Below are 70278 nucleotides of genomic sequence, written 5' to 3'. Positions count from 1 at the left end.
CCAAACAGGCAGTTCTTATTGACATACGCAGCTTTTTATAATCAGTCTTTAGATTATCCAAGTCTTCCTCGGCTTTGTTCTTCCCTTTCCTTAGCTTCTCGGCCTCTAGCTTATGGATGTCGACGTCTAATCCTAGCCGCATCTTTTCCTCCTCTAATTGCTCTATCTTTTTTCCCAATTCCGAGCTCCTTTTCTCAAAGTCTTGCTTGATGATCTCTAACTCAGAGGGGACTACTTGTAAATGCTCTTCTATCAGTCGAGTGTTCCCTTGATTCAGCCTAAGGATGTTGTCATTGACTCTTCTTCCCCACCACCATTCATACTCGGAGGTCGTTATCGGGCCCGTGGTGAATCTTTTCATTCTTCGGGATTGGTTCCAAGCATTTGATATCTCACGAACCTTCTTCTTATAATTATTGTCTTTATAAGAGAACTCACATTGAGCTAACCCTTGTTTCACCGGTATAAACTTTCTCAATCGATACTGCCTTAACACAAGTAGTGGAACGTATCCAACGGCTCCCCATATTCCACCTAGAGGGACCCAGTCAAAATTTCCGCACTGATATAAGATTTCGCCAGGGATCAACCATGGAGCCCTCTATTCAACATCTTCGCCTTGCAAACTCTAGAGAATAGCTATCCATTTTTCTTTTGAGATATCGTCTCGTCTTGGTGTAGCCACTAATTCTCTTAATGGGGAATAGTTCTCGAAGAAAACTCGATAGGAGACCTTTTCTACTTTCCAAAAGTGGCTGTGGAACCAAGCCAAAAATAACTGCGCACATCCTACGAATCTTCCTTCGCCCGCCCTCCGACATGCGTTCAAGGATCTGAAGGTTTCTGCTAGGATTGCTGGGACAGGTGTGGTCCTTTTATCAAGTCTGTCGAATAAATCTGAGACGGCCTCATCTACATGTCCTAATGCCTTAGGAAAGACGATCAAACCATAGAGGCTCAAGGTGAAAACGTCAACCCTCTTCTTCATATCCGGGTGTGCCAGGATCAAGTCCCTCAAATTTTTCCAAGGAATACACTTACTATCCCCTTTCTGCTTGATTCGGGATGCAACCCATTGTTCACTCATCCCTGTGATATTCATCAATTTCTTCAAAAAGGGCGGAATGTTAACAGGTCTTGAATAGGCCCTGTCGGCTTGAATCTTTGGGCAATTAAGTAAAGCCATGTATTGCTCCACAGTAGGTACCAAATCAACTCTCCCAAAAGTGAAGCAGCTGTAGGCGGGGTTCTAAAATTGGGCGAGAGCTCGGAATAAGCGTTTGTCCATTTTCACCTCGAGTAAATAAGGTAAGTCTCCATAATTATGATAGAATAACTGCTTGATCTCATCATTCCAATCATTTCATATCCTTTTAATTCTCGCAGGTCATTCTAAGCCACACTGATGGGAGTAAAATCCCATAATTCCAACTCATATCCCTCATTCAGACTATCACCTTTCTCTTGTTGCGTCCTTTCGGACCATATTCGGACGGCCACATTCTCTTCCACTCTATCAAGAAATTCTTTTTCCATGCTAAGCTTTTCTATCTAGTAATCGAAATGTGAATCAACACCTTTTTATAATGTAATGCCATGCAATAACAGGAAAACACAAGAAGTCAGTATTATATAAAGAATAATAGAACTCAAAGTAAGCAGAAAATAATTAAACACCTATACGGGTAACCGCTAGGGTTTGGTGCAGCTCTACCTAAGGCGGGTTCCTACGGCTCAACTATATGCGGTTTGTTTCTAAAGTAAAGGTTCCCGAACCAATAGATTCCTCGATTTTCACCCATTATAGGCTCATATAGACCGAGTTCAGTTCAGGGGAATACATTTCCCTATGGCTGCACGGAGATGAAAATCTCACGAAGACATAGGTACGGATGTATCCTAAAAGTGATCCACTATCCTACACGAAGGTAAAGACCTCACGAAGGAATAGTTTCTCACTCCCACTTAAGAGGTGTGACCACAATGGTCATGCAAGGCAATGTGCGAGGATATATGCATAAAAAACTTGAAGTGATAAAGAAAATGGGAATAAAATAATGAAAACCGTAAGAAAAATAGGTGAAATGCAATGAAGGGATCGTAAGTTTAAAACAAATTTTCAATTTTCGACAAAGGACAAAAATTAATCAATTTATGGCTCGACTCTCAAGGGTCCCTAGTAGAGTCGCCAAACTGTTGAAACCATTTTTTTTGAAAAATGGGAATCGACTTTGTTTGAAAATGAAAATTAAAACGGGAGTCACCACCGATCTTTATTAGGTATGATCGGATCACCTTTGTTTTAATAAAACATTTTAGTTTATTAAAATGGTGTTTTTGGTCTACGAAACTCGAGAGAATGGGTTCGGGAGTCGGTTACGTACGAGAAAGGATTAGCACCCTCGCCATGCCCAAAATTGGTACCAAATTGATTAGTTAGTGTCTTAATGTCGAAAATTGGAAATCGGTAATTGATTTAAAATACGATCCTTTTTTATTAACGTTGATTTTAAAAATGCTTGAATTAGATCAAAACGATTGCTAAAGATTTCCTCGTCTCGAGATATCGGAGTATCACATCCCGTAAGTTAGGACACGATCCCATGAACTCCCGAGCGCAAGTTTGTCTTTAATTTTAATTGGAATTTCGTGTGTTTTAAAACTCGAAAGGATATTTGGCTATTTAAAATCAACGAGAAAATCAAAACCTCGTAAGTTAGGGCACAATTCCTCGATGTTCCAAAATGCAAAACATTGCGTTATTTAGAAAATTTTGTTTTGAACCATAGCGAGTACGATATTTAAGCGACGTGTATTATTTGTTTGGATTAAAATAAAACGATTTATTGGATAAATGCAACGAGGCTTGATTCATGAGGCGATGATATGAAATAGAAATATAATAATGAGCCTAGAGCAAGGATACATGGACACAACATTATACGAATGAATAACAATAATGCAAAAATATGAAATAAACGAATTAAAATACACACAATGGCAATAATCACGCAACATACATTATTTAAATACTAATCATTAGTAATCAAAGACAAATGAATTAAATAACATATAAAAATTTAAAAAATTATAAAGCAAATTAAAACGAATAAAACGTAAAACAAATTTTAAAATGATAAGAAATGAATTTAAAATAAATAATGTGAAAAAAAGAAATTTAATATAACAATATACAAAACAATTTAAAAATAGAATATATGTATAATAAATTTTAAAATAGGTAATATAGGCGAAAGTTTGAAATAAATAATATCTGGGAAAAGTTTAAAATGAATAATATGTAAAATAATTTAAGATAAATAATATATAAATGAGTTTAAAATAAATATTATGTAAAAGAAACTTAAAATAAGTAATATACAAGACATCTAAGAAATAACTAGTATATATATAAAAAAATTAGATATAACAATTTGAAATTGATAATATATATAAAATTTTAAAGTAAATAATAAAACAATTTAAAATGAATAATGCATAAAGCGAGTTTAAAATAAATAATGTAAAAGAATTTTAAAATCTATATTACATAAAGCAAATTAAAAAGGATTCATATGAATAATTTTAAAATAGATAATATATATATATACATACACAAAAGTGTAAAATAAATAATATATATAAAACCTAAAGTAAATAATAATAAAACCATTTTAAATAAATAAAAGAGTTTAAAATAAGATAACAATTTAAAACAAGCAATAAATCAATTACACATAAAATAAGTTTAGAAATATATATAAAGCAATTCAAAGTATATAATATATGAAATAATTTAGAATAATACATCCAAAAGCAGTCTAAAAGCAGTTTATCATATAAAATTTAAAATAAATAAAATAGTTTAAAATAAATGAAAAAAATCAAAGAGTCCAAATTTACATGAAAAAGGGTAGATTGTAAATAAAATGAAACCTTAGGGTCTAAATTCGAATAAAATAAATGCAAGTATATAGAAAGGACTAAATCAAAATCTAAATAAAATTAAAAGGGGAAATTCGGATAAAAAAAGGGCAGAGGACGGATTTGAAATGCGATTTAAAACTGAAGGACCGATTGGGAAAATATTCCCAGCCCTTATACGCTGCGTTTCACTCGTCTGCCTCTTCAAATGGTCTGAGGGCCAAATTGAAACAGAGGTAAAATTACGCAGTCAAATTTAAAAATAAAAGGAAAATAAAAAGGATTAAATTAAAAGAATCAAAAATGCGAAAGGACCGCTGGCGTAAATAGCCCATTTACTGAAAATGCGTGGATCCCCCTAAAGGGGGTCGGGTCGCGAGGATCAGAGGCCCAAAATGACATCGTTTTGGCCTCTGAACCCAATCACCAAAACGGTGTCGTTTGCTTCTTATTACTTAAGTCAATTTTTTTTTTTAAATTCATTTTTGCGTTTCACTCGTCTACCTCTTCAGCGACAGAGAAGGGCTCTCCGAAGCCACGGCCACGGGGTTCAGGTAAGTTTCCTCCTCTTTTTTTATATTTTTTGTTAAAAAATGAAAATAAAAGAACAAAAGGAAAACGAGATATGGAAACAAAAATCAACCTTTTGCTTGTTTTTTCTTTTTCGATTGCTTAATGTTAAGTAAAAATTTCTGAGAAGAAGTTTGGGCTTTATTAGAAGATTACAAGATCCCTTTTTGTTTTTTACTTATTGTCTACTATTGTTTCTTTTTTTTTTCTTCTTTGTTTCTTGTATTTTGCGTGTTTGGATTTGTTTTGCAGGTGGTGTCAGATGCGCGTGCTGCGGTGGTGGCGTGCGGGAGGCTCTGCGCGAGGTGGCCAATGATGAGGAGCGGCGGCTGAAGAGGGAGCTAGGGTTGCCTGCTGAAAATTTTGATAGCTAGTGGGCTAGGATTTGGGCTGGTTTGGTTGTATTTTGAGTCTGAAATGGGTTTTAAATTGTTGGTCCACACATATATTGTAAATGGACTAAAAAAATTAAACTTTTTAATTGTTTATTTGAGTTTTATTTTGTTTTATTGGCCTGGGCTAAAATTGGCTATTACAATTTTGCCTTACTTTTTTATTTTTATTTTGTAGCTAATTATTAAATGACAATCTTTTGAAGTTTTCGTCGTCTTCGGGTCTTCGGGTCTCCGGTGACATAACGGCCTATATAAAAAAATGCATATAAAATTTGCCATGTTTTATTTATTTTTTTAATATCTTGCGTTTTCAATTTAATTCAACTTTAACAATTCAATTTTTAAATAAGGGTTCACATTTTATTTCTTCCTCACTTTTTAAAATATCAATTTTAGTCCTTCAAAATTCTTTTAAACTCTTAAAATTTTGAAATTGCAAAAGTGCCCATCGAATTACTTTGTTTCCCATATCATTGTCAATTTTAAGAATCTATATTTTATGTATCTTGGCAAAATCAATGTTATTTCCAATTTTTTATTTTGACGTGTGTGTGTGTATATATATATGATGTATCTTGGCAAAATCAATGTTATTTCCAATTTTTATTTTGATGTATATAAATATATATGATGTATATCACTTTTTATGGTTGTGGTTGTATGATTGGTATGATTAATATGTACAGTATAAATATAGTTTATTTATAATTGTCTACATACAAAATAAATTTGATCTTCAAAATTTATGTACAATAAATAACTCTTATTTATGTAATGCATGGTATATATACTAAAATAATTTACGATGATAAATTCTTCTTTTAGGACAATAATCTTGATAAGTTTTACGTATATTTTTATGATTATCTTGAGGTTAATATTATTTTATGTATTTTTTATACATTTAGTCATTTATGCATAACTCTCTATATATTTTTATGTATAATTTCATAGGTATAAGTTCATTTAACTTTTAAAAGTTTTCATTTTAGGCACTCGAAAAAAATATTTATAATTTAGGTGCTTACATTACATATTTTGATCATTTTAGTCACTTTCATTAGAAATATAAATGAAAATCTGACGTGAAATTATTTCTATTTTTTTACATTCCACATAATTTAATTAAGATAAAAAATTTATCAGTTCGGCCTCCAATCTTTCGATATAAATGAGGTTTAATCCTTCCTTCAAAGAAAAAGCGTTTAGCCCTAAAAATTGGGAACAAGAGGCAACAATCCCTTTTCTTTTCTTTTTTCAATATTAGGTTTAACCTCTCCCTTTAATAAAAGAATTAAACCTGATTTTCGAGTGCCTAAAATAAAAGCTTTTAAAAGTTGAGTGATAATTTATGTAGTTTACCTTAATTTCATTTGTAATTTATATATATTTTTATCGAACATAGTCAAAATTGTTTAAAAACTAAAAGAACTGTCATTTGTATATATTTTTACGTTTTATTTAATTTGTATTTTCAAAAAACTTTCTTTATATAGTGTGAAACAAACATTCTTAAAATTGTTTCTTTTTTAATTGTGTATATATTTTTAATTGTTTCTTAAAACTATTATTAAAATTGTTGCATTTTATTTTTCAAATTGATATTATAGTTCACCTTCTTAAATAGTTCTAAATTTGTATATTATTTAAAATTAAAAGAAATTATCATTATCAATGATACGTAAATTTGAAAACTAATTACATGCAACACGTGTGCATTAGAAACTAGTTAAGAGAATAAGAGTGAATTTTCATGCATTCGATAAAATGGGTAAAAGCCCAAAGCCTAAATGCAGATTTTTTTGGGTAAAGTGTTTGTTTTAATCACTCTAATATTAGGTAATTTTTAATTTAGTCACCTAAAAAAATTATTTATTAATTTGGTCACGTTAGTTAAAGAAATTGACCAAAATAGTCACTATATCGTTAAATTTTACAAAATATTATCTTTTTCTTTTTCTTTTTTACTTCTCTATTTCTATAATATCTTTTCATCCTCTTCCTTCAAACCCAAAAATCTTATCCCCCACTTCCCTTAAAAGATGTTACTGCTTCCTTTGTCGAACCACCGTGGGTGAGCATCGTCTTGTTAATGAACGATGCTAAAGGACACTTTTTCTTTGTCCCTAATTTCCCTGCTTTTCTTTCCCTTACCCATGGCCATTGCTTCTCATCGTCATTGTTGCGATTATCTGACGTCTTCTTCGACAACAGACTGTCAATCCAAAAATCATTAATGTAAAGTCAAAAGCCTCCTCTTTAGATCTATAGAGTTAGATTTCTCTAAAGCCCCCTAAAAAATTGTGAGGTCACTTCCAAAGCTTTAGAATTTTTGTGGTTTGATCTCTTAATCCTATCATTGCTATGGTTTGATTTTAAAATGCCTTTCTCTTTTTGAGCTCATTGCTAGTGGTTCGATGAAAGCAGTGACAACATCTTTAAAGGAGGCGGCAACTAGAGTTCTTAGGTTAGAAGGGAAAAGATAAAGAAAATGAAAGGAGAGAAAAAAAATAAAAGAAATGGAAAAATGGAAAAGGAAAAAGAAATAATAAAAAATGAATTTGACAGTGGAAGAGTTGGATTTAACGATTGAGGACATTAACATGTTCATCTATATCATTATGTGATTAAGCTGCTTAATCGAAAGTTCTACAGAGAATATAATATCAGTTTATAAATATTATAAATTATCAAAATAACAGAAAAGGTGTTAATTGAGGTAAGCATGTTTGATTGGCTTCCTTCATCCCATCCTTTATAGATATCAAAACACAAATAACTGATTTAATGGAGTTTATGTACGCAATTTCTGATTTCTAAGTTTTGTTCTTAATATTTTAAATTTAATACGGAAAGATGTCAACATTAAGTAAAACGAGAATGATGACTTAAAGTCTTTCAACACTCATAGATAATTTTTGTTTCATCACTATCAGGTGAGCTTCATAGATAACTTTACCAACAAGAAAGGAATGACAAGCCATTGTTATCAGATTGCATATCGATCCATACAGTGTTCACTCACGGATGAGGAGATTAACAACCTGCAGTACTTGTGTCGTTATTATTACTGATGTTACTATAGTTTTAATTCTGAAGTGTTGTTTCATGGTAAACTATGTTGGTGTTTAATCTTGAGATTGATTTTAAATAATTTAGATTTGGGAAAAGAAAAGGGATGGTATGAAATTGTGATTCCATATCATCCCTATATTTTTTAATAGGAGAATGACAAATCAGATTTTTACTCCTGATATTTAGATTTTAGTTGAATTTGAATTTTTCAGGAGGAAAAAATTTAAAAAGTAAAAATCTAATTTGTCATTCTCCTATTGAAAAGGGATAAGGATGACATGAAATTACAATTTCATACAATCCTTTCTCGAAAAGAAAAATAGTAATTAAAGATTAATTTTAAATAAAATTTGATTTTGTTTTCAAATGATTTTTAATTATTATTATTTTAAACTCAGTTTTAAGGTTTAATTTATTTTTGGTTCAAAGTTAGTTTTTTTTGGGGGGTCTAAATTAGGGCCCAAATTGAGTTTAAAGTTCAAATCTAAGGTCTAGTTTGGATGGACGGTGTATTTTCCTCCGTTGAGGTTAAAAAAAAATGTAGCGGTGAGATTACTGTAGCGATGAGATTGAATGCTGTAACACTGGGGTTAGAAACAATGGTGGGGGTGTGTGTTTGGATTCAAACGCGATGTAGCGGTGATGTGAGAATATAAAATGACTATTAAGGAAATTAGATTAGAAATAATATATAATAGAGGTTTTTAATTATTTAACATTTACAAAATTAATAAATGATTAAAAATTATTGCAATTATATTTATTTTAATAATTATTTTATTAATAAATAATTTAAAATGAATTAAAACTTGATAAAAATTCAAATATTTATTTTATTTAATATTTCAAAATTAATCATATATTTAATTATAGGGCGAATTCATTATTGAAAGATTATTAAAATTATTAAGCCTTTAGAATAATAAAACATTATTGAAATATAAAATAATGAAACAACTGTAAGATGAGAAAGAAAAGAAATAATATATGTGTAAAAGAGGAACTGGAGTTGCTAAATTTTTACTGGATCTAAAGGCTCTGGTCTTTATTTAAAGGTTCCCTTGGATGCAATTGGACTTCAGTAAGTCGGCTTTTTTGAGTTAAAAAATTTATAGCTGAAATGTTGGTAAACATAAGATTGTTTAGAAAGCATTCTTCAATGCGTTGAGAATGTATTTCACCTCATTAGAGGCTTAAAAATGAAGCTCAATGTATGGACCACAAGTTACTTTTAGGGTTTTTGAAATCTTAACTTTAACTTCTAAAGGAAAAAATTATACGAAAGCAGGTTATTAAAAGAAATGCTTTAGCTTCAAGAAAAAAAATTTTGAAGATGAAAAAAGTCACTATCTCTTTTATGAAAATAAAATATAAAAATTGTTATATATTATTTGAGTACTATAACGATAATATGTAACATTTGCATATTAACTTTAATTTCTATTTATCTTATCTTTAATTAAAAATTAGTGATTTGAGTATTTATACATATTTTACTTATATTTCGTTTATAACTAAAGTCCGATAAGCTTTAATCGTATTAGATTGATTTTAATTTGGACTCACCTTTTATTATAATAAATAGTTAGATATAATTATTATTATTATTATATATATGCGAGGTTCATATTATCCAACAATCAACTTCTTGGATCATATATATTTTACTCATACAATGCATCGGTTTGGATGTATGTATTAACTAAATTATATTATGTCTTTTATTCAAACTCTATATTAATTAAATTAAAATTTCTCTATTAATTTAAATATAAAATTAATAAAAAACCTATTTTTGATATTAAATAAGTAAAAAATATAAACCATATATTTAAATTAAACAATAGCCAAAAATAGTACTAATTGGTGGTATAATTCTTTGGCAAAAATATTTATATAAAAATGTAAGAAAGTTAGTAGAATCTTTTGGAAAAATATTTAGAAAAAAATTGAAGAAAGTTAATAGAAAGATAAAAAATTTAATTGTTTTGGGTTATTAAATTGGATAAAAAAATCAGTAATACATGTTAAAATTTATTTTAAAATACTTATTTTTTAATGAATTTATTAAAATTTTATTTTAAAATGGGTCCACTTTCTATAATGGTTAAAATTGTTGAGCTTGCATATAGTTAACACTAACGCTTGTTAGAATTTGAACACACCATTAAATAATGTTGGTTAAAATTTGCTATTAGTCCCTGTAATTAAAAAAAGTTATAAATTTAATTCCTATATTTTATTTAGTTATTTTTAGTCTCTGTACTTTTCAAAATTTAGAATTTTAGTTATCACCAAAGAAAGACTATTAAATTCATTAAGTAAAGTTCTACTATTTCCAAAACTTGATGCCTCAACCGTATTAAAATATGTGTAATGTCATGTCAACGTATTATTTTCACATATTACTCACTAAAAATCCAGTTAATGGATTATCAACTATCATTTGCGTTAAGACTAAAATTTCAAAATTTGAAAAGTATAGAGATTTAAAATAATCCAATTGGAGAAAATGAACTAAATTTATAATTGTGCACATAGTACTGGACTAGTAATTGAATTTGACCAAATAAATTTAAATGCTACTGCTTGGACCAGGAATAAAATTTCAAAATTTAAAAAGTACAGAAATTAAGAATTACCAATTTAAAAAGTAAAGGAGCTAAAATTGACCAAATAAAAGTATATAGATTAAATTCACAACTTTCATAAAATATAAGCACTAATAGTAGAATTTAACCTTCCTAAAATATGTGTAGACTCTCTAAAACTATATACGTGTGTATAAACTTAGCACATATTTATTACTCTATTTGTCACGTCCCGAAATATAGAGGAGTTAATTGAAATGGTTTAACAAGAAATAAATTAGGCTTAATGTCTAAGTGTTAGAGAGTTCTCCCTAGAGACCCAAGTTCGAGCTTGTCATAGCCAACACCCAGCCCAGTAAAATAATGTCCGTTTTGGGTGCACATGTAGGGGTGTGCAAATTTCGGGTAAAACCAAATTAATTCGGTTAACCGACCGAATTCAGTTAATCGGTCAGTTAACTTAATTAATTTGGTTGGGGGTCAGTTAATAATTTTTTAAAAGTTCAGTTAACGATTAATTGGGTTCAAAACCGGTCAGTTAACCAAATTAGTCAAATTTAATAAATAATATTATAATATATAAGTATTCAGTCGGTTCAGTTACTTTTTTGGAAATATAAATTAATCAATCGGTTAAATCGATTAATTTTTGATATGTTTTATACTTATTTTAACCAAAAATAAAAATATATATAAATTTCGGTTGATTCTGTTAATCGACCGAATTAACAGAAAAAGTTCGGTTCGGTTAATTTTTTTTGAAAAAATTTCGGTTCGGTTAACGGTTTAAAAGGATCAGTTAATTCGATTAACCGATTGAACACCTCTATGCACATGGCCCTCACGGCTTTGTTCTTGGGAGCACCCTTACACCCTCAAAAGGCATCTTACCACTTAAGTGTTGCTACTCCTTTATATAGCTCAGGTCTCTCCTATGCTTTGTTGATATGGGATTCGCCTAGGGTGTTACATTAAAAATGCAAGCGAAGAGAGTCGAACTCGGGTCTCATAGATAATTGCACTATCTTTTTACTTTCCCTTAACCATTAAGCCAATAATAAATGTGGCGCCCCAAACTCGGTCCGACCCAAATTTTGAACGTCACATTTGCCACCGAATTGACTCTCCGTTTAAACCACCGCAAAACACACCAAGGGACCAATCACACCACACAATTAATCGTAGAATATTTAATAAAAACATAATATCATGCTTCCGTTTCGCTACTCTGATCAACAATCAACAATAAAACTAATTCACAATTTAACATTTAACAAACAATTACCTTGAAAACTTTAGTTAAACATACATGCATGCAGTAGGGTATTTTTAAAAAAGGTTATATTTGTAGGGACTTGAAAAACCGTTTAGTTTAAAAACATATAATTAGACTTAAAACGTAATATATAGTAATATGTTGGGAAAAACTCTATTTCACAAAGTTTAACAATAGTATTGTAGGATTTAACGTATAAGTCTTTGTTTGGAAAATTTATTAAAGCATCTTGCACAACCTCGTAACATTATTAATTAATTAGTTAGTAGACATTTAACAGTTTACATGACTTGACCAAATTCTATGTTACATCTCATGTATACCAAGCACATGTTTATATCCAAATCACACATAAAACATCTAAGGCTTACCTCGATGACCAGTGACTCTTCAATATGCAGTTACAAGTTAGTCCAACAATTATTCAAACCAATTATCAAACAATCATAATCCATCATTCATCCATCTATCTAACGCAATGATAAAGTTTTAAACCAAAAAATTAAATAGTCCATAGTATCCAATTACAACCCAAAAATTATAAGTCTAAACTAAATCCCATAACTTAGTCCCACATTGCCTTCCTCGTTGGGTTTGGGAACACAACGACATACCTAGATATAGCCTCGATCCCACACCTCTTTACAAGCTAAGTCACTGCAATATTATAAAAGAGTGGGTGAGCTTATGAAAGCTCAGTAAGTGCTCAATATACTACAAATAAACACATCAGTTAGGTTAAAAGGGTGACAAACAATAACGATTTACATATTATTGCAATCTACACAAAATAGTAACTCACACAACACAATAGTTCTCATACAATAAGTAGTGCACATATAATAAGTAATTCGCATAAATTGGGCAGATCACATAAATTATCAATTTGAACCAAACATCTGTTCATATGAAATAACAGTTCTTACCAAATGAAAGCTCATGCAAAATAATAGTTCATTTGAAATATTAGTTCATACTGAATAACAATTCATGCAAAATAACAGTTCATGCTCTATCATAATTCATATATCTCAAATAATGATAAATTGACATTTTTGTGATTATGAAGCATATGCAAAATAATAGTTCATGCCAAATATTGAAATTTGTTATTCATCACACTTTTCGATATCAAAAATCGTTGTTGTGTCACAGAATGAGTCGATCTATAGAAGTTGAACTAGGCTCTGATACCAGTTTGATGGGGATCGACTCGTATAAACAACGAGATAGTAAAAGTGAAGAAAAACAAACACAATTTTTTTACATGAAAAATCCTCAAAGAGAGAAAAACCACGGGCAAAAGGGGTTTCAGCTTTTCACTAAATTAGTAAACAAATGAGAGTACAATATGGAGAAAATAAACCTAAATGTACGAAACGTACATTATCCAAACCCAAAAAATAAAGCTTGAAATCCCAAAAAGCAAACCGATAAACAAATTTCTAAATCTCATTGGGCACTCACAAAAGGGGTATAACATACTCTCCATAATTACCATGAAACTCTCACCAAAACTCATATACAACTACATCTTGTCTCCCATTTATGATTGGCATGTCAAAACAAGGATACAATGACCCCTTTAAATAGGCTAATATTAAAGCTCTAATCATACTAAAATATCCCTAGAATAATCAAAGTTTAACTCGAAGAAGAAGTCTTGCTTGAAGTCTAAAATACTACTGTGAAATAGGAGAACATGTCATGACATCATGACATCCCAAGTCGCATTATCACAACATTGTGATCCTCCTCATCGCGACATCACTATCTGCTTCTCCGAAAATACGAGGCACACCCCCACACTAAGCACCCGAAACACTTTATAAAGGTTGCTAATGTGTTGCTTCACAGATACGCTCTAGATTGGCATGTCATCCTCTAATAGCCCTCACTCTTCCTGACGTCTTATACGAATGATAGATTCCACTAGAGCACATACGTAGCAAAAATCTTAAAATTATTTAAGAAAACAAATTTTGAAACAATTAAAGAAATATATAAATTTTATATAAATAATTTTGAAGACTTTAAGTCCATTTTAAAATCGTTTAAAAGCATTTTAAACCATTAAAAACATTTTATGTGTGAATTTTTTAGCCTTAGTATAGAAATTTATCAAATTTGATTGAAATAACCAAACTAATTATTCCTAAAATAAATATATGTTATTTATTATTTCTATGGTGTACTATCCTTAATGGTTTTTGCAAGTAAAACAAAATGTGTAAGCAAATATTAGTTCATTGATTACCTAATGTTTAATTAATATTAAGTTGTATTATATGGATGGATTATAATTCGAGAAGATAACTTATTTTAGTAGGTAATCTAAATTGTCCATAGTCTATAGAATCAAATTGAGCAAATGATTCAAATATTAGGAACTATTATGTTATCTATAAGCCCAGTTGAGGAGATAGCTTGCCTTCGTTATCGAAGTAGGATGGACTCCCATAAATAGAGACATAGATATGATTCTCTCAATTGATAATACATTAGACATAACCTAAGTTAAATTTATTCTAAATTCGTTTATGAATTTATTCACTAATTTGTTTTGCCCTAATTTTTACATTTTTTTAATCTAGGTCCTCTCTAAGTTTTTATGGTGTATACATAAGGTTGTCTAAGGTTTTGTTCTGAAGGCCAAAACCTCTTCTGGTAAGGCTTTCATCATGCTATCAATAAATTAAAATGTGCATTATGTTTTAAGCATTGATTGTTTGCTATATTTTTTGTGATATATCCAAGTAATTAGTGGACTTAATCGAGATCAAGCTATGGTCATCACATGAATATCCATTGAAGACCAAATGATCGCCTTTCTTCTCTTTTTTAATATTTGAAAAATATGGGTTTATTAGTATTAAAGTATGCCATTATTATTTCAGCTTCTGTTCTGTGTATATAAATAAACTATTTTATAATAATGTCCTAAGAATAATATGATTATTCTTAAAAGGTCTTTAGTCGAGTATTATTGTAGGCTTGGACAACAATAATGCATTAAGACTAACATGTAGTTGATTGATGACAAAGTGTTGTCATTAATATAGGGATGTCAAAATCAATACATGACTATATGTTAGAGAACGACATATTGGACTGACCCGCTACGAGTATATTTCTTGGATTATTATGTAATAGTCACAACATTACTCATAGTGATAACTATGTATACGATCTTTACACTTGAGATCATCATTGTCCCAACATAGTGAGTCATATATTTTGATACAGTCAAATGTCTACTGTAACAGGTTGTACTAGAAAGACTAATGTTGGGTATGACACATTCTATGTAGTGGGATATGATTAATCAAGATAGGATTTGTCCCTCCTCCATAATGGGAGCAATATCTTAGGCCACTTGGTGAAGTGAAACTAGAAATGTATGGTTATGCTCAAATAAGTTAATATGAGATATTACACTTATTTGTTTATTATAGTCTACTTCGGGTATCAAGAAACATGATATTAGACTTTGCAAGTGTGACTACTTCATGACTTGTGTCCAATCGAGATATAAAGGACAAAAGGATATAATACATGAAAATTTATCATGGAAAGGTTATGTTGAACCACAACTTCTTGTAACTTGGATAGTGATGATGCATTACTAGATGCCACTCATTGCTTGTAACGTTAGAAGTGTTCTAGTATTACTACCAATATTACAATAGCCTACAGGGTCACACCCTATGATTGAAACGAACAGAATCTAAACACAGTTGGTATTAAATTTAACATCACGAGAATTATATTAATTATTGAATTAATTTAATTTGAAAATTAAATAATAAACACAATATATGTACAAATTAGTTGTACAAGAATAGAGAGCATAATTAAAATAAATATATGAACTTGATTCATATAAATTATTAATTATGATCATTTACCAAAATTATTAAAATAAAGTATTATAATAATTAATTTCGGTCAAACATAAAAAATATGGAAATTAATATCCTTTTGGAAAGGATATTACTGATCGCGATTATTTCTTAGTGATAAGTTTTATAAATTTATAATTAATCGTTCTTGAAAACTAACTATCACGACGAAGGCAAGCAAACCTATCGAATAGTAGTATAGTTTAGGCAAGACCGGATTGTCGAACCCAAAGGAACTAAAAGTACTAGTATTAACTCTATTTTTATTATTTAGCCTAAAAATAAAGGGATTTGTTTTATCTAAATTAATTACTAAAAGTGCAGAAAGTAAATTGGGGAAAACTTTTAGGAAAGACTGATTGATTGAGACAATACCTAAGGATAAATCCACCTAGATTTCACTTGTTATCTAAATTTGAATTAGACGATTTATTCATTTGACTTGATCCATAGAAATCCCTAAGTTATATTATTATCTCTCTCGAGACTAACAATGTCTAACCCTAGATTGATTAATTGAAATCTCTTTCTAATTAACACCCTAATATTGCATTAACTCGATCTATGGATTCCTTTATTAGGTTTCACCCTAATCCGAAAAAATCTTGTCACCCTATCTCTAGGCGTGCAATCAACTCCGCTTAATTATGTTGGATCTACTATTAGATAGGGACTTTTGCTCCTCTGAATAAGCACATCAATATTTGAATCAATATCCTGGAATATTAAGACAAGAAACATTCGTAATTAAGAACAAGTCAAATATTTATCATATAATTCTGAAAATAATAACAAGATACGTCTTAGGTTTCATTCTCCTTAGGTATTTAGCGGATTTAGTTTATGATTATAAAAGAAAACATCTCAGAAGAATAAATACAAAACATAAAGAAAACTCAAAACTCCTGAAGGGAAGTTGAAGGAAGATCTTCAGTCTTGAAGGAGAATTCGGCTTCTGAGATGGATCAATCGGCTTTCTTCGAGTAATTCATTGCTTCCTATTCTGTGTGTCCCTCAAGTATCTCTTCCAGGGTGTTAATATAGGCTTTAGAATACCTAAGAACCCTTATAAGTGGCCTTTTTCGAATAGAACTCATCTTGGGCCCGATAGGGACACGCCCGTGTGCGATTGCTTCAAGCCATGGTCAAGGTTGTTAAATGGGTACAGGCATGTGGTCTACCCATGTAAGTCGTGTTTAGAGTCTGCCAAATTAACACGGAAGTGTGGTCTACCCGTGTAAGGAACTCCAGGCTGTGTTGATTCCCTACGTTAGCCCATTTTCTCCTTTTTTGGCCTATTTCTCACTCTTTTTACTCTCCTATGCTCACCTAAGTATAAAACATAAAATTAAAGGATTAGGAGCATCAAATTCCATAAATCTAATGATTTCATCCAAAAATGTGCTAAGCATGGGATAAAAATATGTATAAATTATGACTTATCAAATACCCCCACACTTAAGCATTTGCTTGTCCTCAAGCAAAATCCTCAATCACAATTAATAATTCATTTTTGTTAACTTATAATTCCTATCAATAATATCTCAAAACAATCCATAAGTAATCATACATTAAGAATTCAACTATAAGAAAACTAAAGTTTCAAACATTCTAAGTTGACCATTTTATCATGAAAAACATAGGTATCTCCCATCATCTAAGTAATCACCTTTGATTCAAAATATCACAAAGTTTAACATCCTCACTAAGGATTCACTCAAATCACTCGAGGTGTTTAAGGACAACAAGTTTAGCACTCAATAGTCCATATGAAAAGTTATTACCATAGGCTTGCCTGAGAATCAAATCTCCACCACTATGTATTAAGATGATACATCAATCAAAAGGTTTTTAGAGGGTTGTAATGTGGCTTTGGTTAGAGGGTGTGGTCACAAGCTGAAAAAGAAGGTTAGAATCAAGATTGAATTAAACAATTACCTAACTAGAAAAATACTAAAAATGATAAATTACATTCCTAGAATTAAGCTTTTCTTCATGAAATATAGAATTAGATACTTAAGCTCAATAAACAAAGAATTATTACTAACATGTATGTATATAATTTTTTTTTTTTAAGAACAAGTCAAATATTGAGAAATTTGCTAAAAATAAAACATAGCTAAGCAATTTATTCAAATCAAATCTAGATAAAAATATGGATCAAATTAATCGAGGGGATTTCAACAATAATCGGTTATGGGTTAATATTGGGGGTAAATCAATGAATGGCTTGTTAGGCTCAAGAGGGTTCACTAAGGGTTAATTATGAAGGTAGGCTTTTATGGAGTGAGTGGGTTAAACCTAAGTGCCTTTTTCATCTTGACATATTAAATCTAAGGTGTGGTCTTGACATGCATAATCAAGCAAGTTCTAGAATAACAATTCAATACTGATGCACTCATAATAAAAGTGAGCATGAAAGAAGTAGTATATGCTCTAAAGTTCAAGATCTCACAAAAATTATGGCTTTTTGATATTAAACCTGTGAATTTCAACTTAGGATAATACCTAAACTTGGGGAAACAACCTAATTTTTTTTTAATTCTCAAAAATCAACTTATCATGCTTGATTCTTTAATTCCTTAAAGTTTAAACCATCAATGCATAAATACCTATGTTTTAATTCAAGACATATCAATGAAAATCATAAATTAATCAAAATTTATTCTAATAATGCTATGAGAAGATCACATGAGAATAAGACAAAATTCAGGGATTTTCTAATAATGATATAAGTAATCCCCTCACACATAAGATGTACATTGTCCTCAATGTACAAAGATAGATTTACTGAAAAATATATATATATAAGATCATAAGATAGGGAGAGAAGTGAAACTTCCTGTATGTGTGGATGAAATCCTTAAATTAGAATATTAGAAAGTAATCGGCTAAGGCAATGGTGAGCTTGGAGGAGGATACTTCGGTGGTGGTAGAGGTTGGGTTCCACAACCATAGTGTCCAGCGAAGAGGTTATCGTGGTGGTCAGTCAGGACATGGCAATCGTGGAGAACCTTTCCCAATAGAGTTGCAAATTCCTAAGTAATAGTGAGCTTGGGAGCTCTTTATAACTGCGATATAATCAATAACTCTTTAGAAATTATAGAGAAGCATGATTACTCATAAAGAAATAATCGAACATATAAATTACTTTAAAAATTTTAAAACCTAAAAATGAAATAAAATAGTATTAAAAGAAAATAAGATGAAAAATACTTAAAAAATAAATAAAGATAAAAGAAAATAAAAATAATAAATAAGTCTTTGAAAAATCTTCATCGTCAGATGGTTAGCGAGGTGGGGGTGGCGATGAGATGTGAAGGTGCTGACAAATCTGATGAAGAGTAGCATCAATGTGATCAAATCGTTGAAAACATTACTGCTCAAATCGAGTGAGGCATTCAGAGATGTCAAAAAGTGAAGCAGCCGCATGAACTGGATGGTGGATAGGTGGTGGCTGAGATGGTGCATCCTCGTGCTGTGGAGGGACATCATCAGTAATGTCCTGTAGGTCCTCTTACTTGGCTGTCTGGACGAGGCGGTACTAGGAAGGATCAGTTCCATGTCGCCGCTCGATCATCTTTATATGAAGCATACTTGATATGCCCTGTGGGGTCATCTGTCCGATGAGAGTGGGGGAGGATGCTTGGCCGCCGTGTTGAGAAGACCGAAGTACCTTGCTAGGTGAGTAACATAAGGGTCAATGGAGATGACTTATTTCTTTTTCCGCTCCATCTGATGGCGAATGGCGAGGGCTATGAAATAGGTAAGGTCGAAGACGTGCCTATACGCCATACTCCATAAAAAGTAGGCATCTTGAGTGTTGACGACGCCGGTGCTCTCTCGCCACCTTGTTAAGGTATGAGCTAGAATGGCGTGTAAGTACCTTAAAGATGGGGCGAGCGCCGATGCCTTGGAACGGCTAGGGTCATAGGTGGCCAAAACAGGGACTAGTGCATTCCAGCACTTTGAGGGTGAATAGTAGATGTGGCGATAGAGGGTGTCGAAGTTAGGGTCATCCATAAACTTCTGCGTATAAATGCCTAGTGTGACACTGAACTCAGGCACACTCAATTAGCGAACTAGGCCGCCAAGACAGAATTGGACCGTTCCAGGATCATCGAACTCTGTCATAATGATTTGGAAATGGAAAGTCGAACAGAGTTCCAATGTGAGCTCGAGGTACGTCGGCTCGATGATCTCAAAGAAGAGCCCCCATGGGTCAGTCGTCAGGAGGTCTCAGACCGCGTCAGCCATTTGAATTTGTTCAAGCGTGGCCCAATCAATGCAGCGGCCCACACTTAGGGGTCGGGTCCGTAATATTTGAAATAGTTCCTCTTGGTTCCCTAACAGGAATTGGAGGAATGGATGTCTTATCTCTGTAGTAGGAACCGATAAAGATGACGCTCCCTTTTGTTTTTTCGAGGTTGGGATAGCAGTCTTCTTCCCACGTGAGTTTGACATGATGTACCTACAGAAGATAATTTTATGAATTTAAGTCGATATGAACAAATAATTATCCCAACAATGACATAAGAGATGGGGTTAAAAGCGAGTTGTTAATTTTAACTAAATGATTACTATATAGAATATGAATAACATGGACAAAATGATGATAATAGAATATGAATGCAAAATATAGTGAGTGTTCATAACTAGCCTAAACATAAAATTATCATATGAGGAATCAAATTAACAAAATTATATCAAAATCAAAATAGAACAAAATAGGAAAAAAAATGAAAAGAACTTTAGAAATAATAATGGTGAATAAATCAAATTTAAACGATAATTAAGAGGTAAAAAAAAGGGAAAACCAGCAATGTTGGATGGTGGTAGTCGAAGTGGTGCGATTTCCAACGATGGTGAGGGATGGGAGTTGGCCACGGACGTGGATGAGGAGGCCGTGTAGTTTGGTAAGTGGATGGGGAAGAAGAAGAGGGAAAGAAAGAGAAGAAAAGAGGGGAAAAGAAAAGGAAAAAAGGAAGAAGGGGAAGGAAAAAGGGAAGAGAAAGAGAAAGGAAAAGAGAGGAAAAGGGAAAAGAGAGGGGAAAGGAGAAGGAAAAAAGGAAGAAAGTGTGGCTAGAGGTGGCCGGTCGGTAGGGGGGAGGAAGTTGTGGTGACTAGGGTTAGGGATTGGGAAAGGCGATGATGAATAGTTGAGGGTTATATAGATATTAGGGCACACGGCCATGGGGCACTCCCTTATGCCCTTATGCCCTTATTTCAGCTCATGTTTGTCGTGTTTTCCAAATTTGAGTGCATTTAAAATTTAGCCCATGCCCGTGTTCTTTGGGCATGTTAGTGCACATGGCCGTGTCGCGCGGCCGTGTACTGCTTCGTTCGTTTCTCTTACACCCGTGTTAATTTGACAGGTTCAAACACAGGTGTTTGGCACGGGCGTGTCGCACGCCTATGTTACTTTTTCAGGTTCTACCACGGATTATAGACATGGGCGTGTCATACGCCCGTGTTGATTTGGCAGACTTGCCCACAGCCATGTCGCACGACCGTGTCAACTTATCGAATCCCGTGTTTTGAGAGAATTTTGCTCTGTTTTCACATGGCCGTATCGCACGTCCGTGTCTCCTCCCATGGTGTGAGCACGGCTTAAGACACGCCCATGTGTCTGGCCTTGTGGATTTGGCAAACTTGTGTTCACAGACTCAGTTAGTAATTAGATGTTAAACACTAAAATTTAAAGAAATTAATGCCGTTAGTGCTCGGGTTGCCTCTCGAAAAGCACTTATTTGTAGTCTAAGCTCGACTTACCTCGATTTCACGTGGTCATAGTGGTTCGAGGAGTTTACACTCCTCATTCCTGCTATCAGTTTTATCAAAATAAGGTTTAAGACGAGTACTATTTACCTTGAAAGTACCGAATTTAGAATGAGTTACCTCGACTGTACTGTATGGGAAGATGTTAAGCACCGTAAAAGGGATCACTCCATTAGGTTCAGAAGTGGCAATACGAGGGTCTGCTGCACCTAGTAGTACTTTGTCTTCAACCTTAAGTTGATTTGGTGAAACATTGAGTCTGTCATGGCATGGTTTCGGTTTATCATGTGTTCTCAGTTTCTGTGTCCGCCATTCATCTAATTCCTTGATCTGTAGCCTTCGTTCTTCATAGATGGGTCCTTTGTTGTTACTTGAACATGGCTCATATATGGTCTTCAGACATGATTACTGCAAAGAAGGTTGCATCACATGATCAGTATTAGTAGCACGATTTATACAACCACCCTCACTATTCGATGTGTTACTCAAGTTACGAGCTTGAAGAGTGATTGTTTTATCACCCACACGAAGTATGAGTTCACCTATACCAACATCAAAATTGTTCTAGCAATTGTTAAAAAGGGTCTTCCTAAAATTAAAGGCATTTCACAATCCACTTCTATGACTTGAACAACAAAATCAATTGGGAATATAAATTTGTCAATTTTAACAAGCACATCTTCAATGATACCCCTAGGAAATCTAATAGTTTTATCTGCCAATTGAATGCTCATCCTAGTTTGTTTGGGTTTCCCAAGACCTAGTTGTTTAAACATTTTGTAGGGCATGACATTAATGCTAGCCCCTAAATCAGCCAAAGCATTGTTAACTTTTAAACTACCAATTAAGGAAGGAATCGTAAAACTCCCTAGATCTTTTAATTTTTTGGGTAGCTTATTCTGTAAAATAGCTGAGCAAACTATGTTCAACTCCACATGCGATGCCTCATCCAACTTACGCTTAATTGCTAAAAGCTCCTTTAAAAATTTAATTGCGTTTGGCATCTGCGAAAGAGCTTCAATAAACGGTAAGTTGATATGTAATTTCATTAATAATTTAAGGAATTTACCAAATTGTTCATCCGTATGGTCTTTCCTTGTCGCATTGGGGTATGGCACACAAGGTTTGTACTCTTTACTTACTGGTTTTCGCTCACTGTGGTCCACCTCACCTGTTTCTTTACTTGCCATGATTTCTTACCTCGGTTCTAGTTCAGGTTCAACTAACCCCTCCTTATCTTGAACAGTAATCGTATTGAGTTGTTCCCTTGGGTTAGATTCAGTATTGTTCGGCAAGCTACCTTGTGGTCGTTCAAAAATTAATTTGGCAAGCTAGCCTATCTGAGTTTCGAGCCCTTGGATCGACGCATGTTGGTTCTTAAGTGTTGTCTCAGTATTCTGAAAATGAGTTTTTGACACCAAGATGAATTTCGTTAGCATCTCCTCAAGGTTCGGCTTATTTTCCTGTTGGTAAGGTGGTTGTTGAAAACCTGGGGGATATTGTGGCCTTTGATTTCCTTAGCCACCCCACGAGAAATTGGGCTGGTTCCTCCAAGCTACATTATAAGTGTTATTATATGGGTTATTTTGAGGTCTAGAGTTGTTACCCATAAAGTGGACTTGTTCCTCCTTAGTGCTAGGATTAAAGGGTGGATAATCTGGGTTTGCATTCCTCCATTTGAGTCACACCTCATCACTGGATGTACCAGAGTAGAACCACATAAACCATAAATCTTTTTATTCAAAAGTTTTACCTGGTTTGATAGCATAGTAACCCTGTCGAAGTTGAAGACACCAGCTGCTTTCGTCGGCTTTGTTCTCATGACTTCCTACTGATAGTTATTCAGTGACATTTCTTCAATAAATTCATAAGCCTCTTCAGGTGTTTTGTTGTTTAGTGTTCCACCGACGGCTGCATCGATAAGTTGCCTTGTTGAGGGGTTCACACCGTTGTAAAATGTCTGAACTTGTAGCTAAAGAGGTAACTCATGGTGAGGGCACTTTCTCAACAGATCCTTGTATTTCTCCCATGTATCATAGAGTGTTTCTAAATCCATCTGCACAAAAGAAGAGATATCATTTCGTAACTTAGCAGTTTTAGCCGGAAGAAAATACTTAAGTAAAATCTTTTCGGTCATTTGTTCCCAAGTGGTGATTGACCCTCGTGGTAACGAGTTCAACCACTGTTTAGCTTTGTTCCTTAACGAAAAGGGAAACAACCGAAGATGAATGGCATCATCAGAAACGCCATTGATTTTAAAAATGTTGCAGAATTCTAGAAAATTCGCCAAATGAGTGTTTGGGTCCTCATCCTACAAACCATCAAATTGAACAAAATGTTGTATCATTTGAATTGTGTTAGGTTTCAGTTCAAAATTATTTACATCAATAGCAGGCCTAACTATACTTGATTCGGCTCCTGTTAAATTAGGTTTAGCATAATTATACATAGTACGAGGAGCAGGATTCTGATTTACTGGGTCGGCGATAGCCACAGGAGGTAACTGATAATTTTGATTATCAGCCATCTCCTCGGTTACGGTTTGAATATCGTCCTCTTACTCTTCCTCAATGTATTGTAGGCTTCGTCTTATTTCTCTTTGGTTTCTGCGAGCTGTGCTTTTAATCTCACTATCGAAAAGTAATGGACCTGACGGGTTTCTTCTAGTCATAAACTATGAAAACCTGCCAGAAGAAAATAAAAGAAAATTTAGTAATATAAATAGAAATTAAATTAAATTGCAGTAAAATAAATGGCTAAAGTAATAAAAATTAAGCATTCCTAATATCTTAGTTCCCCGGCAACGGCACCAAAAACTTGTTTGTGATTATTTCTTCGTGATAAGTTTTATAAATTTATAATTAATCGTTCTTGAAAACTAACTATCACGACGAAGGCAAGCGAACCTATCGAGTAGTAGTATAGTTTAGGTAAGACCGAATTGTCGAACCCAAAGGAACTAAAAGTACTAGTATTAACTCTCTTTCTATTATTTAGCCTAAAAATAAAGGGATTTGTTTTATCTAAACTAATTACTAAAAGTGCACAGAAAGTAAATTAGGGAAAACTTTTAGTAAAGACTGATTGATTGAGATAATATCAAAGGATAAATCCACCTAGACTTCACTTGTTATCTGACTCTGAATTTGACGATTTATTCATTTGACTTGATCCGTAGAAATCCCTAATTTATATTATTATCTCTCTCGAGACTAACAACGTCTAACCCTAGAATGATTAATTGAAATCTCTTTCTAATTAACACCCTAGTGTTGCATTAACTAGATCTATGGATTCCCTTATTAGGTTTCACCTTAATCCGGCAAACTCTTGTCACCCTATCTCTAGGCGTGCAATCAACTCTGCTTAATTATGATGGATCTACTCTTAGATAGGGACTATTGCTCCTCTGAATAAGCACATCAATACCTGAATCAATATCTTGGAATATTAAGACAAGAAGTATTCATAATTAAGAACAAGTCAAATATTTATCATATAATTCTGAAAATAATAACAAGATCCGTCTTTGGTTTCATTCCCCTTAGGTATTTAGGGGATTTAGTTCATGATTATAAAAGAAAACATCTCAGAAAAATAAATACAAAACATAAAGAAAACCCAAAACTCCTGAAGGGAAGTTGAAGGAAGATCTTCAGTCTTGAAGGAGAATCCGACTTTTGAGATGGATCAATAGGCTTTCTTCGAGTAATTCCTTACTTCCTACTCTGTGTGTCCGTCAAGTATCTCCTCTAGGGTGTTAATATAGGCTTTAGAATGCCTAAGAACCCTCAAAACTGGCCTTTTCCAAATAGAACTCATCTTGGGCCCGACAGGGACACGCCCGTGTGCAATTGCTTCAAGCCATGGTCAAGGCTGTTAAATGGGCACGGACGTGTGGTCTACCCGTGTAAGTCGTGTTTAGAGTCTGCCAAATTAACACGGGCATGTGGTCTACCCGTGTGAGGAACTCTAGGCCGTGTTGATTTCCTACGTTGGTCCATTTCTCTATTTTTGGCCCATTTCTCACTATTTTTACTCTCCTATGCTCACCTAAGAATAAAACATGAAATTAAAGGATTAGGAGCATCAAATTCCATAAATGATAATTCATCCAAAAATGTGCTAAGCATGGGATAAAAATATGTATAAATTATGACCTATCGATTACAATGTGATATTTTCATATATATTCTGGCACCAAAAAGGGGATTCTGTTTTTTTAGGGAATATTAAATAAAAAGAAATGAATCATAAAATAAATTCCTAGGGTGCAGAAAAGTATTAACCAACATTAACCAAAAAAGAAAAAGAACTTAGGTCTAATAGCCACATTTCTTTTCAGAAGAACTCTTTGAAACATTCAGTAAGAGTTTTTTTCATTCGTTCGCAACAGGGTGGAGTACATAGAGGTCGGGACGATTCTGTTGCGACTTTGGATCGGCAGCATGCGAAGGGGATTAAAACAGCAGTGGTTCCTTCCTATTTTTTAGAGTACAAAAGGTATATCTTTCAAACATTTTCTTCCTGATTCGTTCCTCGTGCATGGATTCCTAGTTTGGATTGTTAGAATAATTTTTTAGCTACGCCACGGGGCGTACTAGTGACCCAACAATCAGAGCTTTAATCCTTTGGGAGCTCTGTAATTTGGAAAGGGTGGTAAATTATGCCCTTCACTCCTTGCCATCAAATAAAAGCTAAATCATCTTATTCCTAGATCTAGAAAGGCATTCTAAAAGAAGGAGATGTTTACAATAGAGATAAAGATGTTCAAATGTGAAGTTGGAAGAACCATGGGATTGACACTTTTCATCCAAGCAACGTGTTGCATATGGCGAGTTTCAATCCTTCTCAATTTCAATATTAAGCAAATTAGTCACTCTAAAAAAAAATCTGACCAATTTAATTCTTGTCAGTTTCGAAAGTGGACATATAACGACAATTACTCACAACACTAATGTTTTTCATCCATTTCAAATAATTTGATTGGTACAATAACAAATTTATCTCTTCAAGTTTACACATTCTATCTATTTATATATATATGGCGCTAAATTTTTTTACATATATTTTTTGAACTTTTAGACTTTTAAAATTTTATACATTTTTTCAAGTAATTATTTTTAGAATCAAAACCAAATTGAAAGAATACATAAACATTGAGGCCTTAATTTATTATTATATTAATCAAAATTATGCACAATTTATAGGAAACATTAATTGTTGTGATTAATTATCCTTGGTTGCTCATTTTTAATTTGATAGGGATTATAAATCGCTCTGATTTTTTAGAGAGACTACTTTAATCAATATCAAAATTAAGAGAGATTGAAGATGTGTTTTAAAAAACTATATATATATATATATATATATATATATATATATATACATATATATATTTCGTGGTTTACACTAGAGGTGTCCATGGGTCGGGCCGAGGCCCAGTTCCAAAAAGTTTTCAAGCCCAGGCCTATTTTCAAATCAGCTCGACCCGCCCAAAAAGCCCATTTCACTATTCATAAAATAATAAAAAATTAAAAAAATTAATATTAATTAATATTATGTATACTTTTATATTTAAATTTAAATTACAAATATTTTTATTATTTAAATTTAATTCAAGCCCAGGTCAACTCGATGTGAGAAAATTCTTGTCCAAACTCGACCCTAATCAAGTTGAGCCTATTGGGCCAAACGGTGGGGCTGTTAGACAAGTCTAGCTTCTAGTCGGCTAATGGACAAACAAAGAGAGTGGCATGCCATTTTAGCCCTTTGATGACAATTTGCCAACTCATCATTTGTTTCAAAGTTATAAGGAAGTGTTGGGGATAAACCCAGTTAAACAACGAACATTTAAAATAACGAAGAAATTGAAAACATTGAACACAAATATTTTATGTGAAAAACCCCTTCGAAGATGATAAATAATCACGGTCAAAGATAATTTTACTAAAATGAAAAAAACAAAAAGTACAAAGATGGAGATAAAACTAAGCCTCAAAACCTGAAATAAGAACCCTCGATGTAATGCTCCAAATTTTTTGTTTTCGGCTTTTTACGATTTTTGGGCTATAAAATTTTGGTTCGTGTTATTTTGGCTTAAACGTATGTCGGGTTAAGTAATTATGAGCTCTGGGGTGTGTTTGGGAGGTCCCAAGTTCAAGCGTTTACTTAGGCTAAATTTTGGGTTTATTTGAATAAAGCTTGACTTGAGGTCAGTGGACTTATAAGGAATTGAGGGTAAATACTTAACAGTATGGGCCTGTTGGTCTAATGGTTAAATGGAAAGGAAATTATGCTTAGAGTCAAGGGTTCGATTCCCTATACAATCGATGGGATTATTTTGCTGCAAGTTTCAGTTATGTGTTGGGCTTAGTTAAATTTTGAGTTGTGGCCTTTAGGGAAAACCTAGGGTTTTCCTTTATTTCCTCCTTTTTGGACAAAAATTTGTCTTTGCCGCCTTCTTTTCTAAAATTCCCTTTGCTACCGTTTTCTCTTCTCTTTTCCCCTTTCTCCGTTGTTTTCTTCTTTTTTTGTCGATAAGCTTAGGCGTGTTCAAGCGAGTATATCGATTCGGTAAGTTTGATTTTAAACATAGTTAAGTGAATTTTTTTTGGAGTTTCTTAAGAGAGATTTTGGTTGCTGTTTAGAAAGTATTCAAGGAGCGGTGGATCAATAACCGAGTTCTAAACAGCAAAGAAACACCGTTCTTTGTCGAAAGGAAGTAGATCTCGTATTTCGAGTTTTATCCAATCTTAGGTAAATCAATTTAAGTGACTGATTTAGCCTTGATTTTGTCAATCTTAGGCTTTGGAGTGCTCGTGGTTGGATTAGCAGCAAAAACGAACTAGGTGTGTACTCCGATTGTACAGAAAATGAGTTTCAGCGAAAGCTAAAAATGTAGCCTGTCGACACCACACGGGCATGTGGTCTGCCCGTGTGGTAGCTTGCATCGCAAGACACGGGCGTGTGACAGACGAGCCAGGCCATGCGTGCGCCACACGAGCGCGATGGACACGAGCGTGTGAGGCTGGCGAGGTTGTGTGCGAGGCACGGGCTCGACCATTTGGGCCATGTAGACCGCACGGGCATGTGGTTTACATGGGTGAACCACACGGGCATGTGGGTCTTAGGCCAAACCGTGTGATCCACACGGCAATGCTAATATGGGCTGTGTGGGCCACACGGGTGTGTGGGCCCACACGAGCAGGGCACACGGACGTGTGAGCCCAATTTTGTTTGAAATGTCTGTAAGGTTGCACGGGTCGCCTAAGTCGACTGTGACCTATCTGTAAGGGCAGTAAGCGTTACTTGAACCCCTTTCTCTGATTGATTACTAAGCTGTATGCAACAGCATGTTATTATACGCATATGTATTTGTCTGATTCTGTATATCTGTTCTGCCATGATCTGATATATGCATATAAGCATGTCACGATATTTATGATGCATTGCATTGGGTTGGGTTTGCTATGAAGAGAAGGAAATCTGAGAGGTGATAAGCCTGTTTTCTGGCAGCGATGCTGCACTTATCTTTATGTACTGTTTCACAGTACCATTTGGTGTGTAGGGCTGGATGGGTTATAGTGTATCCCCATACTCGGTGTGTAGGGCCGGGTGGGTCGATTCTATCCCCACATGGTGTGTTGGGTTGGACGAAAATGGTATGCAGGGTTGGTGGGCATGACTTATGATTCTAATTTCTGATATCTGATCTGTTATGCATGTTATTTCTGCATTCTATTATTTGTCCGAATGCATGCTGTTTGTGGGATGTACACACTGAGTTTGCGAAAACTCACCCCTTTATTTATTTATTTATTTTATGTAAGGTAATCCTTAACAGTAGATGGATCGGTGTGACGGAAGGCTCGATGGTGACCACTGATAAACTCTTATGGATTTTGCGTAACACTTATTTCATCAGTTTTATTTTTAATATTTATTTTTGGGATTTATATGTCTTTGGATTTGAACTATTTGTTTTAAGATTATTTTAGGGATTTTTAAATTGTCAAGTTTTGATTTACGAGTTAATATTGTTTTAGCTTCTGCGTTAATGAAATGATTTCCCTTAATAAACTGTAATGTCGATTTCATGATTTAAGTAAAATAATAGATTAATCGATTTTAGCTTGCTAAGGTTTTCCTAAAAACACTCACATATGACACTGCCAGATTCGGCCATGACGTCTAGGCCGGGTTTGTGGTGTTACACTCGAAACATAAATACAAAATTCTCTGAAAGCTTGCAAAAGCCAATACCTAAATGTGTAATGGGTTATCTTTCTAGGGTGGAAAATGGACTATTTATAGACTAAATATGTAGGTTAAATAATAATAAAATAACCTAGACTAATCAGAGTTTAAGTGGGAAACAAAAAATAAAATTTAACTAGGAGAAGAAAAGTCAAAATATACGAGGTATAACTCTACGAATCTCCACCTTAACTTATATTTCCACAATGTCTTTTTTGCCAAAGCCTACCACTGGCTTATCTCAAACTATGCAAGATATTAACTAAGTTGAAGCTATGCTTAAAAGCTGGAAGTCTTCTAGTCTTCGACTTATGCACTACCAAATCTAAATTGACCCGGGTCTAGTTTCCATGAACATAGTGCGCTATCATTTCAAAACCTGCATACAAAAGAGAACCTCTCTTGTACGAAACGGTCATACCTTTTTCCCCCTATGATCAAGTCGTCTCCGCTTCAAACTAGTCGACTTCAACTCCTTAATAGATGAGAGATGTCATGTTTCACCTGTCATCGTTGATCTTTCCAAAACATAAAGACTGTCAACCTATTTACCTTTCATCTAAACGAGAGCCCCATAGGATACCTTAATGTTGCTTGACTCGATGTTAATTCTATAACACTTTGAGTCCAAAATTCCCAAGGAGATGAGATTTTTCTTTAAGTCAGACACATGTCTGATATCTAACAATGTCTTAATTATCCCATCGTACATCCTGATTTAAACAGTACTAATATTGATTACTTTAGTAGATGAACCATTCCTCATGCATACAACTCCACCTTTAACTGAGCTATATATCGAGAACCAATCCCTGTTGGGACACGTGTGGAAAAAAACATCCCAAATCCAGGATTCACTTGGATGTAACCTTGGAGCTTTCACTTGTTGATACCAACAAGAAATCATCACCCTTGTCATTGGCCAAATTAGCTCTAGCTAAATCTTCATTGTTGCTATCAGTAGCCCTTTTATTTCACAATTCGTAATAATCTACCTTGACGTGACCTAACTTCTTACAATGGCGACATCTCTTGTATTGTTTCCTTGATGCTACCAAAATTGAGACTTACTTATCTGACTTGCTATCCGAACCAAACTCATTGTCGAGTTTGTTTTTACTCAATAGATAGCCTTTCACATCCTCGAATGAAAGATTATCTCTATCATAAATCAAGGTCTCCCTGAAAGACTTGTATGAAGAGGATAAAGAAAACAATAATAGCAAAGCCTGATTTGCATTGTCAATCTAAATCTCAACATTTTTTAAATCATTCAAAAGAGTAATAAATTGACTAATGTGACCTCTAAGGTGCTCACTTTTGTCCATGCGGAATGTGTATAAACATTGTTTCAACATCAATCAGTTAGTCAGAGACTTTGTCACGTAGAGGGTTTCTAACCTTTTCCATAAAGTAAATGTTGTTTTCTCCATCAAAACCTCTTGCAACACATTATTTGTTAAACATGATTAAATCATGGATAAAGCTTTTTTTATCTAACCTATCCCATTCTAGTTTATCCATGTCTGCAAGCTTCCTTCTCTGTAATGACATTCTCAAGATTTCTCTAAATTAGAATTGTCATCATTCGAACTTGCCGCAAATTGAAATTTGTGATGTCATCGAACTTATCAATATCAAAACTTGTTGTTGCCATCTCTGAAGGGTTGAAAGAGAAAATCAAACTAGCTTTGGTACCAGTTTGTTGGGGGATAAACCCGATTAAGAAACAAACAAGTAAAATAATGAAGAAATTGAAAAGATCAAACACAAATATTTTACGTGGAAAAACCCTTCTGAAGAAAATTAAATATCACGAGTAAAGATAATTTCATTGTAACGGCAAAAACAAATAGTACAAAGATGGAGATAAAACTAAATCTCGAAACCCGAAATAAGAATTCTCAAAATATAAACACAAAATTCTCTGAAAGTTTGTAAAAGTTTGTAAAAGCATATACCTAAATGTGTAATTAGTTGTCTTTCTAAGGTGGAAAAAGGACCTATTTATAAACTAAATTTATAGGTCAAATAATATTAAAATAACCTACAATAATCTGAATTTAAATATGAAGCTAAAACAAATTTTAACTAGAAAAATAAAAATTGAAAAATACGAGACATAACTCCATAGTAAGTATAGTTTATCATGCATATTGTAACATTGAAAAAACATCATTTCTACCTGTTTTCCAATTAGTGCAATTTTTATACAATTAAAATAAAGCTAATGGATAAAAATACCATTAGTAAAAAAACGAAAAATTAATTAAGCTTAAATTTACAATCAATTCAAGTATTGGGGCCTTTCGTTTATGGAAATTATTATTGACTAACTTAACCGTTAACGGACGCTAACATCACTAATAGAAGTAATGAGCAACTAACACGTAATATGTCATTTGAATTTTTTTTCTAAAAGTTAACCATCTTAAAAAATTAATAAAAAGTTCTTAAAAAAAAAAACTGTATGCCAAGAATGAATGTGGACAAATGAACATTTAAGTTCATCTGAAAATACTATTATTTGGCCAGAGTCAATTCAAATATGAATTATTTGAAAATCATAAAATATTATTTAGAAATCATAAAATATATTTAAAGTTTTATAAAAATCAATAAAAATAAATATATAGATATAGATATTATTAAAAATTAAATTATAAAATCATTAAAAAAATTTATATAAAAATTCTAAAATCCATAAAATGCAAAGTCAAAATAATACATAAAAATAATGAAAATTTTCTATATGAGAAAAATATTTTGTACACTATTAATGGAGTTTTAGACTCCACAAGTAAGATCAAGGAGTTGACAAGTAAGAAAATAAATATTAAAAAAAGACATTGTTGTAAATATATTAAATGGATGTCTATAACCTTTAAACATTTATGAAAGTAACGAGTTAAAACTCCTCATTCGTAATTAAAATGCTTAATGTACATGTTAATGAAGCAATTAAATAAGCTTCATTCATTTATGTTGCATGAAATGTCAATAGCTTATATATAACTCTTTTATAAATGAAAACAAGAGACGAAAAAATTCTCTCGTATTTTTCATCAACTTTTTACTTATTATTATTATTTTATTAATTTTCTATAACATGCATGACAATTTTTAATGTTGCTTGTGGAATAAAAAAAGATATATTGATGCCAGTGTACCAAATACTAACCCTTTATATATATATCATAACATATATTTATTATTTTATCAATTTTATTTGTAAAATTTCTCTTAAACTAGATAGAGTCCCAAGACAAATAGAGTCTCAGGACAAATCTAATATTGAAGAAGTCATAAGAGAGCAAAGCGATGGCATGAGTTGCATTGATCACTACAAATATGCCTTTGGAGTCATTGTTGTATTCTTCTCCCTGTACCCATAATTTAATTTGAAAAATTAAAATGAAGATCGCTTCAAATGTTTTGTCTTGAGACATTATGATGAATAACCAATTACTTGAATTTTTATAATTTTATAATATATATTTTAAAAATTTTATGACTTTTATATTTTTAATAATTTGTAAATAATTTTTATAATTTCATTTTATTATTTTTAATAATTTATATTTTTGGAATTTTTAATAAATTTTATAATTATTTAAAATATTTTGTGATTTTTAGATAATATTTTAATAATTTTTACTAACCACATTCGGAATGAATTTGAATAAATAAAGATACAGATAAACTTGGACACCTATTTGTCAAGATTCATTATTGACGTGCATTTTAAAAGAAAATTATGATTTTTTTTTATTTTTTAAATTTATGTTGATGTGGCATATTATGTTAGCTTACTTTCACGTGGTAGGTCATGTGTTAGCTTTTCATTACTTTTATTAATCACATTAGTATCTTTTAATGGTTAAATTGATGAATGGTTGTTTATGTTAGTAGAAGGTTCTAATTGATTTTTTTTTTTTAATCATTGAAGGTTGAATCGAGTGCACTTTTTCAATAAAAACTTAAAAGGATATTTTGATTTTTTAATATAATAAGTAGAAAATTTTTAATTAAAAATATGAGGTATTATTATACATTCTATTGTAGTTGGTTGGTTTTAATTTTAATTGAGTGCAGATGTTGTTATAGGGTAAATTTTTAGAAGCAACAATACGTTGGTTTGTAGGGGAAGTAAAAGTAAAAGTAAGAATAGTTCCAACTTGTGTTGTCCAACTCCCATACCATACAATGCTTTCCTTTAAATGGACTCATTTCATCAACTCCTTTTAGAAAGAACAAAAAATGCAGTCTTAAATGGACTGAAAAAGAATATTAACATACAAACAATATCATTCTTATGTTTGGACTCATATCTTCATCACTCTCTTCTTATGCTACTCACTCCTTTCACAGCTTGAGTTGGGCCATCACCTGGTTCCTTAACCACCACGACATAACAAAGCTAAGAAGTTCATCAGATGTCCCTCTGCCAACACAGTGATGTCGGTGTTTGTTTCAGGGAAGATACACTTGACGGTAATACACTTGACACCAGGATTAGTTCTCGAGACCATGCATAGCGATTTCCTTATAAAAGTGATTGATGTTGCAAAAAAATGGCATTGTCCTTCATCTTCCTTATGTGAATAACCGTGATCATGTCCTTCATCTTCAAGACTCCTTCCATTAGAGCTGTAAGGGCACAAATAGAACTGATCTCATTGACGATGATGCGAGCATGAGCTTGCTGCAACGCATCAGCGCAACCCTTGCGAACATCACCATAACCACAGAAGAACAGCATCCTTGCCAGCAATCGTGACATCAGTAGCTCTCATCGAACCATCAGGAAAAGAATGATGGCATCCATGCAAGTTATTGAACTGTTCAAAAAGATCAAATCACTGCAACAATTAGATCGGAATACAGAAATTACAGTAAAAACCACAATTAGATCAGAAAACCCATATGAATACAACCCTTCAAATACATGAAAAAAAAACGTATCAAAATATTGAAGGTGACAGTCACACAGTCGACATGCCAGTCATAATGCAAACTAATAAAAGCTGACTACTTTGCTTTTCAATAAAAAAACAAATTCTTGCATTATTTCTTAAAATCAAGATCTAAGAATAAGTTTAACCAAACTTACAACACAATAACAGCGAAACCAGAGCAAGCAAACACCCAATTTGCATCAATTTACCCAAAAAAAATTGTCATTTCTAAATCATTTTCATCTAATCTGTAAGAAAAATACACCAGATCCATCAAGTAAAGTGTTGTAAGGTAAAGCAGAAATAAAGTTGGGAAAATTGTACCTAGCTCTCGATGACAAAGACATAGACATTATAGCTTCCTTTATGAACAAGGACTTCCGTTGTCTACGACTACACCATACTGTACTGATGAAATTAGCTTCCTTATCCCTAAAACTTTATGTAAAAAAGTTCATTTAATGGGATAGTCATTTAAAACATTCAAACTCATAACTCATGTTTACCTCAAATACAACTCATTCATCGAATCACCAAGATGCCATCTAGTTTGGTCCCTGACTATATTGTAATTAAGTGATAGTGGAAATAAGAGATTTTACATAGATATCTACAATTTATAATTTCTATTATCAACATATCAAACCAATAACTAAAATATTATAATTATTAAGTATTCTAGAATGCTTACCAAATAACATTGGAACTTCTGTTTTGATGGAGTCACCTAGATCTTTTCCATTTCCGAATAAAATTAGCAATCCATTTGTTTCCAAACTCATTCAGCACTGTATATCCAATAGAAAATCCAATCACCAATCCACATCCATACCCCATCAACACGACTTTCCAAACAGATAAACCATCTATCCACGAATCTTCACCCTCCTTTGGTGGCAGCATTTGCGAACCAACTTCATTGCATTTCTTTGTCAAAGGAACCCCACACAATCTTGGGTTTCCTATGTAGGAATCATTTAAAAATGTGCCAAATTGGTTGCTTTGTGGTATGCTTCCCTCAAGTTGGTTGTAAGAGAGATTCAGCGCTGCAAGAAAAGTAAGGCTTGTAAGCTGTGGAGGAATCTTCCCGAAGAGTTTGTTGCAGGAGAGATCCAATGACTCAAGCTCTGTTAAGCTTCCTAATGCTGAAGGAATGGAGTCAAAGAAGCTGTTGTAGGACAAGTTTAGCACATGGAGTGACTTGAGGTCTTGTATTTCTTCTAATATTCTCCCATGGAAGTTATTATTGGAGAGGTCAAGACAAGTAAGCAGGGTTAAGATTTTCTGGTAATTAATTTCAAACCCTTTATTCACAATTGTCACTGAATCTTGATAATAAGAATTATCTCCAACATAACTTGGCTTAGATTTGTTGCCGTCAATCACCATCATTGCCCTCAAAGATTGAAAAAATTCAACAGATACCTCACCCGAAAAGTTATTGGAAGCAAGATCCAGTATATGTAACATTGGGAAAACATTTCCATCTCCGGAAAAATGAATTGAACCATAAAATTTGTTGGATCTTAGTATAAGAACCATCAAAGAAGGCAATTTCACTAACCAGTTAGGAAAAGTGTCATGAATCATATTTTTCCTAACATCCAAAACTTCAAGCTTTTGGCAATTGGCTAATGACCTTGGCAACTTCCCTTCTAATTTGTTCCCACCGATTTTGAGTGACCTTAGCTGATGAGTGGCATGAAAGAATTTAATTGATAAATGACCAGAAAAGTTATTAGAAGCAATGTCTAATACATCCAATACTGGAAAATTATTTTCCAAATGTTTAATTGGACCATAAAACCTATTTGCTTGCAGTATAAGAACCGTCAGGCCAGGCAATTTTCCCAACCACAAAGGGAATGTGTCGTGCAGAGTATTGTTTTCGAGGTTTAAAACATAGAGCATTGTGCAATTGGCTAATGACCTCGGCAACTTCCCTTCCAATTTATTGTCATTGAGTTGAAGAGTGGACAGTTGGGTTGCTCCTCCAAAATCTGGTATGCTACCACTGAAATTATTTTGCTGTAGATCTAAATACTCAAGACTACTGATATTGCCTAAGCAACTTGGGATTGAGCCACTCAATTTGTTGAAGGAAGCATCAAAAGTCTGAAGTTGACTCAAATTACAAATAGGTATTTGTAAAGAGTCTTGATTGGATGAAAATTGGTCCAAAGATGTTAGAGAATTGTTGGAAAGATCCAAATATTGCAAACTTTTCTTCCACACCCAATTTGGTACGGCCCCGCTTATTTGGTTATTTGAAAGGTCAAGTTCTTCTAAGCTCTCTTGACTCTTTAGAAATGCTGGAAACGTACTTATATTACAGGATCTCAAACGCAACGAAATCAGCATTGGAAAGGAGGAATTTGCATCATCAAAAGGAAACTGATTCGGAATGTCAATCGCATTGGAAGAAAGGTCTAATATTTCAAGTGTGCTCTTCCACAACCAATTTAGAACAAGACCGTGGATTCGGTTGTTAGAAAGATCTAGGTCAGTCAACTTGTTTTGGCTTTTGATGAATTCAGGAAATTCAGTAAGGTTGCATGACCTTAGGTATAGAGACTCTAATTGGGGTAAAGTACGGCTTTTGTTGTGGCTTCCAATTAACAAGCTGATGTTGGATAGGTCGAGACGCGTTAAGTTGCTGAGTTGGAGAAACATGTCAAGCTTTAATTGGCAATCACTAAAGCTGTTGTATCCAAGAGAGAGGGTTTGCAATGTTGAAAGAGTAAATAAGGAAGAAGGTATTGATCCAGAAAGGTGGTTCCATGACAAATCAAGAGATGCAAGATTTGGAACTCCAGATCTATGAAATGGAGGGATTGAACCATTGAAATTGTTATCACTTAGATCCAATTCCACAAGGTTACTGAGATTTGCAATTGATGCTGGAATGGATTCAGAAAAATTAGTATATTGCAATGACAACACCTCTAAAGTGTTGTTAATTGGAAATTCTGGCAATTGGCCCATGAGACGAGAGTTGTCTGAAATATCAATTCTTTGCATTTTGGGCAATGAGAAAAATTCTGCTGGAAAATGCCCACTCAAATTGCAATCTACTAAACCAAGAGAAACCAATGGAGAGGAAATTTTCGAGAACTTGGGAGGCAAATAAGAGATTGGGTTAGAATCAAGGTTAAGTTTAGAAAGATAACGAAGGTTTAAGAGTGATGAACAAAATGGACCGGTCAAACCACAGCCTGACATGCTTAAAACAGTCAGCTTGGGAAGTGACAACGATGTGGTTTCACACCATTTACTACTTTGACTTGAAATATTCACTCCATCCAAATACAACTCTCTGAGAGACCTCATGTTCTTTATGAATGTCTTGAAGTTTGGTTTCTCTAGTTTCAAAGTAGGGTCAAATGAAGCAAAACTTTGATCATTTCTCCGATAGCAATCATCTTGATAAGATAGGTTAAGAGAGACTAACCTTGTTAAGTATGAAATCCCCACCGGAATTTGGATATGAAAACATGAGGCCGAGAGGTTGAGATGAGTTAAATTTGGGAGTTTTCCAAACCCATACTGAAACAAAGTGGTATTAAAATTGTTTCCAGCAAGATTAAGGCGTTGGAGATGATGGAGATTGAAAATGGAGTGAAAGCTGCCTGAAAGGTTTTGGTAACTGAGATCAATCCCAATGACATGACCAAGAGCATCACATGTAACTCCTTTCCAAGAGCAACAATGGGTGTTGGGATCCCAGAGGTCAAGTTTGGAAGAGAAAGTGAAGTTTGGGGCATAGTAGAGATGATGCTGCAATTGTAGGAGAGCAGACCTCTGGTCATGGAGGCAATGGTTTTGGAGATTATTAGTATGAGAAGATGGGTGAAGGGAAGTGGAGGAGGAGAAGAGGAAAAACAGTGCAATTAGGATACCAAGGTTCTCCATGTTTGGTGTTTAGACAAAAAAGAAAGGATAGATTGTGTGGAGAATCAGAATTTGATATGCACCAAATTTATAGACAAGAAGTTTAGATTACATACTATTCTGTCATTAAAGCAGCCTTCATCTAACAGTGTTGATTTGTATATGATGCAAATGTTTTCGTACTCTATTTTAGTTGGTGTATCATGCAAATGTTCACAGCTCAGTCGTGATGGTGGCATGGTATGTGAAAAGTATTGGTGCAAGTCATTAATTCAAACACAATGATAGTTTTTTAGAAGATTGACTAACTTTTTTTGTATATTCACATTGATAAAATAAACTATAAATTCTCAATTTAGCATGTGAATTGCAATAGTCTTAGTCTTTGCTTTGTACTTCATAGTTCCAATGAGTTATTTGGAACAGACTAGTTCTGTTTCCGAAAAAAAAAACAATAATTCAATACACCATTTGACCAGTAATACATGAAAATCAATGCCCACTGCTATTATATTATATATCAACAAAACACCTATCCAATTTGTGAAATTATATAAATATTATACCATTAATATTACAAATTTTGCTCCCATTTTTATTTTATTTTAGTTTAAATATGCCAAAAATCTTTATACTCTTTTAAAATTTACAATTTAATTTTAATATTTTAATTTTTAGATATTATATTTATGTATTTTTAATTTAAAAATCTTAGTCCCTCCATCCAATTTTACCATTAAATATATTGGCCTAACAATTATAAAAAAAAAAGTAAAATAACTTTTTTACTTTCACGTACCAATCTTGTGGCAACCTCTTTTCAGAAGAGTCGAAGATTCAAGTGGGTAAAGTTCAAAATGTGAAACTTTGAAATTTCTTTTTACCTTTTTTTTTTTTAGTTTTCACTTAGAATTTGTTCATCTCTTTTAAATTTATTTATTGTTTTTTAATAATATCACAAATTATTTGCAAAAGTATAAAAAAATTAAAAATTGAAGATTTTCTTTATCGACTTTTTAAAATTTTTAGTTTAAAAATTATATTTTTATCTTTTAATTTTTTTATTTTTCATGTATTTTTAGAGAGTAGGAAACAAATTAATAAAAAATTGGACGGAGAGAGTACGATTTTAAGAAAAAAAATTAAAGAGATTCAATATTTTAAAATTAAAGTATAAAGACTAAATTTTAAATTTTAAAATAGTACAAGGACCTCTTATATATTTAAGCTTCTATTTTCTCAAAATTAAATTTGAAATTTTTCTTTTTAATATTGAACTAATTAAGAAAAATAATGATAGTGGCATAGTATGCGTGGTGTAATTGATGTAAAATTGCTTTTTGAAAAATGTTTTCTAATTTAAAAAAAAATTGAGTCAAATAACATTCTTAATTTTTATTTATATTCCAATATATTTTATGTAATATTTATATTAGATATACAATTATTTTTCTATTTAAATTCATTTTAAATATATAACCTTATATATTTAAATTTGTCATAGTTATACTTTTATAATAACTAAACTATAGATTATATATTTAAATTAAGTTTTACAAATAATTAATATCAATTGGTTACAAATGTTTTAATTTTTATATTTCATATAAAAAATATTAATAATGAGATATAATAAATTATTTTAATATTCTTACTAATATATCATAATATTAATTAATTTAAATTTTAGTTAAATGCATACTTTTACTTTACAATATAATGTCTAAAATAGACGTTTTATTTTTCAAAATATTTTTTGATAACAATATTAGATACAATCAGTCCTATCTATAACTGTAACACCCCAAACCCGGCCCAGACGTTATGGCCAAATTTGACGTGCCACATCGAATTTAAAAATTTGAGTTTCGTTTTAGAGTTTTTAAAAGCCATATGTTTTCTTTGAGTTAACAAAGTGTATGGAAGCTAAGCACCGTGTAGGTATCCGAGGCGGAGGAGGTGAGCCATGAAGGTCGCTAAGTACCAAGCTCTTTAATTGGATCCAATCCTAGACATGCCCACAACCATAGCCACACTTTGTTATATCGAGTTTAAATTTGTTTGAGTGGGCGTCTTTGATAAATCGATTAATCGTGGTGTTGAGATATTTTGAAAACAAGTATCATTTTGAAAACACGTCCTAAGTCTAGCCCATTTGAATAATTATTAACCAATTTTTAAAGTTATTAAAATTAAAATAATTCGAAAAGAAATAAAAGAAAAGTTAAAATTGGCCTTATTACAACCCAAAAATAAATAATAGTTAAAGGAAATTAAATGGAAACCAACACTTTATTTAAAGCCCAAGACGATCACCGTGGCCACTGAATCCCTCCGCCCAAGTCCCCACATCAAGGCTCACCGCAAGGTTAAGGAAAGGGGTGAGTTTGGAAACTCAGTGTGCAACAAGCCCCTTTCGAGCCCAAAACAATAACGGACTGTTGGGTCTAAGCCCAAATCCAATCTCAATCATGCATCGGGTCAGTAGCCCTTTTCATATTTCATATTTCATATCTTGGGTCAAGCCTTTTCATATTTCATATTCTTGGGTCAAGCCTTTATCAGAAAGCAGTATGGCCCTTAGGCCCATTTCAATGTCACATATAATTTCAATGAAAGAATGCAACCCATTTGGGAGACTACTCAACCCACCATCCGCTACTCTCCACCGTACCAACCAACACACCATGTGGGATTAACTCGACCCACCCCGCCAAACTCTCCTTTGGCGGCATAGTGCTTTATCATATAACTTGGAGGCCTAGCCTCTTTTAATAATCGGGGCCAAAGCCCTTTCAATAAGCGGGGCATAAGCCCTTTTATAATGGGGCATAAGCCCTTTTGATAATCAGGGCATAAGCCCTTTTGATAATCGGGGCATAAGCCCTTTTTCACTTCCTCCATCCATATAAAACCCAACCCAATGCATTTATGATTACCTCATGTGCATATCATACATATCATGTGCATAGCATACATTTCATGTGCATATCATACATACCATATTTATCAAAATCCCATGTATTAAAATCATACATAAACCCTAGGGGTATAATGGTCATTTTTACCTAGGGGCAAAACGGTCATTTTCGTAATTTTACCAAAAATTAGGGTTTCCATGTTCATTAACGATTACTAACAATTCATGGGTGCAAACAGTGATTCTGGCCCATTTTTAGCGAAATCGAGTTATTGGGCCTAAAACCCCTAATGGGCCCTACTTAGCTAATTTCGTCATCTAGGCCCATTTAGCCTATATTCCATAACGATTTTAACAGTCTTATCATGCCATATAACATATTTCCGTTTTCTACCAATTTTACCCAAATGGGCCGAAAGCCCAATGGGCCCCACTTTGACCCTCGAGGCCCAACTTACCAAGAATGCCAAAATCACATTCTTACTGTTTCCATCGTTCTCGATCACCGTCTCATCGATTCTAACTAACTAGTGAGCGTTAAGCTTGCTCACAAGTCCTCGAAATGCCGAATTTGGTATTTGACTTTCGGCATTTTATCGCTTTAAGCTATGAAAGGGTTCGTTACACACCGATTTGCGATATTCCTTGACGAGATCTCCTATGCGATTTCTCCTATAATCAATTGTTAAATAGATCACCGCAATAATTGAACCAAATCAAGAACTTTCCAATATTAACACTTACACATTCTACCACCATCCATAATGGCCTTAGGCACCTTACCTTTGTCGAAGTTGATGACTAGATTTAGTCACTCCGATGATCCAAGCTTTTCACACTCCTCGATCGGTAGCCTTTAATCCTCACTAGCACCAACAGACCAAATAACACCAAAAACCCTTTTAGCCTTAGTCGACGGAGGGTTTTCACTTTTCTTAAACCACAAGATACAAATGGAAAGAAGGTTCAATACTTACCAAGAGATCTACTCGTTGAAGACGTTCCAAATACCTTCCTATCCCATATCCGTTGTGAATCCAACTTAAACGTCGAGAAAATAGATCTAAATATTAACTCCGAATCACTAAAATATGGATGTTTGATTTTAGTATAATGAAAAGAGAAAATAGAAAAATAGAAAAGAGGAGATGACAAGATGATTCAAACTTTGAAGGAAATTAAAGAAGGAAGAGATGAGATAAAAGAAAAGAAAGAAAAGAAGAGTAAAAGAAGATAGGTTCGGTTATTATCAATGAAGGAAAGATGAACAAAAAGGGAATAATTCATAAAAGCCAAAATTAAAAGAATAAAATACGGTACTTAATGCTTAATAAAAATTCCTTCTAATTTCAAATTCCCTTGCTTTGCTCCATGAATTAGGCATTTGAAATTTATCCAACCTCCTAGCAGCCTTTACCCACCGTTTGACCGCTTCAGCCTGCTGCCTGGGAAGAGTTTCGGTCAAACTCTGACTCTCCTCCACGTGAGCAGCAAAAATCCAAGCCTTCCATGCGCGAGGTGAGGCTCGAACCCCAGACCTTCATCTGCCCTTGTGCCTTCGCCGATGCTGCTGGCCACTGCACCATGCTTCTCTCTACGGTCACAATAAATTATAAACCTTACCTGCTTCAGTTCTGGCCCACTTTAAAAATAAAACAAGATTCGCTCGCGTATGGAATCGAACCTGCGCCCTCTCCATATGTCCAGCACGCTGCTGCCATTGCGCCACAGGCCCTCTTTATGTTAAATTATACCCGCAACTCCTTTTAACCCTTGTTCCAGCCACGATCTGCATATCTAAAATAAAAACTCACATTTGCGCACGCAGGGAATCGAACCCCTGCTCACTACCTACTGCTTAACACGCCTAACCACTAGGCCAGATTCCTCCTTATGTCCAGTTTTAGCCCAACTTATTAATAAACCTTAATGCCCAGATCCCCTAAAGGAGCAAAAATAATAATTTTTGCTAAAGTCTTGGTTCAAATTTTTCCCACACTTTAATTACATTGTAATTTATTTAAAAATAATAATAATAACCATAATAATGAAAATTTCAAATACGATAATATATATATATTTTCCTAATAATAATTATAATTTCCATAAATCAATAAAAATAGATACAGTAAAATTTTCTAATAATATGTTAATTTAAACACTAAATTAACAACAATAATTTTATAAATATATTTGTATCTAATAATTATAATGATAATGATTTTCATAAAAATTAAAATATTAGTAATAACATAAATATTTTATCAATATATATATTTTTAAACACTAGTAATATTTAAAACTTCTCAATATTCGGGTTTTCTTCTATCCGAATCCTGCACTCAAAGCCCAACTCTTCTAGGCCCAATTTTTGGGGCGTTACAATAACAACTACTAGTTATAGCAGCATTTCATTATAATAGCCAAGTTTCTACTAGAACCATTTTGTTATATTTTATTTAAACCTTCTATAACAACTTTTCATTTATAATAGCAACGTCCATAGTTATAAAGTACATTCTTTATTAAATTAGTTTTCTATAGCTGCATATTGTCAAATATTTCAAATAAGTAAGCATATTAATTGTCATTTATTAAATGAAAGTGATCTTAATTAAAATATTATTTCGATAAAATGATTAAATTTCATGTGAAAAATCTATTAATAATATTTTATTAAATTAAAATAATATTCAATTAGTGGAATTAAAATATCAATTCACTGAACTATTAAGTCCCCAATTAAACATTCTACATGAATTTGAAATACCATAAACTTATAATTTGATTATTTGAATTTCATAACTCATGATAAATTAAATAATTTAATTTGATAAATCATATTGATTAATTGAACTTGTTAGATTTATGAACTTTTATAATTAATCATGTGAAAAATGTAAAATAAAAATATATAAAAGCAATAATGTATGCACTGTTTATCGTCTTTTAAATTTGTTGATTTAATTCCCCTCTCTCTCTGCTTTTGAACATAATTCTCACTTTCTTTATTTAATGGAAATTTATAATATAAATTCAATAGTAAGTTTACAACAAGTATCTCTCTATAAGAACATGTGGTTATAGGTTTATAATAGTCATCTCCCTCTAACAAGCAAAATATGGATAAACAAATAAGGTTGTAATAAAGAGGGTTAACTATATTATTAAACTAAACTTTTCAAAAGCACTTTTCATAAATATTTTTTTTCACAACACTTTTTAAAAGCAATGAAAAACTAGTCCGTTGTATATTTGGCATTACTTATAACTCTAAAAACATTTTGAAAAGCAATCAGAAATTAAAAAATTTGTTATTTCAGTTTTTCATCGGTATTTCACATTTTTATTATTTATCATTTTTCTTAATTTATTTATTATTGAGAAAAAAGAAAAGAAAAATCTTTTAAAAGGAATTTAAATTAGAATGCTATAAATAATATTGTAAAAAGAGGATAGGGAAAAATGGTAGCGGTTAAATTTTAAAATCTAAAATAGTGGGATATTACATAAAAAAATTTTATTGAAACTTAATTTACATATTTGATAATAGAAAAATAAAACTAGCTTTCAATCAAGGCTTCTTAGCTTCATGATTTATACTTGATTATAAGAATTGGTTGAAGTATGATAGAGGTCCCATGTTAGAAGGTGGATTTCGTTTTATCTTAATTAGCAATTGTACGTTAAGAAAAAAGTGGAAATGGCCCTTCCATTAAACATTCCACTTATATATGTTGTTAAGTGTTGATTTGATTTTTTTTCAATTTTTATATAAGTGATCTGGAGCTATCATGAGTGATTTTCCCAACTCTTGCTCTAGAAAAAGGGGAATTACTACCTACGCATACATACCTTACTCTAGCTCTAGAACTCGAAAGAGCTTGTTGGCAGGTTGGCTTCTTCTATCCTCACTGTCGAAACCATTTTTTTGAAAAAAAACTGGGAATTGACTTTGGTTTTGAAAGTGAAAATTAAAACGGGAGCCGCCACCGATCTTTATTGGGTGTGATCGGGTCACCCTTATTTTAATAAAACATTTTAATTTATTAAAACGACATTTTAGTCTACAAAATTTGAGACAACGGGTTCGGGAGTCGATTACGTACGAGGAAGGATTAGCACCCTCGTAACGCCCAAAATTGGTACCTAATTGATTAATTAATGTCTTAATATCGAAAATTAAAAAAGATTTAAAATAAATTTTGAAATACGATCCCTTTTTATGAATGTTTAAATAACTTGAAGTGGATATTAAGATTCTCTTATTTCGAATGAGTAAAATATCACATCCAACACGTAGGACACGACATTTCCAACCATCGATACCCAAAATCATCTCATGATTTTCAAAACTCATGCATTGAAATTTTAAAAAGGATATCCGTTTATTTGGTCAAATGATAAATCGAAACCCAACACGTAGGGCACGATTTCTCGAAATTTCAAAACACGAAATATTGCCTTATTTGCAAAAAAATCTTATCTCGAGGTAATAAGATATTATATCCAGTGAGTTAGGACACAACACCTCAAATCTCAGAGAGTAAGTATTTTATTTAAAACTCGTATTATGATTTAAAAGAATATGCTGTTATTTAGGTTAAACGAGAAAAATCGAAACCCAGAAGTTAGAGCACGATTTCGAATTTCCAAATACGAATATTGCTTTACTTTAGAAAGCACAATTTTATGTGTCGGGTAAAAAAATTAATGTAATTATAATTTTATGGTAAAATGAGAAAACAAATTGCAAGATCGATGTACGTAATAAAATAATAACGAAGATGATATAAATACACTAATATTAATGAATAACATAAACTTGCGGTATATAGAGACATATATGAATAAATGAATAGATATATAGTAAGATGAGAATAAAACAAAATAAAAACAAATACAATGATACATGAAATAACAAAGAAAATTCTAGTGAAAACTTAATTTTAAATTGAGGATAAGCAAATAAACATATGAATAAAGAAGCATCAAGTGAATTTATTTTTTATATTTTTTAAAATAATAATAATAATAATAACGATGATAATAAAAATAATGCAAATAAGTATTATGTAAAATATGCACACAAATTTGTAATTTAAATAAAATGATAAAATAACAATAATAGTAAAAATATAAATAAGTATTGTATGAAACAAAATAATGATACAAAGTAACAAAGAATTCAAAGTTTGAAATTATATAAAGGTATAAACAAATAAATAATAAAATGCTGAAATGGAATCAATGTATTATATATAAAAAGAAATACGTAAATGTGAGAGCAAAAAGAAAAAACTATAATAATAGTAGTAGTAGCTATGATAAAAGCAATAATAATACTAAATATAACAATAATAATGTTATCAATAAAAATAATAGTACAAAAATAAGAATAATAGCATTGATAATAAAAAATAGTTTAATATAAATAATATATATATATATATATATATATTACATATAATAAAATAAAATGTATAAAAGAGTTTAAATGAAAATTTATATATAAATATAATACAAAGTAAAATTTTAAGATAAAAATTTAAAATAAGTAATATATAGAAAGTTCAAAACAAATAACAATAAAATAATTTAAAATCATTAACATATAAAAGATATATACAAAAGTTTAATATAAATAACATATGAAATTTTAAAATTAACAATAGTAGAAATGTTTATAACAAATAATAAAGAGAATTTAACATAATTATCATATAAAACGATACTACTAGATAATATGATAGAATATTGAGATAAATAATAAATACATATATATACATAATAACTTAAAATACAAAGATGTATATAAAAATTTTAAAATGAATAATACGTATAAAAATTTAAAAGAAATAACATATGTGAAATATTTAAAGTTGACGATAATATAAAATATATGAAAAAGTGATGAATAAATGAATGATTATAAAAAGTCGACAAGTAATAAGGTGATAGTAATGAAATAAAAGAATGGAGGAACAATTAACAATTGAGTACAAAATCAACATAAATATATAAACGAATAACATATACAAACAAATAAATAAATGAATGAACCAATGAATTAAAATAAAATAAAATAAAAGGCTAATTGATTGAAATTTAAATCGAATTAAAGAAAAAAACAAAAGGGTTGAAATGAAATATGCAAAGGAAATGGAGGGTTAATTAGGAAAATACCCCCCAATCCTCAAGCATATAAAATCCTCTTTAACAGATCAATCAACCCTTCCCCTTTTTGATATTAACCCTAGCCGCTTTCATCCATTCAACCCAAAGAAGACAAATCCAAGCCGCCATGTAGCCACCGCAAACTGTGGCCGACGGAAGGTGGTCCATTCAGATTCTAACTCCGTTCAGACTTGCAATCAAGAATCTAATCTCTATGATAGCAAAGAATCAAAAAGATAGTATCACCCTCTTTATTAGATTTGGTTTCAATAGAGAAGAAACTCCGATATATATCAACGGTCTACGATTCAGGTGAGTTACTCGCTTTTATCCTTTTCTTTTCTTTTTATAAACAGTCCAAAAAATGAAAAAGAAAGAAGAACCACGCAAAAAAAAAAGTGAAATATTGGGTCAAATCGAAAAGAAGAAAAAAAGAACCGTCACCTCTTTGCTTTGAAAATTTTTGATTAATATTCTGCAACCCTTTTTTTCTTTGTATTTCAGATTTCTTTTTTGTATCCAAAAATAAAACAAAAAAAAACCCCTTTTCAAAGATGAGATTGTGACTTTTAAAGCCATTTACAAGATTATTTACTCCTATTTTTTGTCCTTTTTCTTCCTCGTTTTTACTGCTTGCGTGCGAATCTTCTTTGCAGGTGACAGATGAGTGTCAGGCGCATGGAAGGCCGGCGGTTGGTGCCCCGAATGGTGGTGGTGGCGCGCGTGATGGCTAAGGCTAAGGGGAGTGGCTGCTGAAAACTTGGTGACTAGGGTTTTTTTGGTTGCTGAAAATGTTTAGTTTGTTGGGCTAGGTGGGCTTTAGGTTTTTTATTATCTGGGTCATTTGATGTGGACTGGGCTTGCTGTTTGGGTTCTGTAATTGTTTTATTTGGTTTTGGGCCGGGCATAATTTGGGCTATACACTCACCTTGCTTCCTTTAGGCGTGGGATTACTATCTCCTTGAACACTGGTTTGCTGGTAAAATGGGGGAATTTGATTTTTTTTCAATTTTTATATAAGTGATCTGGAGTTAAATGATGAGTAGGATTAGGTAAAAGTACCTGTAACAACTTGATTTTCAATTGTGTTGGAAAATACGATTTCAGAACCTCATTTCCTTAAATCGAGCTTGTAAATATTAAATAGGAATATTTGCAAAGTTAATATAAAAATGTATTGAAATTTAGTTAAGTAATTTAGCAAAAAAAAGTGTTTAATTAAGGCTTGGGGATTAAATCGTAAAAGTTTAATCTCTATAGAGTTTTTTTTAGGAAAAGGCTTAGGGACACTTCAAATTACGGCAGATCACATAAAAGAAAATGCTTCACAATTAGAACACTAGATCTAACATGATGGACTCGTATACTTTAATGGAAGTAAAAGCTTGAGTTTGAATAGATAAGAAACGAAAAACTGGTGTGTAAGGTATACGACTTCTACAGTATGTAACATCATTCACAATAGTAGAATTCATAGCACAAGACATGGGTAAATGATATACTCTCATTGGCATTACGTGATAGATGAAAAGTAAATGTAGTCACGAGTGGTTCGCCTTTATTATATAAATGACTTAATTACTATTTGATAGTAGTTGACTTTTCATGAAAGAAGATGTAATGGTTACTATGAGATAAAATAGGATCATATTGGGAGAACGAATATTATCCCAAAGAGATTATGGATATTCTATGAGGGTAACACACTTATGGTAAGGTCATTAGACGAGCACTGATCAAGTAACTTTCCTAATGGTATGTCATTAGGGATAGCTCAGTCACAATACAATAGTGGATTGACTTTGTAATTAAATGAGTTTATAATTAATAGGCAAAAAGCTCAAGCTTAATTATAAATCATTTAAGCCCTAATTATATATGTCCAATCAGTCTTTCAGTTAGCTCATTGAAATCAAAAATGGATTGCATGATTGAATCAAATGAATATAAATGGATAGAAATGATAAAGTTAGAGAAATAAGTAACATTCAGAAATAAATGTGGTTTCTCACTAAGTATGGAAATACCTAAGAATTAATTTAAGTTTTCAAATTATTAATTAATTAATTAATTAATTGAAATTCAAAATTAAAATCAAATTAATTGGTCATTATGAAATCCGTTAAAAAGTAGAAATTTTAAATATATTTTCTCATAGATTCTTTTCTAGAAATTTTAAATATATTTTCTCATAGATTCTTTCTCGAAAAGTTTTCATAAATTTAACGAAATTAGAATTTGGTTGAGAAATTTATTTAATTGGAAAGTTAATTTATTTAATTTAATTTAACAAATAATATTTAGTTTGGGAAATAGAAAAAATATGTATTGGGTTAAATTAAATTATAAAGTGCTAGGTTAAAAGTTCAAGAAGCACATATAATTAGACCTAGAACAGAAAAGGCTCAATCCCCTCTTGGTGAAAATAAGGGGATGGCAAACCCTAGTATTTTTACCTAGGGTTGTCGTCCCTCTCCCTAAATAATAGGGAGCTAGGGTTTTCTATTAAAATAATATTATTTAGCTTCTACTAGTTCAACTAGGATTCTCTTAACTCTCACTATAAATAGATAGCTACGGTAAGGGCTTACACACACCAAAAACTTAAGAAAAGAGAGAAACAAAAAGTCTCTCAAGTTTTCAATATTACTATTTTGGTAGAAAGTAGTGGAAATTTATTTTAAGAATAAATTTTATTTTCTAAAAATAATAATTCTATAGGTTTATGTTTTGAGAGAGAGATTTACTTTCCCAGTGAAAGTAAAGGAAATATTTATGGTTCTATGTTTGATTCGAATTTGTTCGAGTCTACACTTGAAGCAGTTCGTGGTACGAGGATAACGGAGAAGGTCACTTGGTTGAAAGTGTCAAGGATCCGTCTAACTCAAAACATAAGTGCATTTCGGAAAAAGTTTATTGGTGAAAATATCACAAACCGGTTCAGTTTTCAAAATTTTATTTTTCGTTGTGCAAGAAAATAGTTTTTGAACCGGATTTTTTCCAACACTTACATATTGTCCAGATCTTACTCATTTAGCTTTCATTCAAGTTCGATTTAATTACATAAGCTAGATATGCTTCACAACCTTGATTCAAAAGCTTTTTAGCTGAACTGATGAGTTGATATGAGTAGAATCACTCGATCTTATGCCCTTGACTTCAATAATATTACTTCCAAGAATTTGGATAAGGAACTTCCTTTACAGTAGTCTAAAATCACACTAGCTCATTCCTAGAATTTTGTCAAAATCATGAAACAACTTGATTAACAAATCAATTGGGAATGTTTTATTTTGAATTTCTCATAGGCATCGTTTGCATACTTGATCAACTAAGATAGTTTGTCCCAAAGGACTAGAAACAACTATTGCAACTTTCGACATCTCAGATATCCAATTTCCCGATTTCATGAAGATAGAGTTAATATAGGAATGCGTAAAGCCAGGGTCAATTAAAGCAAGAATAAGCGCAGAATATAAAAGAAATATATTTGCTACAACATTGGTAGCATCACCTTCTTCTCGGGTTCAAACCACATAGGCTTGCACTGGGGCTCTAGCTTCAAATTGATGGACCGCAGTACTAACTCTTCTCTAACTACTCATCGCTACAGAACCACCACGACTATTTCCCCTTCCTCTAACTGCAGGAACGGATCTCTGAATGGTAGCAAGAGGATCATTATCATTCCTCGGACAATTTTGGTCAAAGTGTTCTTGAGACCTACGTCGGAAGCAAGCTCTTGTCAATTTCCAACACTCGCTTTTGTGCTTCTTCCAGCAATGTTCAAAATTTGGAATTTTTGAATCTCTTGTAGGTCCTCTAACACTGCCCACTAATACCGATGGTTGTCGATCCCGGGCTTCCTCTGATTTGACAGACCTTGAGGTTGATCTCCAGAGTTCTCAAGACTCTCTAGCTTGCTTAGGTAAATGTTGTGAACTAGAAGTTCCCACTCTCTTTCCAAAGGCTCGGAAGGGTTCGATTTTCTTATCTAGGTCCATGGCCTGCTCCACCATCTTGGCTAATTTAGTATATTCAACAACTTATGCTTGTAGACAATTTTGATATAGTTCTAATTAAACATGTGGACATTGTTGTTGGATTATATTACTATGAATCATATGATTATGGAATGTTTGTTAAATTTATGCATTTGATTATTTTTCTATTTATGCTACAAATTTTATAAATATTACTTAAATTTTAGTTTTATACTATTAATAAAATATAATTTCCAACCAATGTTGTTTATTAATTTAATTAAAACTTTGTTCTCTAGATTAGTTATGAAAAATTCTCGTTAACATTGTATTTATTTCATCGGCAACAATTTTTGTAAAATGATTTCAGAAAACTTATCAAAAAATATTTTACATGATTCTTTTAAACATTTAAAATTATCATTTTCCCCAAAAATAATACATTTTCTAGAAATCGTTTTTTTTATTTTTTACACTAAACAAACAGACCCTAACTTCAAATCTTTATTTTCTTAATTTCCCTTGTACATATTCTTTAGGAGCTTATTGTATTATCTTTCATTAATTTCATTTCTTTTTATTTAGAGCTCAAACTTGCAAACACACACCTATTAGAGGTTTATTAATTGTTTGCTCTTTCTCTTTGTATTTAAAATTTATACTTAAACCCAAACCTTAAGGTGATTTAAAGCAATTTCTAGTTTAGCATTGTAAAAGCTACATGGTTTTAATTAAGTCGCAAAAACAAAGGGAATGTTTTATCTTAACCATGTGAAAAAGAGACAAATTGTAAAGGTTATACATTTTCCTTGAAAAGTATCAATTGAAGTATGATGAATTGAGAAATCATTGGTTAAGGTATACCAAAGTAGTAGAGGTAGGCAATTGAGGCTGAACAATTATAAATGGAAGTGTCTTAATTAATCTCCCTTGTTCTTTTGTTTTAGAATGGTTTGTAAGAAATTTTTAAAATCCCAATTCACCCTCTCTTAGTATTGTCGAGCCTAACATATTTTATTTTTATATATTATGTAATTTATATCGCTTAAAACTATATATATATATATATATATATATATATATCTATATAATACAATATTATGTAAACATAAAAAATAAAATGTTAACTTGTCTAAATTTAAACTTTTAATAAAAGAAAATTTATAAAAATTAAATTAAAATTAATATATCTTTGAAACAAGCCTAAATGGAGATGGGCTAGTCATTTACAATACAGATAAGTTTTGACAAAATTTTAAATTTATATTTTAGACTAGATCAATTTAGATAAAAATAAAATATATTAATAACATACATAAACTTAACCTATGAACATTTTTAATAAACGCGTATATTAAAATTCAAACTTAAATACTGAACATTTCAAAACCTCTATTTTTGTGAAACATTGTGAAAATTGGACTGACAATACAGACGTAATATTATTATTAGATCCATAGTCAGCAAACAATTTTCTTTCATCCTCAGTTTGATTATTTATGTAATCACCTGAACATGAAATTCTCCCTTGGTTTAGAAAAATGAGGTGACGTGATTTCTTAGTTGATAACTATTTGGTTTTTAATCAATAGTCTAAAAGATGTGTTGGAAAAATTAAGATTCTAATTAGAGTGGCATGGAATAAAATGTGAAACGTGCAGCTTTCAAATCCAAAAGGATGGCCTAAGAGAGAGAGGCCTGCCTATTTATCCAAAGTTGGACACCCGAAATCAGTAGTCAATTGCCTCCTTCACGCTTGCCAACCACCCTATGCTGCCTGAATTAAGTGACCATATAATTTACCCTTTCTTATTCCATTTTCTAAGGCCACCATCGACGCCAAGTATGAAAATTAGAAAAGAATACAACCTACCCCAACCAGCAATTGCCTTTTTGTCAACAAATATCCTACTGTTTAGTTCAACGTTCTTTTTTCCTCTATGAAATTTCCTCTGCCATAATAAAGCAAATTAAATATAAAGTTGGGTGTCAATATTTGATGAAATAGAAAGTGAAAATGAAAGCAAAGTTGCATCTTTTTTTGATTAATTAATTGAAAACCAGATGCAGCAAAACTGGACTGCACCAATGGCAAAATATCATCTCCCACACAATCCCCATCACCTTATTCAAACCCCATTTGGTCTTCTTCAAGCAGAGACCTCATTTCTCTTCCACCAAAACTTACCATCCACCCCACACACAAACTCCTACCAAAATCAAAATCTAACCATCTAACCACAAATCATCAATAAATTTTAGTAAAAACAAACCATCCCGTTGTATGGTTCCTTTTTCTAGTCCAACTCTCTCCCTCTCTCTCTCTCACTCTCTCTCCCTCTCTCGTATTCTCTCCTCAGTACCTGTAGTGAGGAGGCTTGTAAGGACCCTCAATGGGGACGCTAATGTAGTCAGCTTGATCCTTGGTGAGCTTGGTGAGGTTAGCCCCAAGCTTTCCAAGGTGAAGAGCAGCCACCTTCTCATCAAGGTGCTTAGGCAAAACGTACACCTTCTTCTCGTACTTGCCTGTTGCCTTCTCCTTCCACAGCTCCAGCTGGGCGATCACCTGGTTAGTGAACGAGCATGACATGACAAAGCTAGGGTGGCCAGTAGCACAACCCAAGTTCATGAGACGTCCTTCAGCCAACACAACGATGCCGGTGTTGGTTTCAGGGAAGACCCACCTATCGGTTTGAGGCTTGATGGTAATGCGCTTGACACCAGGATAATTCTCGAGACCGAGCATGTCAATTTCATTGTCGAAGTGACCGATGTTGCAAACAATGGCATTGTTCTTCATCTTCCTCATGTGGTTAACCATGATGATGTCCTTGTTACCAGTCGTGGTGACAAAGATATCAGCCTCGGAGACAACATCCTCAAGGGTCAAAACTTGAAGTCCTTCCATGAGAGCCTGAAGGGCACAGATGGGATCAATCTCGGTGACAATGACGCGAGCACCGGCTTGCTTCAAGGCAGCAGCACAACCCTTGCCGACATCACCATAACCACAGACAACAGCGACCTTACCAGCAATCATGACATCGGTAGCTCTCATCAACCCATCGGGAAGAGAGTGACGGCATCCATACAAGTTATCGAACTGTTCAAAAAGATCAAATCATAACAACAATTAGACCAAAATACAGTAAAAGCCACAATTCAATTAATGAACAAAAAGACAATCAGCATTGCAATTAAAATCTAAACTCCACTAACAGTAAAAACAGAGCAAGCAAATATCAGATCTGAAGAAATTTTAAAAAATATGTATATTGTTATGTTATTTCTAAATCATTTTTTATCAGATCTGCTTGGAAAAAGACAATATCCTTCATATAAGAAGTTCAAAAGGTAAAGCAGCAAAAAGGTAGGGAAAAATGTACCTTGCTCTTGGTGACAGAGTCATTGACATTAATAGCAGGGAACAACAAGGTTCCATTGGCCTGCATCTGATAAAGCCTCTTAACACCGGTTGTAGTTTCCTCAGAAACACCAACTAATCTCTCCTTCATCCTTGTATACTTCTTGGGATCTGCCTTCAACCCATCTCTAATTATCGTCAAAACAATCTGAAACTCGGCATTGTCGGTGGAAGACGGATCTGGGAGCTGCCCGGTTTTCTCATAAACCTCCTCGGCTTTAACTCCTTCATGGATCAACAGAGTAGCATCGCCACCATCATCCACGATCAGATCAGGTCCACCGGTGGGACCCCAGTCAAGGGCTCTCTCGGTACACCACCAGTATTCCTGGAGGGTCTCACCTTTCCAGGCGAACACGGCTGCCGAGTCACGGGCAATGGCGGCGGCGGCATGGTCTTGGGTAGAGAAGATATTGCAAGAGCACCAACGGACTTCAGCTCCGAGGGCGGTGAGGGTTTCGATGAGGACAGCGGTCTGGATGGTCATGTGAAGAGAACCGGTGATTTTGGCTCCCTTGAAAGGTTGGGCAGGGCCGAACTCGGCTCGGCAAGCCATGAGACCGGGCATTTCGACCTCGGCCAACTCGATCTCGAGACGACCGAAGTCAGCCTGAGACATGTCCTTGACCTTGTACTCGCGGCCGGCGGCGGTTTTCTCGACGGAAAGAGCCATGGGTTAGAGAAATGAAGCGAAGAAGAACAGATCACACTCTCCCTTGGAAAAGGAACAAAAAGATAGCGATGAGAGAGTGGGAAGTGGCGAGGGATATACGGCGATGTAAGGATGTTATAAATAGGTTAGAATGGTGAAATCCGACGGTGCAGATTGGGTGGGGGCGGAGTTGGTAGATCTCCATCTTCAAACTCTCCCATAATCCGATTATTACAATTTAATCTAAATTACAATAAAATTAAGATTTTATTTAAATTTAATTATATAATTTATTTTAGTATTTAAGAATCAAATATTAAATTAAAAACTATTTTTTTATTTTTCATTGAATAAGTTATATTATTAATATAATTGCAGGTAAATTTAAATCAATCATTTTATTTTATATTTCCTAAAAGCAAAATAATCTTAAAACAAATAAGGTTGTTTTGGAAATTTTCATTTTAATGAATTATAATTTGTAACCATTGAGAAGAAATAAAGAAGCAGCATTAAAATCAACTTTTGGATAAATCCTTAATTTAATAGCTAATTTGGTTTACAACTTTAAAAATCTTAATAATTAGGTGAAATGGAATAATTATTGAATTAAATCATACAAATCTTAACTAATCAATTTTCTTTATATTAATCTTCCCACTTGAATTGTTGAATGATGATCAAACATATTCAAACACTGTTATTTATCTTCTATATTTAATATTGTATCCATAAAATTACTTTTTAATACAATCATATAAAATATTAGAAAGCGTGAGAATGCAACTCACAATGTTTAGTTCTAATCAAGATTCTATTATTTTTCTTTGGGTTATTAAACAATAATATTAAGTGAAAATATTAGAATGATTCTCATAAAATTATAAAAATTTTATTTGCAAAATAATCATCAAACTTGTATCAATTCATCTAAAAATTAAATCGAATTTTATTTATAGCCTTTTTACAAAATTTTATTTGTAACTTAATATGTTTGCACAGCTAACTTAATTTTATGTTACAAATTATAAATTAAGTTAAATATACTTTCTTGTGCTATCTTTAATATTATAATTAAAGCTTATGATCTTAATTTTATGTTATAAAATATTAAATTTATTTTTATCCTTTTCTAAAATTAAAAGTTTTTTTAAATATTATTTATATGAATATTTTTAAAGTAGGTAAAATTCTTTGAACGAAACATTTGCTTTGTCGATATATTTATCATTTTATATCTATTTTATAGTTCTTGTTTGGAATTCGTAGTTGTCTCGTTTAACAAAGTAGTCTTCGAAATTCTAAATGTATTCTCCCCTTAAGATTGTAATGTGTTTTGCGCCGCCTTGGAGTTTGCACCTTCTTAGGAGTTAGTCTGTCGTCTAGCATGTAGTGGTCTGCCTTTTTTTGGCATGATTTTAGTCTGCTGTCATAGCAAAGTTTCTTTGTTTTGGTAGGATTTAATGGAAGAGGAACTAAGTAATTTAAGTATGTTAGACAAAGAAGAGGATACTTTCCAGGTTCAGAAAGATGGATCGGCGTTGGTGGAGGATTACAATCTGTGTTTGGTCAGCAGTTATTTGATTGCAACTGTAGTGTATTTTCCCTCAATGAGAAATACTATGGCTGATGTATGGCATCCTATAAGGGGCATCTCTATCACGGATATTGGAAACAAAAGATGTTTATTTCAATTTTTCTATAAGGTGGACATGGATAGGGCTTTGGATAGATTACCATGGTTCTTTAATAACTATCTTCTGCTCCTTCACGAGATCTAGAGGGATGAGAACCCACTAATGGTTCTGCTAATTTTTGCAAAATTTGGATTCAAATTCATGATTTACCTCCAGGCCTTATGTCAGAATCTATGGCGAGGCAGTTTGGGTCTTTCCTTGGGTTTTCTGGAGTATGATGCAAAGCTAGCTATTTCAAGTATGAAAAGGTTTATGCATATTCGTGTCAGATTGGATGTTCGATTACCACTAAAGAGAAGGAAGAAGATTGCTTTGGGGGGAAATTGAGTTGGGTATGCACGTTTTCAGTATGAGAAACTTAGTTTGTTCTGCTTTATTTGCGGGAAGCTTAGGCATGATGAGAGTTTCTATACATTAAGGGTGACAATGGATTTGTTAAGAATCACTTTTGGTTGAGATATCTTGTTAAGAGCCTAACCAAAAAGAGGATCGAACGTGGTGGGCCAATGGTTGATGGAGATAGATATAAATGTGTAGACCAAAGTTTCGAAAAGGGGAAGGAATGGGTCATTAGTGGTCGGGACAAGATCTATACAAGCAATTATTCTTTTCAAAAGGTGAAGGGTTTGGTCCATCCAATTTGCAAACCTTCATAATTAATAACAATACCCACAGGAATAGTGATACAAGGGCTATGGAGTTGGAATCTGACGCTAAAGATAATCTGGTTATGGTTATTTATGGTAAGAAAAGGCAACATACAATAGGAGGGACATCCAATGTTTCTGTTAACGTTGATTTGGGGTTTTTGAAGGAAGGTCAAGGGAGACCGGCTGGCTTTGTGATGTTAGGGCAGCCGGAAGCAATGAAAATACTAAGTTGAAATGTCTATATTTTGGGGAGGACACGAACAGTAAATCGTCTTAGGAACAAGCTAAGAGATATTCGCCCCCAAAATTTTTTTCTTCTAAAGACAAAAGTTAGTGCACGAAGAATGGAGAAATTTTAGAGTAAATGTGGTTTTTTGAATAGGATTGATGTTGGTGTTGTTGGGTCTAAATGAGGGTTATCTCTGGGTTGGAGGCAAGAATATATAGTGAGTTTAAGGAGTTACGTACAATTCCATATTGATGAGGATATACACGATGGTACTACTTAGACAATTTGGCGGTTTACAAGGTTTTATGGTCACCTTGAGGAAATGATGCGTAGTGATTCTTAGAATTTGTTGAAATAGTTGGGGTAGGATTAGTCTCTTTCATGGTTGGTTATCAGTGATTTCAACAAGATTGCATACTCTTTTAAGAAAATGGGGGCCGTCTTAGATCAGAACGTAATATGAGAGCTTTTAGATCTGCTCTACAAGATTGTGATTTAAGCGATTTGTGTTTTTCTGGTCGTTGGTATACTTGGGAAAAAGGTCGACTATCGAGTAATAATATTAGGGAGAGGCTCGACAGGAGTGTAGCTACCACGACTTGGTGGGACATGTTTCTACATTATGTTATAACGTATTAGACGCATTCTTTTTTCGATCATTGCCTGGTATTATGGATATAGTAGCAACACAGAGGCCATCAAGTAATATGAGTTGCACTCAGTTCAAGTTTGATGCTAGTTGGTGCTTAGAAGAAACTTGTGAAGGGGAAATTAGACAGTTTAGGGCTTCTTCGATAGATGTAGTGCCAATTAAACTGGGGAAGTTGGGAAAGAATCTACGTAGGTGGTACAAATCAATCAAGAGTGTCAAAAATAGGCGAAAGGGTAAGTTGGAGGTGAGACTTATTGAGTTGTATGAGAATAAGCAGAATGATGATGCTCTTGTTGAAATGTTGCAAGTCTAGTTAGATCTCAAACTAGAATTAGATAAGGAAGAAATTTACTGGAAGCAAAGGGCAAGGGTAAATTGGCTTACACATAGGACAAAAACACCACATTCTTTCATAATTATGCTTCAAATTGAAAAATGAAGAATACAGTATTTGGTATTGAGAATGAACAGGGATGTTAGGTAACTTCTAAGGAGGAAATTCAGAAAATGGTAACTATATTCTTTAGGGAATTTTTTACTGCATCTAATCAAAGAGATACTTCACATATTTATGCTAATGTCGAAAGGTGTGTTTCAACGAACATGAATGAGGAGCTATTGTTACCTTTTAGGGAGAAGGAGGTTTGGGCTAATCTTAAAGACATGACACCTTTAAAAGCTTTAAGTATTGATGGTTACCCAAATTTATTTTTTCAAAGTTTTTGGCCTATTGTTGGTAAAGATATCATTGATTTCTATTTAATAATGCTAAATGGTGAGATAGGTGTTAAGAGTATCAACAAATCACATATTGTTCTCATACCTAAAGTCAGCAAGCCAAAAAATATGACCCAGTTCCGACCAATTAGTATGTGCAATTGTGTGTATAAGATCATTGCAAAAATCATTGTTTGCAGAATTAGGGGAATTCTGGAGAGTTGCATTGATAGAGCCCAAGGGACATTCATCCCTAGAAGATAAATTTCTGGCAATATACTGATTGCATATGAGGTCTTACATGTACTCAATATGAAGTGAAACGAATCAGCAGGTACATTTGCTCTCAAACTTGACATAAGCAAGGCTTATAACATAGTTGATTGAGAATTTCTATCTGGCATGATAGCAAGTATGTAATTCATGTTAATTGGATTAATTTGATCATGAGATGTATTAGATAGGTTTTGTATACTATAGGTGTTAATAGAGAGAGTAGCGAAGTGTTTAGTCCTTTTAAGGGTTTGAGGGTTTGAGACAAGGAGATCCTTTAAGCCCATATTTGTTTCTAACATGTGCAGAGGGTTTTTAAGCTATATTGAATAAGGTTAACAAAACTGGACTAATAAAAGGGGCAAGTATAGGTAGAGAAAAATTGGCAGTAAGTCACCTATTTTTTGTGAGTGACTATATCCTCTTTGGCGATGCTTCACTAGGAGGAGCAGGAAATCTTAAAGATGTGGTGACTAAATACAAAAATGCATCAGGCCAAAAGGTTAATCATGATAAGTCTTTGATCTATTTTAGTACAAATGTTGATAGTTCAGTTTGGGACCAAATAGGGGATATGCTGGGAGTTCGGGTGGCGACTAATCCAGAGAAATACTTCAGCTTGCCAATTATGGTCAGTAGAAGAAAAGGGGAAGCTTTTTATCATTATGTGGACCATTTTGGAAAGAGAGTGAAAAATTGGGGTATGCATTTTCTCTTTATGGGTGGGAAGGAGTTATTCATTAAAGCGATTCTACAAGTATTATCGGTGTATACTATGCAGTATTTTCTTTTATCTAAGTTACTCTGTAATAGATTGGAAACAATAATCAATAGATATTGGTAGAGGAATAACATCTCGGGTAAGGGTTGTTATTAGAGCACATGGCAAACACTTTGTCTTCTAAAAAGCTGTAAGGGGCTGTGGTTTTGTGATTTATTAATGTTTAATATTGCGTTGTTAGCAAAACAAGGTTGGCGTATCTTAACTGTAGAAATCAGAGTATTTTTTATACTCAATAGAACATAAATCAGAGTTTTTATATACAACCTATGACACTACTTTAGGAAACTCTAAGTTAGGAAAGATACTAAATAGGAGATATGATCCCTTAAAATAAGGGATTTTAATAAAAAATATCTACAAAATATTCCTAAAATATTTACGAATATTCCTACACTCCCCTCAAGTGGAGAATATACATTGTATAATCCCGACTTGAATAGGAATTTATTGAACACGAGTTTTGGCAAAGCCTTGGTAAGAATGTCGCAATCATCCTTCGAAGGAATGTAAGAAAGAGTGGTGTCTTTTGTTGACTTGATCAGCAATAAAATGCCTATCAATTTCAACATGCTTTGTCCGGTTATGTTGAATGGGTTCTTGGCAATCTGAATGGCGATTGATTATCACACAAAACTTCAAAGTGATCCTCCTGATTTGTGCCAAGTTCTTTTAGTAATTTAAGTAGCCAAATTCCTTCGCATATCCCCAAAGCTAGTACTCTAAATTCAACTTCAAGACTACTTCTTGAAACAACAGATTGTTTCTTACTTCTCCAAGTTGTAAGGTTACCCCAAACAAAAGTGCGGTACCCACTAGTGGATCTTCTTTCGGTGAGATCTCCACCCAACTAGAGTCTGTAAAAATCTTAATGATTCATCTTGTGTCTTCTTAAACATTAAGCCGTGTCCGGAGTTTTCTTCAAGTACTTGAGAATTCTATTTCTTCACGCCATATGCTCTTCAAGAGGATTAGTCATGTGTTGACTTATCATATTTACGGAAAAGCTATATCGGCCTTGTCAAGGATAAGTAGATTAGTTTCCCAACTAACCTTTGAAATTTCTCTCTGTCTACTAAGGACTCATCTTCTTTATTAAATCTCAAGTTTGCCTCCATTGGTGTATCAGTAGGCTTACGACCAAGAAAACCGTTTCTTTGAGTAAATCAAGTACATACTTTCTCGGTTGATCACAAGTCCTTCTTTTGATCTTGCCACCTCCATTCCTAGGAAATACCTTAGCTTTCCCAAGTCCTTGGTTTGAATTCCTGTTTAACAACTTCTTCAAATTGCTAATCTCTTCCTCATCATCTCCAGAAGAATGATGTCATCCACATACACAATTAGGATAGCTTTCTTATTTGTAGAAGTTACCTTGATGAAAAGCGTATGATCGGCAAGGGACTGCTTGTAGCCATTTTGAAGAATGACTTTAGCGAACCTCTCGAACCAAGCTCTGGGTGATTGTTTTAACCCGTATAGAGACTTGTTGAGCTTGCAAACCTTATTGCTACCTTTAATAGACTTTGAGCCAGGTGGCAATTGCATATAGACTTCTTCCTCAAGCTTGCCATTAAGAAATGCGTTTTTTACATCAAGTTGGTGTAATTTCCAATCGCAATTTACAGCCAAACTTAGGAGTACTCGAATAGTGTTAAGCTTTGCCACAGGTGCATTTCTGTGAAGTCTATCCCATATGTTTGCGTGAAACCTCTGGCCACTAGTCTAGCTTTGTATCGTTGGATACTGCCATTGGAGTTATACTTTACAAAGAAAGATCCATTTACTGTGATGACCTTTTTTCCTTGAGGAAGGTGCGTAATGGTCCAAGTAGCATTTTTCTCTAGTGCACAAATTTCCTCTTCAATGACCCTTCTCCATTTTGGATCCTTTAGAGCTTCAACTATGCTTGTGGGAACTGTTCTTTATCCAAAGTTCTTTGTAAATACTTGAAAAGACAGCATCAATGAATTATAACCGATAAATTTTTCAATAGGATGCTTGGTGCCTTGTCTAACCCCTTTTCTAATAGCAATAGGAAAGTCATCTAGAGTAGTGGACTTCTTGATTTCTTCTTCCATTTAAACAATCGGACCCAAATCTAATTCTCGGCAAGAATCAGTTGCAAAACGATCTCGAGGATATGTCTTCTTTTTCTTGTATAGACACGAAATTTGTTTGGGTGGTGGTATTTTTGAAGACTGTCGATTGGAGTAGGTGTATTTTCGGAAGAGTGTTTAAAATGGGTGTAGGTGAATTAGTCATAGGTACTACAGGAGAATCAATGGGAGCATTCACGGTGATGATCTACGGTAATGGCGAACAAGATGGCAATTTCAGAAGGTTGAGAATGAAGATTAGGAGGAGATACTGTTGTGGTGAAAATCACTCCATGTTTCCCCACAATTTCAACTGAGTGAAATAGGAATCCTGCTCATTAAATGTTATATCCATAGTGGTGAAAAATCGTTTAGAAGGAGGATGATAGCATTTATAACCCTTCTTAAGTGAAGAATACCCAACCAATACACATTTTAAAGACTTAGGATCTAACTTGGACTTATTAGGAGCAATATTTTGGATAAAAACAGTCTGAAAAAAAATTTTAAGTGGCGAATGGAGGAGATAGGCTTAAAATGAGGAAAGTCTTGTAAAAATATAGATTGAGGCGTTTGAAATTTTAAAACCTTACTAGGCATCCGGTTGATTAAATATGTGGCAGTTAATAAGGCTTCCCCCCACAAATATTTAGGAACATTAGTGGTAAATAGAAGAGAACGAGTAACTTCAAGAAGGTGCCTATTCTTTTTTTCGGCAATGCCGTTTTGCTATGGGGTTCCAACACAAGAACTAATCTGAACTATGCCTTTTTCCTTAAAAAATCACCTAAAGACCTAGCAAAAATTCACGCCATTATCGATTTAAAGAGTGGATTTTAGACCCAAATTGAGTGAGAACCATGTTATAAAATTGCACAAAACACTAGCAGTTTCAGATTTATCTTTCAAGCAAATAAGTCCAAGTTATCCTCTGTGATCATCAATAAAAGTGATAAACCACTTACAATTATCAGCATTCTTCACCCGAGAAGGGCCCCAAATATCACTATGGATCAAAGCAAAAGGAAAGAAGGCTTGTATGTAGAAGGAAAATAAGATGATTTAGTATGTTTGGCAAGAGAGCAAACTTTGCAAGAAAAGAATTAGGCCTTTTATTAATTAATAGAGCAGAAACAATTTTGCAAGGTATTGGAAACTAGGATGGCCTAAACGAAAGTGCCATAACATAACAATATCAACTTTTCCTAAAGCGGTAAATGACTTGGAGATCTCGATTTTAGGAGAGGTAGGGAGGATGTAGAGACCATTATGCAAGTGGCCTTACCAATCATCTTCTTGAGTTCGATTGCACGCAAAGTACAATCACGATCATTAAAAATTACAGAGCGGTGCAAGTCATGGACAATTTACTAATGAGTTGAGATTGCACGCCGATTTGGTACAAAGAGAACATTTTAAGTGCAATCTGTTCATTGAGAATAATAGTGCCATGTCCTCTATTTTGCACAAGGTACCATCAGCCGTTTTGACAGCTTTACCAAAGGTATGGAAAAAATTGTGAAACAATGCCTTGTTACCAGTCATATGATCCGTAGCACCAGAATCGAGGATCTAATTAGGAGTCAACTGGGAGGAGAAAAATGCAGTAGAAGAAAGGTTACCTTCTGGATCTTTTATGACCAGATTACCCTCACAAGACCCTTGAAACTTTCCAAATAGTTTTTGAAGTTCAGCAATCTGTTCTTTAGTGAAACTAGTGACAGAGGTGGCAACAAGGCTTGATTTATTATCTTGAGAGTGCTTGGACTTCCAGTCCTGAGGCTTACCATGAAGCTTCCAACACTTCTCCTTAGAGTGGCCGGGTTTTTTGCAATGATCACACCAAGGTCTTCCCGTTTGGAAGAGGGAGATGATTGATGGGTCGATGGCGAGATCTTTCGAAGTGGAAGATGGTTCATCGACAAGACATCACACACCTTCACTTTCTTCCTTCTTGACCATAGAAAGCCTCTCGAAGGGAGGGAAGAGGAGAAATAGCCGAGGACCACCCGCGAACCTCGTCCGTGTTCTTATTTAAGCCTTGGAGAAATTGAAAAAGTCTTCGTTGAGTAACAATTTGTCGATAAAGAGCAAACATCTCTTGGATCTACCCAATCATAATGTGCATACAAATCTAATTGTTGCCAAAGAGCGATAAGGGTATTGTAGTAGAGAATATGAGCATGGTTCCTTGTTTAAGAGTGGTCGCTTGATCTTCAACATGATATAATTCACAATGTTATCCGTGCTAGAGTAGGTTTCATGATTGCACTCCAAATTTCAGTGGTGTGGTGTAAAGAAGAAAGTTTCGCTTATACTGGGGTCATGGAATTAAGGAGCCAAGTCATAACGACCATTGTCACGCATCCACTTAGCAAAACCAACATCGATCACAAAGAGCTTCTTGATTTCACCAAGAACGTAGTCCAATCTTTCTCGCCAAGAGAAAAATCTTAACCGATTGGGACCATTCAAGAAAATTGTTGCTATTCAATCGATAGCGGTGATAGTCGACTGCACGAATCGATGGAGCATCGAACTAGAAAAATTTTCGGATTTGAAGTAATCTCCAAGTAGGAGAAGGAGTTTGGACATGGTCTAGGTTGAAAAGAAATCGTAACCTAAGTCGATACCATGTAGAAATCAGTATTTTTATACTCAATAGAACATAAACCGAGTTTTTATATACAACCTATGACACTACTTTAGGAAACTCTAAGTTAGGAAAGATACTAAATAGGAGATATGATCCCTTAAAATAAGGGATTTTAATAAAAAAAAATATCTACAAAATATTCCTAAAATATTTACAGAATATTCCTACATTAACTAAGCCTTTTAGTGTATTGGCTCAGGTTATAAAAGCAATGTATTTTTCGAACACAGACTTTATGAATGCAAAGTTAGGTGCTTACCCACCACTTACATAAAGGAGTATCTAGAGTGCTAGGAGCTTAATAAAAAAGGGTATGGGTTGGAGAATCGGTACTAGTGAAAATGTGAATATTTGGAATGACGATTGGGTTCCTAGACAAAGCAATGGAAAAGTTCAGGGTTATGATATCGATGTTAAGAACACATTGGTAGCAGAATTAATTGATTGCAATACTAATACCTGGGGTGAGGAGGCAGTGAGAGATTCATTTGATGATGAGCTAGCAGGGAACATTATTTGTATTCCTATTAGCTGATCATAATCTGCTAACGATTTGATTTGGAGATTTGATGGATCCAGCAAATATACATCGAAGAATGGATACATGCTTCTTTTAGAGGAAGAGTTGCATAAAATAGGGTATAATGCCTATAATTATACTCTACTTACTAAGCTCTATTCTAGGATGTGGGCCTTGCAAATACCAACAAAGATCAAAATTACAATATGAAGGTTTGAAAATAACTTTCTACTTACTTTTGATAATTTACAAAGAAAAAAGCTACATGTAATTAATATTTGCCTGCTATACAGTATGGAGGAAAAATTTATTGAGAGTGTGCTGCGATTCTATTCTTCTTCAACACAGGTTCTGGATTTGTTGAACATAACATTGGTCCCTGTTATAAAGAGCTTAGACCATGAGCCATGGTTGGCAAAGATGGCAAGAATGTCTTATGAAACTGTATTGAAGATTATGGTAGTTGCATACTGGGTAATACAGTATGCTATGAATAAAATAGTGCACGAGGGAATTAGACAAACTGCACTAGAACTAATAGTATTCATTAAGGCCTACCTATCTGAGTTGGAGGCCAACGACCAAATCAAAATGCAAGATTTTTCATAGAAACAGGGGGTTTAGGTGCCGCCTAACCCAAACAGTGTGAAAGTTAACTTTGATATGACCTTTAATGCAGTTACAAAGAAATAGGTTTCAGGGGTTATAATCAAGAATTCTAAGGGATTGATAATGGCTGCATGTACCTGTTAATAGACTAGGATTGTTGATGCTTTCATCACCGAAGCACGGGCATGTGAACAAGCCATTGATTTTGCGATAGAACTTAGGTTCAAGAAAACACAAATAGAAGGGGATTCTCTGACAACACTAAAAAAGTCAAGAGAAATTTGCAAGATAAATCCATGTTAAGTCCAATCATTAAATATATTAAAACAAAATTAGTGGGTTTTGAAAGAATTACCTTCCATTTTGCTGGTAGAAAAGCTAATGTAGTTGCGCATGCTTTGGCTAAGGAAGGGCATCGATTGGAAGAGCCGTGATATTGGGTGGAAGAAGCCCCATGGGTAGTAGAAAGAGTGGTTAAGATGGATCATCAACACTGGTTTTCACGAAGGTGAAGGGTGTCAAACAACTTTAGGGGGTGGGAGTCTCTAATATTTCTTTTTTAACTCTTGGTGGTTCTCAAAGCTTTGCTCTCTTTTTTATTTTGCTGGAATACGTGGGTGATATCGTCTGGAGGTGGTGCAGAAGAGAGACATTTATAGGTTTTCATTGGAGCTGAAAGAAGAGAAATAGGTGATGTTTAGTTTTTGTGTGGTTTCTATTTGCTTTAGTTTTTGTGTGGTTTCTATTTGCTTTAGTTTTTGTGTGTTGGTTTGTTTCTATCTATTAGTTTTTGTTGGTTTTCCACTTTAATTTGTTGATTTTTTTTTCTCTTTGTTTGTTTTTAATCCTTTGTTTTGGTAGTGCGTTGTGGGGCCCGAGACTTAAGGGCATTGATTCATTTATGGCACATTGTAATTTCTATTCTGTCTTCTATTAATGTTAAAAAAATTTTGTAATTTGTATTCGATCTTCTATTAATGTTAAAAAAGTTTTACAATGTGTTTTACCATTACATTCAATACTTATTGATATTACTTCAAATAATTAACAGTGATAACTATCGGACTAACTACTCAAAATATAAATTTAGTCCCATAATATCACTAAATTAAATTTTAATTCCTATACTCTTATTTATTAGAAATTCAAGTGATAGTTCTTTAGAAAAAGCTGAAAAAGGATTTTAAATTCCTTAATCTTCTAACTACTTTCTGAAACTAACCCTAATCCTATCCACACAATTGAAAATTTTAAATTATTAGAAATCATACAATTCAAATTCTTAAATTGTTTTAACCTAATTATTTATTCTTCTCAAAATTAGGGTAAATTTGATTTGGTCAAGGTTTTTTTTTTTTTGGAATTGTAATTTGGTTTGGTTTGATTCTTGGTTTTTTATATTGATTTTGATTTTTTATTTTATTTTAATAAAATAGATTATATTTATGATTTTTACATTAATTGAGAAAGTTTCAATTTTTTATTGATATTTCTAAAGTAGTTTAATTTGTCAAGTAAATAAAAATAATGGATAATTATTATATAGTATTTCTTCAAATATAAAGTATTATCTTTTACATAAAAAAATTAAAATTAGATGAAAATAAAAATTAGTTCAATTCAATTAACCGTAGTTTTTTAACTTGAATTGCAAAAATTGTCCAAACATCACGGTTTGGATTGATTTTTCAATTTTAACTCTACTCAAAACTACAAAATTGTTTGAAATTCCAGAAGTCCCACTATGAAATTTCTAAATATTTCTAACTCAACAACCAACTTTATTCAAATTTCTTAAATTTTTTCCAATATCTTTAAACCCATTGCCACACACTTGAACGTTTCGTTTTGGTACTTGTGTAATAATATAAGAGAAAAGTTTATTTAATACATATGTTTTAACATGAGGAAAAACTGATGTACTAACATGTTGAATAAATAGCCCATTATTTGACAGAGAGATTGCCGATCATGTAGTAAACATATATTACTTTGTTTGGCTAAAGTGTTAAACTTGAGTGTTAATTTTGCCCTTAATGAAAGATTATCGTGTTAAAATATTAATTTGAATTTTTTTACCGTTAAATTTTTTAATAATCATTTTACTATTTACCACAAAAAGCTAAATAAATTGATTAAAATGTTTTTCTCTTTCTATTCTTGTTATCGTTTTTTCTTCTTGTTTCATTAGATTTTTAGAATTTATGACAATAATTATATTTTATTCTTTTATTCTTTTAAAAACACCAAACAATGAATAAACATATAATTTAAATAAATGAATATCTGAAATTAAGAAAAAACACATCTATTAAATATATCCTAAAATCATTCACATATATGCTTGGATTCTAATATTTTAAGGCTAAACATATTAGAACCAATAAAAATATATTTATGCCACTAAGATGACTTTTAGTACTTGAATCCTAATAATCAGTTAAACATATCTAAACTTGAATACTAATAATAGAAACCAATAGTAAAGTCAATGTTTTTTTCTCATGTCTTTAATGATATAGGCACCCTAATATTAGAATTACTCACTATTAAGGTATCCCTTAATACACTTCGGCTTTTGATAAGTTGGAACACTGAAAAACACAAGCATACGTCCAACATCTTTGACAGTCTTTCTTGAAGCGACCATTACATCATGTTCTATTAACCTTTCAATTTTGAACAACTCTTCAAATAAAGTTTCATATTTTTGAGGCAAGCATTGCGTCAGTTCCAAAGTTCCTACTTAGATTGTTCAATGAAAACTTAAAGCTATCGCCAAGTTCTTTCACCATTTGAACAAGATTAAAAGTTTCATTGATCTTTCTTTTCTTGTTAGACTTAGCAGAATAGGTAGCTTTGTCCTCTTTTATATATGTTGATGTAGCAAAGTTCTTATCAATCATTTTTGGAGAACCCAAGTCTTCATACATTCCTTCATCATTAACTTCAACTTCATTAATCTCATCCAAGATATCAATAGGAGCTTGAGCATATTTCCTAGTAACGCTATCTTTCCTATAAATCATGGTAAGCTCATCAAAATAAGGGAAACTTTTCATCCTCCAAGTGCTAGCATTTTTGTGGCTGTACCAAAATTAAAAATACAAGGACACTAATAAAAAAAAACTTTAAGTATCAAAATTAGACCAAACATGATAAAACATTTACTCGTGCTCATTATTAATTGATAAATATTGCATTTAAGACAAGATAACATAATCACCTTCATATATGCGTCCCAAATAGGTTGTTCTACAGTAACCATCTTTTTGTCGCCATCTCATCCAAAACCACTACTATTATGTCCATAAGTCATATCATATACCACTCCCCATTCCTTCTTCAAATTCCTAAGCCTTGAATCTATGTGAGCCTTAACTTTCAACCCACAACCAATATATTTCTCCTCTAATGTCTTCTCTAAAACTTGTAAATAGCGTTGTCTAAAGCCACAATCAACATTGTATGTTCCAATGTTGTATAGATCCATCATACATGAAATAAGTTTAGAGTCACAGGCTTTATTCAAATGTCTTTTTGTACCTTGGCTTGTTGGCTTAGAAGTTCATCTGATTTAGAGTCTTACCCTACCATTAATCCTTAAACAAAACAAAATG

General features: G+C 32.9%; 2 protein-coding genes, 1 long non-coding RNA gene and 1 other non-coding gene across 4 annotated transcripts; 2 read left to right on the top strand and 2 right to left on the bottom strand.

Moving 5' to 3' along the window:
- Positions 1–23493: 23493 nt before the first annotated feature.
- On the top strand, positions 23494–23600 carry LOC128283036 (small nucleolar RNA R71). The gene has a single exon (XR_008273380.1). It is a non-coding gene; the product is annotated as a small nucleolar RNA R71 (small nucleolar RNA).
- A 10380-nt stretch (positions 23601–33980) lies between these two features.
- Positions 33981–38640, bottom strand: LOC108488935 (receptor-like protein 34). The gene is given in 7 exon segments (XM_053020263.1): positions 33981–34194; positions 34197–34290; positions 34292–34342; positions 34344–34520; positions 34522–34611; positions 34992–35160; positions 35456–38640. Coding segments are annotated over 7 exon segments (3825 nt in total). The 3' UTR covers positions 33981–34135.
- A 9136-nt stretch (positions 38641–47776) lies between these two features.
- On the top strand, positions 47777–48736 carry LOC128282610 (uncharacterized). The gene is made up of 2 exons (XR_008272940.1): positions 47777–48028; positions 48373–48736. It is a non-coding gene; the product is annotated as an uncharacterized LOC128282610 (long non-coding RNA).
- A 4975-nt stretch (positions 48737–53711) lies between these two features.
- Positions 53712–56030, bottom strand: LOC108489186 (adenosylhomocysteinase). Its single transcript, XM_017793526.2, has 2 exons — positions 55086–56030; positions 53712–54802 (listed from the first exon to the last, which is right to left on the bottom strand). Exons 1-2 carry the CDS (start codon positions 55794–55796, stop codon positions 54056–54058), a joined length of 1458 nt encoding a protein of 485 aa, XP_017649015.1. The 5' UTR covers positions 55797–56030; the 3' UTR covers positions 53712–54055.
- Between the last annotated feature and the right edge of the window lie 14248 nt (positions 56031–70278).

The sequence above is a fragment of the Gossypium arboreum genome, chromosome 10 (genome assembly GCF_025698485.1).
Source record: "Gossypium arboreum isolate Shixiya-1 chromosome 10, ASM2569848v2, whole genome shotgun sequence".
NCBI lineage: Eukaryota > Viridiplantae > Streptophyta > Magnoliopsida > Malvales > Malvaceae > Gossypium > Gossypium arboreum.
The sequence above is the reverse complement of the archived record's forward strand: the minus strand, read 5'-3'. Positions and strand labels throughout refer to the sequence as shown.

Excerpts from the sequence above, each read along its gene's own strand:
- LOC108489186 (XM_017793526.2), bottom strand. The coding sequence starts at position 55,796 with ATGGCTCTTTCCGTCGAGAAAACCGCCGCCGGCCGCGAGTACAAGGTC. Across the intron at positions 54,803-55,085 it reads ACTCTGTCACCAAGAGCAAG|TTCGATAACTTGTATGGATG; the intron begins GTACATTTTTCC and ends CTTTTTGAACAG.